This window comes from Typopeltis vanoorti, chromosome 12 (assembly GCF_054136105.1).
Source record: "Typopeltis vanoorti isolate ZY-2024b chromosome 12, IOZ_Tvanoo_1.0, whole genome shotgun sequence".
In the NCBI taxonomy this organism is placed as follows: Eukaryota; Metazoa; Arthropoda; class Arachnida; order Uropygi; family Thelyphonidae; genus Typopeltis; species Typopeltis vanoorti.
This window is the reverse complement of record NC_143560.1, coordinates 63,550,233-63,611,180: the sequence shown is the minus strand read 5'-3', so window position 1 is coordinate 63,611,180 and position 60,948 is coordinate 63,550,233. Positions and strand designations below refer to the sequence as shown.

Here is a 60,948-nt window from a genome sequence, read left to right as displayed (position 1 = left end):
CAGAAGAATCACTGGGCGAGGAGGGGGATATAACAAATGATGTTTTTTAATAAGATCATATGTTTAATGGAAGGACTGTGCAAAGGAACATTCACAACATTACAACATGATTAAGATTAAAAAAATGTCGAATAGGCTACTTCTACCTCTATTCCCTTGCCTGGATAGTCTCTTCGCGATTTATTTTTCTCAATGCTGAAGTGCTAAATGAAAAAGTACAAAGTCTATTCTAGTCTCGCGGATTGAAGGAACTTCTTGCAGAACTTTCTTTCGTTTAGCACTTCAAGGAAAATAACTTAATTCGATAAGTTTTTTTCTTTTTTTTTTGCGATAAGTCACGATTTTATCATCCATTTCATTAAAATAGACTAAGAGAATCCTATTACTACAAACAATATGTTTAGGTTTATGATTGCAACATGGCGGCAGTTATCAACTATTACCAATGCCTTTTGTAATGACTATTAAGAGTTGGATCTGGCTACCAACTCATTGTCAAAATATTTAAAGCAGTTCCCTTACTCCTTTTAGAAAGGGAAATGTTTTAAAGATTTTTTATTTTATTTTATTTTATCGCCCATTGTGCAATATTTAAAATTAGTACCCTGAATTCTGTAACTTTTGATGTCTTAACTGCATTGTTGATCCTTCCATCTATATGCTTCAATGCATCATTGTTTCATTTAAATTGTTCTCAGAATGCTGTGGTCACGATGAGATAGAACTTTATTTATTAATAAAAACAGTTCTTTCTTTATCCATTTTTAATGTAAAAAAAAAATCATCTAACACCTTTTTATTCCCGTATACGGGGAGTAGGCGAGGCCATTTAGCCCTATCTAACTTTTAATGTAATCTAGTGAAATTAAGTTATAGTTCACTAATATTTAGCAGATTAAAAGGTCATTTACTAATCCTGTTTCCAATAAAAAGGTTTCACATTATTAATTTTTAAACATGGTGGCTAGTGTTATTCAAATCTTAACATTAAAAAATGAAAGAGTGAGGTATTAATTCTAAACTGAGGAAACGTGTGACTATTGGTGAAATTCTTTCCACACTAATCCTTTTTTATCAACAAGCAGCAGAAAATTCTCGACTGTTAATATTAAAAATCTCTTATAACTAAGTGCTACAAAAGTCGAGAGGGCGTTTTTCTGTTGATGAAAGTGTTTCCATAAATGTCTTGTTGTTCTAGTCCCAATCGTCATTGCGAATCCAGGAGAAAAAAAAAATTGTGATAGTTCTTAACGATATGATCTTAGTTTAAATTGTTCTTATAATTATTATTTAAGGCCGCCAAACTATTAATATTAATTTCTCTTCCCGTTGTACATTAGTGAGATTGGATTGTGATTAAAAATGTCTGAAACCGATTGGGATACTGTCACCTATCTTCGTAAGAAGCCTCCAAAGGCCAGCCAGCTGCGTTCACAGCAGGTAAGAATATTTTATTTTGTTTATGCATTTCTAAATTGTGGATTTCTTTGCTGGTAATATTTTTTATTTTAATTATTAGAAGTAGTTACGAATAATTTCAGAATATAGATTTTGCATAACAAACGTTTCTGGAAGTTAAGATGTTAACATATTTTTAAATAAGTACTATTTTTAGGTGCGATGATTTCACGTGTCTTCCTTTGATTTGTGTTCTCAATCTTCAGATTAGGATGAAGCCGAGTAGCACTTCTTTGGTTTGTTACTTATATTGTTTTTATAAGTTTCTTGGCAGTTGTTTGTATTTAACACGTACACGAATAGGATAATATTTAAATAAAGCAAAAACGTCTCTGATTCTGCTCCCGTGCAGGTTTGTTTGCGGTTACTTGGGGAGGGTTTAACAAACCGGCCTAGTTAATCGTGTACTGTAGTCTAGTATCATGTTTGCACCGCCTATCGGGTAAACCTAAGAATTGCATGAAATTGTTCACATCCTGCCCATATGAGGTAGGATGAATGTAAATTGCAAGATGTGTTTGGGGAGGAATGATCCCCAGCTTACTATGGACAGACCGGACGATCTATTGATGTCCGCTTCTGGAAACAAAAATTCATTCGCCACCATTATAATTGTAGGTGACGAGTGGCGGACCATGCATTGAATCTCCCACTTCAAACAAATTGGGGGAGGGAAAAAACAAAGTCATTACAGTTAAATACGGCATTACAAGTATGAGAGATCGTTTTCGTAGCCCGCAGCAGTTATGAAACATGCACCAAGCCCCTGCAAAAATGATTGAAGTTTGAATGTTTCAATCAATTTGATGCGAGCTGAATCAGTTTACCAGAAATCTTAGAGAATCATCTGACGACGATTCGCACGAAATGGCCAGCACTGGTCCTGTGTATATTTTACTAGTTTTTGATCCTTGTTCTTTAAGTGTTGTTTTTTTTTTTAATTAGTTTTCAAAATTTGTAGTCTGTCATCATTTGCCTTCTTTAGTGGTCATATTTATCAATATGCATCATTATCAACACTATTTCCTTACCACTTGTTTCTCCACCCAGTTAAGTTTAGCTTCAAATATTTTATCTTTAAAATATATCTAGTCATATATTTCAAAGTTTTCTCTTTCTCTTCAGTATTAATTTAAATTGAAATTTATATCAGTGTATTTTAGCTTCTGGTTAGAGATGGTGTTTCCATTACCTACTAAACTCTGCTAATTTTATATTTACTGACATTAGGAACAACATGAAACTTTAGTTTCAGAAAAATCTAAGTTCCTTAGAGAATCATTTTAAGGTTGAATTAATACTTGTAAAACTTCTCTTTATCCAGCAATAGATGGTGCTAAATTTGGACTTCAATTCTTTGTGTTGCCTTGCAATTTTAAATTGCACCTACTATTAACTGGTTGTTGGGTATTGTGATGACCTCAACTGTAGAGATATTTGATAAAAACCAGTCAGATAGTAACATCTAAATAATTAAACCTCATTGTGAATTAAACCACAAAAAAAAAAAAAAAGTTGGATTGGTTACTATGGGCAAATATGTGTGTCTGGAGTTATTGTTAGGTTGGTGAGGATCAAAATTGGTTGATAATCTGCTTATGTACTACAACAAGGTGATGATTGGATAAGAGACAAGTGAATTGAATAGGTGATTGGTTGTCATTTATTAGCAGATTGTATATGGAGAGTAGTATCCCAAAACAGCCATCAAAGTGCTACAGTGGTCTGTTTTGGAGCAGTTATTGCTTAACTTATGTTAATGATATTGGGACAGACATAACTGGAAATATGCAAATAATATATGGAAACATGGAGATATGCTGATGAAAAGTTGGGAAGAAGTGATTAGAGTAGATGCAGTACAGCAAGATCTCAATAGACAATAAGTGGGCAAAGAAGTGGAGCTATCGGTTTGCTGTTGCAAAGCTGAGGTCGTGAAATTTGGTAGACAGTGTCTTGATGCAGAGTATATAATTAATGGGGAAATTTTGAAGAAGGCAAAGGTGATGAAAGATCTGGGAGTAATAGTGGACTGAAATTTAGGGTTCGCCTTTCTAAAATTGCAAGAATATCACAAACATATTATGGCAGTAGTGAGGAGGACCTTGGCATGCAGAAGCATGGGGTCATGGTTTCCTTGTATATGACCTTGATGAGGCCACAGATGGGCAAAGATTTGGTCACCTGGTTTTCAGGATAAGGATATATATTAGATAGAGTCCAAAGAAAGTTCACCAAGTTGATCAGATCCATGGAATGTGGGATATGAGGACAGATTGAGGGAATGCAATTTGCAAAGCATTGGGAATAGAAGAGAGAAGATATGATTGAAATACACAAGTTATCGTTACTAGATTATTGTGGACTTTCATAGAGGGTGAAAAGTGTAAAAACAAGAGGCCATCCCTGGAAGTATATAAGGAAGGTGTGAGCAGTTCCACAGCTTGGACTGGGGCTATCAGTGTCTTCCCCCCTTCTCCCAACCCCAGGCACCATTTAAAGGCACCATTTACAGTTATGGAGCAGTTTTTTTATAGTTGCACTAGTTCATATCTTTACTCCAGGTGCTGATTTACCATGCTATGGTGTTGGGTGGGAGCAAGGGATTGGGAACAGGTTCTTTTTATGGGTCGATTAATGGAATGCATTGCCTGAATGTGGGGAGTGCAGAAACTGCAAACCATTTTAAGGCATGATTTGATAATTTGTTTACATGAGAGCATGGACTACCTTTGATAAGGCTTTTGACCTCATGGAGGTCTGGTGTTGATGTTTCATTTTCACATAAAAATGAAATGGTTTCTAAACTGCAGACAGCCTTATTTTCTTATTACTTGCTCCTTGATTTTTTTTTACATTAAGTAGGTAAGCCAGTTGATAATATGAATAGTCCAGCTGTACAGCCATTTCCAGGGGATCTTAATAAATAAAACTGCTTTATTTTTGATTTGATGCTACAGTATGATAGGTAGGTGTATTCATGTTACGTTGTTCTTTCTTAGACTTTATTCTAAGCTTTTTCCTCTACTACACCAGTTACCAAATTGCAAGTCAGACTATAAAGTATGTAACATGAAGCTCTCGGTTTTGGCTATGTACTCTGCTACAATCTGTGAATATCACAAATTGAAGTTGTTGCATGTGCAGGCTTGGTACAAAGGAGTCTTCAAAGAAGTTGACATAGCAAGAAAATGACAAAACTAAAACAAGAATTTTATTGCAATGTATCCATTATTTTTATACATTTGTATAAAATAGCTTCATTGTTTAATTAAATAGTGTATTATGTATACTGTACCTTTAATTGCACACATTTTAAATTCCAGCTACATTTTGTGTCCAGCAGTGTATATTTAAATAAAAGTAGAATTTAACCACCAAATCCTTTCCCATTTCAGTGTTGAAGCTCTCAGGAGTACATCGTTGTGAGAAATGATTTCATTTCAAATTTAGTTCAGTGATGCAACATTAAACTAAAGGGATGGGGTTTTTTTTTGTTATTTTCAAAGTTCTCTAGTTCTTTCATTAATTAGATTTTAAAAAAAAACTCCCTAAAACCATTCTTTTTCTCATTTATTCTCTGTTTACAATTGTCTTCTCTTGCAGCTGTTCTAAGGGATAGTGCCAGTTGTTATGCTGTGTAGTGCTAATTTTCAAAGGTAGCTGTGGAACAGACCTACTACTGAAACATGCAAAGACAGTAACTTATTTTTACTTCAAAAAAATCAGATATTTTGGACAGAATAACTTGATCCATTTTCACTGAGTCTGACAAGCCTACAGACTAGTTTAACACATTCATATTAGGTTGTCTCTAGCTTTGTCACCCTATACAACACAAGACATGTCTTGGCACAAATGTGTTTAAACAAGCAACAAATAATCTACTCTTTTAGTCCTAACTCTTGGGAATCAGTATTGTATAGTTGGGGTTCACTTGTAAAACATGCTCATATCAAGATCTCCTGAATAATGTGCATTCATTTCATAATCTACTTTCCCTAAAAGAATTATTCAAATTTGCTCTTACTTGTTGAATATCGAGTGCTGAGACTTGAATGTTCAACAAGTAAGAGTAAATCTGTTAATTAACCACTCAAGATTAAGGTCCCTAAGAACTTCAGTAGTGTGATTGAAATGGGGTTGGAATGTGTGATTAAACAATAACATGTGAACATCTTTTCACTAACATTTTTGCTACCAAATCTTCGCTAATTTGGACCAATAGGTTACTTTGTTCACCTAACCATTTGCTTTACCTATTCCATCTTTAAATTAAAATAAAATAAAAAAAAAACTTGTTGACTGAAATTGAAACTATTTGAGAATGAAAACAGTAATAAATAGGAGGTTTCCTTACCTGCAGTTTCACTTCTAAATAACCTCTCTATTTTTCTTAATATTTCTCAAATTTGTTTATTTTGAGATGTGTAAGTTTTGTTTCTGGCTGTCAGTATGGTATTTTATATCAAATTTCTCTGTAAACGTGCAATTGTGCTTATTTTCAAAATGTTTTTCTTTTGGAATTACTTTGAATGTGTATGCATCTAAACAGGCTTTTAGTCGTGTCTGTTTAGATACATGTTATTATTATGTAATACTGTAAAAATCTGAGAATGTAATGTCAGAAATAGGGATTATTATTATCTGAGACCTCCAGGAAATCAAGGACTCATCGAGGGAGGCTGTAAATCACCTAAACCAGCTATCATACCTTCCCTTAAATTCATTCATACTAGATGCACTCACAACCCTTAAGGGCAAATTATTCCACTCACTCACTCACTCACTGCTCTCTGGGAGTAAAACCTAGCTCTTACCCCTTTCTTGACTGTGAACAAACTTAACTTCCATGGATGCTCCCGTGTTCTCTCCACCTTCCATATAAAGAAAAATTTCATCAGTTGATATCCTATAACACCCATTCAAAAGTTTATAGACCTCTATCATATCACCCCTCTTTCTCTTGTTAACCAGAGCCGGCAAATCCACATACTTGCAATCTGTCCTCATAATCTAAATGCCATAATTCAGATATAATCTTTGTAACTCTTCTTTGCCCTTTCCACAACCTTCTTTATCTCCTTGGAACCCAGGAGACCAAACCTGCACACAATAATCCAAGTGCTTCTTATCAAGTCCTTATAAAGAGGCAAAATAACTTCCTTATCTTTACATGTCAAGATTTGCTTCAACATCGCAATTATCCTCTGAGTAATTGTTGAATTGTAAAGTTTTCCCAATTGGTTATACTATAAATTAAAGTTACCAAGAAATTATATACCTTGGTCTAATCCTTTATTCAAGTGTAAGCAAACAAAGTTTGCACCTGAAGCATTTTCAGGACTGGGGCAACTCGTGGTAAAGGTGGTATGACTTCACATCACTTGCCTTAGTATCCCATAACACAAAGCACATCTCCTTGCAAACATGTATAATGCTATGCATTATGGGAAGGGTCACTTCCCAAATGTTGCAAATACTATCTCTGAGTAGTATTTGCAACTTGCTATGTGACCTTTGAACTTAAATTCCTATCCACCAATATTCCAAGATCCCTTGTCTCTTCAGTTTCTTGTAGCATACATGAACGTGGAAAAATAAAGTTATTTTTCCACGTTCATTCTTTCTTTTGGTTTTGGCATAATGATAAAATTCTTTAGGATTGCTTCTCGCTTCCATGGCCAATTTCTTTCCATTTTCTTTTCATTTCATTTCATTACTTTTCTGGCCTGAGCTTTATATATTTCATAACTCCTCTCACGATATCCCTTCCACATCATCTTCTTCTTGTGGGTCTCTTGCTTAATAAGGTTGCATATCTATTTCACTCCCAACCTATTTAATCTTATTCCATTTGACTTGTGTATGTTCAGATCACCTCCCACTATACCAGGAATTGCTCATTGCATGTCTCTTCAACTCTTGATGGTATACTTCCCAATTGAGTTTAACTTGTCCTCTGGAATTGATACCTATATCATCTTTGCAATCTTTTATATTCATCTAACAGTACCTTGCAGCATAAAAGCAATCCTATAATCACTCTTTCCAAAAGAGAGAGAGAGATAAGTCAGTCTTAAAACTATCATCCTGTAGTCATCAGTATCATCCTGTAATGTTCATCAGTAGCCAACTTCTTCATTACATGAAAGCTCACTAATTAATAAGCAACTACTAGTATTTATTATATTATGTTGTCCATAGGTACAATTTGCAAATATAGAGCTGTTGACTTTTGCATCATTGATCACCTATACTAAGACAAGTGATGTGAAGTCAACATCCATATATAGTTATTTTCAGGGCTTGAAAAATTTTGTGCTGCTAACCAGTCTCCTTATCAAGTGTTAACTTGAGTCACCTAATACACCATAGTCTGTGTTCATTAGTGGATATGGTCAATTTAAAAGCTAACAATAATGCTAGGGCTAACTTTTATTCTGTTTTGAAATTCATCTTCAACCTAAAGAAATTGCAAGCAGTTAAAATTTAATCTAAAACATTCAAACTAGTATGCCCTATATATTTAAAACCTTTGTAAAAATGTACCCACTCAACATGGAAGGGATATAACATACAGTCAAGTGAGTTCACTCTTGAAGGGAAATGTGGATAAGGGAAAAGCTAAGAAATCTATGAGATGCAGTGATATTTTCATTTTTAAAATGGCACAGCTCGCTAAAATGATTTCACGGTCTGCTAATGGGTCGTGACCTGCAGTCTGAAAAAAAAAACACTTATGTAGAAAATAGAAATTTGAGCTGTTAGTCATGTTTTTTGTAAAATTTATTTCAAGTCCCACTAGTTTTCTTTTGTTCAGTTAATTTATTAACTTCATCAATTTAGTGAGGTCTTCTGAGAAGATGGCAGATACCATCAGAAGTCAAAATTTGTCTAATTCCTTTTGTGGGATACTGATACTTTTTGTTAGTACAGTTACATTTTTCTAAACATGTGTTCAACTGTAGCTTTTAAAAAATCTAAGGCTGTTGGATCACCTTGTTTCATATCTTTTTGTTGATTTGGATTCTCTCTCTGTCTCTCACTCCAAAAACCTGATTGTGTAAGCAGATACATATTGCAATTAAACATTGGATTATTGGTGGGAGTTCAAAGTCTCTGTTTCCCAGAACTTACAAATTTTTAGATTAAGATTGGGTTGATTGCAATGAGCTTCATAACATTTTTTGAAGAGTCTCGCAAATTTGAAAAGCCTTGTGTGAAGAACTATTGTGTTGTCCTGTAGAATTCCATGGCTAGTAGAAACTTCATGTTCTGCAAGACCAGATAACTCAGATTGGAGAAAACTGATGTAATCCATATGTTCTAATCATCAGATGTCTGCAGCATGATCAGTTTGACCGAGAAAGGGACAAGGAATCTGGTACATTCCCAAGTGACTCAAGCATGGAAGGTGGGATCAAGCAAATCTTTGTTTATTGGCTGGAATTAATTTAAAAAAAAAGAAAAGTGAGATGAATTAAGAAATAATGAAATTATTTCTTTATTTCTTAAAAAGGCAGCCTTAAGAAATTAAGGCTGCCTTTTATGTAATGGAATGGAAATTCTCTTTGTATCTGATAAGCTTATAAATAGGAGAATAATTGTCTGGGATGTGTTGCAATTTGGATGGAAAATATTCATTCAGAATCATGTCTTTTATAGATTGTAATTGTTCATATGAACATACTCCCCAATTGAGTTTAACTTGTCCTCTGGAATTAATACCTGTATCATCTTTGCAATCTTTTATATTCATTTCATCTAACAGTACTTTGCAGCATAAAACAATCCTATAATCACTCTTCCCAAAAGAAAGAGAGAGAACAGATGGCATGCTTTGTGGGTAAGAGTCTTGACAGTTTAGAGTTTCACTGAAGGAAGAACCGTTTTCTTTTCTAATGTAAAGAAAACGGCTCTTCCTTCATGAAAACTCTAAACTGTCAAGACTCTTACCCACATAAATTATTTTATTTTAGAGAAAAGATTCTTAATTTTATCTAAGAAACTGCACTTCATTTAATTCAATTTAATTTTCTCCATTTGTGTTGGCCAAATAGCAAGCACAGTCAATAATGAGACTAAGTTGGAGCGACAAGAGGTGATAAGAGCAAAGAGTCCAACTGTTCCATGCAATAATTTTGTATAAGTGGTGACAAGGGGGAGCCCATGCAGGGAAAAATATCTGGAGTGCATAACAAAGTCAAATAATATAAAGATATCAGTTGGAAAGTCCTTAAAGCAATTGAATAGTTGTATCTAATAGAATCTTGATAAAGATGTCAAAGCAGTGAAGGTGGGGATGAGAGAATGTTTTGCTTTAGAGATGAAATCTGTGGTATTCTTTATGTAGGCAGGTAATTTTCTTGTTCCATTGGAGAGTAGATTAGACAACAATTTTGACGATTGGCCACAAAGGAATGTCCATTTTATGTATTTTTGGTAGTCCGTATAGGCTAGGAGCTCTATCATGAAAAATTAAGTTTCTGGTGGTGTTAGCATCCAACGAATTTGTGTTTTCTGGCATCTGATTTAATTTTAATTTGTCATTTGGTGGGATTTCTAGTAATAGATTTGTAAGTAGAATGATCTATAAGAAGAATGCTGATCTTATAATTATATTCAGATGAACCCATGACAACAGTGCATTTCCCTTGTACACTTTAGAAATTGTAATATTGTGTTCTTCAGAGGACATGAAGTTTTTATTTTGGATCTAGGTAATGTTTGAAGGTAGTAATGTTTCTAGGTAATGTTTGAAATGCCATATATAAAATAGCCATTTCATGTAAGTTAACTGTCCTTCAAAAAAAAATCAGAATTGTCCACAGATCATATGTTTTTCTTTGAATGCTCAAACATGAATTACAATCTATAAAAGAGAATATTCCCCAGCACATCTTGGACATTTTTTAGTAGGATGACCTACTAATTGCCTGTTATCAGAAACTGAGACTTACTATTCCTTTACATAAGACATTTCTGAAAGCATCTCAAAAGTTTTAAAAAAATTTATTCCAGACAAACCTTCAGGCTAATAAACAAGATATGTCCAATCCTGTCCTTCACTAAAGACAAACTTCTACTCTTGACTCACTTGAGAGTGTTTCAGTTTCCTTGTTCCTGCAATCTCTCCTGTTTTGGCCAGACTGGTCATAACATAAACATCTGATGTTCAAATATGTGGCTTCCATTAGTGTTCTCCAGTCTGAGGTGTGGTTTTGTGGAACATGGAGTTTCTACTAGCCACAGAATCCTATGGAACAATACAATATTGTATTATATTATTGTAATAAAGGACTTTCACACAAGTCCTTTCAAATTTGAGACTCTTCGAAAAAAAAATGTTATGAACCTCTTTGCAATCAACCCAATCTTAATTAGAATGATGGTCTAAAAATTTATAAATTCTGGAAATAGTAACTTTGAACTCTCACTAATAATCCAATTTCCAGCTGTAGTGTGTGTACATGCTTCATTGCATATGATACACGTAGCTTCCAAGTACTCATTAACAATTTATATTTTTGTGTCATATTTATATTTTATATATATAATTCACACAATATGTAATTTGTTTCATTATAACGACTGGAAGTTGGTTTTATTGGCAAAATTAATTCTGAGTAATACTTTTGGATAAGTCTCCGTTTTGACACTGGCCACTTGTCTCCAGAAGTGATGACATGTTGTATTCGGGGAATCTGGATGGAGTCCAGTAGCTGACAGTCATAAAGTATATGATCGACAGTCTGTTGAAGGTGTGCACAACAAATGCATGATGGAGATTCCAGGATACGGAATCTGTGTAGGTAGTCTTAATTTTCCATGTCCCATTAGTAGTGTGGGTAAATCTGGAGAGATGGTGTTTTTTCAGCTGGAGCCTGTTTCTGATACTTTGCAAGGATACTTTTGTTATTTATGCATTTTTTTTCACTATAAGTTTAGGTTCATTTCTTCTGCAAGTATTTTTAGAGCAGATTTCAAGTACTTTTTTGGTAACTTGTTTCTAGCCATTCACTTATAGCTGCTTCTTTAGCCAGCTGATCCGCTCTCATTTCCTCTCTCTTTCTCTCTCTCTCTGTGTCTGTGTGTGTGTGGGGGGGGATATACCTTAATTTGATTTGTATGTATGTGGTTATATATTTAATTAATGTACATTTATACCTTGCATGTGCACACATGTATTCCAGGTTTGTTTATTTGGCATATCTCTATATGCAAATATCTTAATGTAATTTTAGTTTAATTTTTAATTAAGTAACTTTTCTGGTTAAACCTATGCTCCTGTGCCTTTTGTTCATAACTAACCCACTATAATCGCTACATGCCTGTTGCTGTTTAGGCTGTAGCAATTGAAGTAGGTAAATTTATATAATAAATTTTTTTTTGTGGGAGTTTTTTTTTCCAGTAAAACTTGCATTGAGTTGTAATTCTTTGTATGGAGGAGGGGAAAAATAAAGAATAAGGGTCAAGCAATAGGAAGTTAGCCTTGCAAACATATGGCCTCAACAGTTCTCTTTGCATACTGTACTTGATCTCCCTTTGATCATGAACTGGCATAGTAGGTGGCAGCACAATTTAACACTAGCTAAAGAAGGCTTCTAGATCTGTTACTATCAGGTATGATCCTGACTGACTATCTTTAAATTGGAGAGGGTCTTGGCCTTACCCTATGATTATCTTGTCCTTGAGGGTATCACGTACATTGCATCTATGGAGAAGATTGGGGGGGGAGGCAATCTCTTGCTCTGGTGACTAAACATGGCTGCAAACTACTTCAGGCTTCCTATAAGCAAGTTTGTGGTGTTTCACTAGCAATGTAACTATGTAAAGGTCTAGATGACCTTTCCTCAAACTAAGGAAGGTATTCTTGTACACTGGCAATAACTTGCCAGAGCCCTATTTTTGTGGGAAACAGGCTATACTGTGACAGCCCTTTAATAGCCTTGCATTGCAAGATCTATAGCTGTAGAATACACACAGAAAGGATCTTATTGTTCTCTGTTCATTTTGTGATTTTAATTATCTATAAGGTTAAAAGTAATTTTTTTATCATACAATTTATTTTTAGGCTATTAATGCTGCTCAGAGACAAGGACTGGCTATTGAGACTACAAAAAAATGTAAGTAAAAATAATAACTTTTGATTAGTAACTGTAACTGGATGATTTAAAAGAAATTATTTTATTATTAACAGCAGTCACATTATACAGAAAAATATAATTTATTAACTCCAATGTATTTCTTTGTTATGAGGGCAAGAGACAATATCAAAGCAAGAGGATTGGTTGATTGGCAGCATTTAAAACATCAGTCAGATGGCATACTAATGTGTTGACTTGCTTGTGTCATTAAAGGTAATTCAAATGAAAGGTTACATAACTCATTCATTGTATAGGCAGATTGAGGGAACAACCAAACTGCTTGTGTGTGTGTGCACGTGCACACACACACAAACAGTTTGGCTGACTATTTAATGGAATATCTAGAAAGTCAACTCTTTAGTAGACTTTTCCTCAGTCTGCTACACTTCTTGGATGATTATATTCAGTTTGCTCCACTCAGAATTGTCACAATTTCTGACTAAAATGAACTAAAATAAACTCAGATTATTAACTCATGTTATGAATAACTCAGATTATTCATTGTATAGGCAGTTAGAGGGAACAGCCATAGGCATCTCTCTCTCTCTCTCTCACACACACACCACACAAACAGTTTGGCTGACTATTTAATGGAACGTCTAGAAAGTCAACTCTTTAGTAGACTTTTTCTTAGCCTGCTACACTTCTTGGATGATTATCTTCAGTTTGCTCCACTCAGAATTGTCACAATTTCTGACTAAAATAAACTCCCGGTACTCCCATATCAAGTTCACTATTGAATGTGAATCCATCTGGTCTTTCCTTTCTCTTTCTGGATATTTTAATCTGCACTTCTCTGCACAAGGAGTATTCAATTTTCTATTTATAGAAAACTTTCCTTTGGTTTCAGATATATCTATCTGTTCTCATACCATCTTCCTTCAGAGAAGATAAATATTATCAAAACTGTCATACACAGAGCTCAATCAATCTGTTCTGATTCCCTTCTGTTGGAAGAGTTAAATAAATAAAATAAAAATCACCTAGACTACCAATACAGATGATCGATAGATATCATTCCTCAATCAGACTACCCTACCTTAAAGGAATGTCAGAACAAATGACAGGAATTCTTTGTAAGTATAATCTATGCATCATCTTCAAGCCAGTTTGGAAACTCTTCTTTTGCTGTCATTCACCAAGGATAAATTACCCCTTCTTGCCTGCTGTCTATCAAGTAGCCTCCTATTCATGTTGAATGAACTTGAGACAAACAGGCTATTTTGCTAAGATTAACATCCAAGAATATCGGGACCACACCATATTCCTGGAATCTGATAACTTTGGCCTTACATACCATGCTATTGATATTAAACACAGTCCTTTAAAAATCAAAGATTGTGCGCATTAGTGAATTTAAATGTTCCTTGAAACCTTTGAAACTTTCACGCTTCAGAATCTTAATCTTAGAGTTCAAAAGCTAACTATCGTTTCCTTTTGAACTCTAATAATGTATTCTCCTATTTACTGAACTGTAATAGACATGAGCAAGTAAGTATGCTGCATAACTTGTATTTTGAATGTTGTAAACCGATCTTCTCTTCTTTACTTAAAGTCTTATAATAAGAAAGTATAGAGGAGTTAATAAATTCTTTCTGTTCATGTGTCAACTATTATAATTTATTGAAAAAATTAGTTGAAGAATAGAATGTATGCTTATTCAGTTATTTCTATAGGACAAGCAAAATTTAACCGAATCTTTCTTTATTAAACTCGGGTCTCAGTATAACTAAACCATTTGGCCTGCAATCTTTCCTCTATACTTTTCATTCAGTTAACAGAGAAGAGGCATATAAACGGAACCAAAGGGAAAAAAAAGTTGGAAAAATACAAACACATGGTTGTTTGGTTCATTGAAATGCATTGCAATATGGTATTGTCAGAAATGGGATATATGGTTGGAATATTATTTCATTTTATGAGATGGAGATAGTGAGAATGAAGTATTTAGTTTTGTAAAAAGACAATGGCAAGCTAAAAATCCATTTTCAGAGTGGCTGTTTTTCACAAAGCTCTGTCTTGTTAATAAATAAGCAGTCTGCAGGTATGTACATTGAGGAGAAGAATAAAACTGGTCAATGATGATGAACATTTTAGTAGTACAAGCAGTCCCCGACTTTCACAAATTATTGTAAAGGGCTAGAAAATGGTGATTTATAAAAATTTTACTTAACCTGCCTATTTAACGGTGATTTTCTGTAAGGCAGACCACCCTCGTGGTGCATATATACACTTTCTTCAGTTTCGCTTTCAACATGGATGTACTATATTTTTAGTGTTTACATAATATATATTTTTACTATTTGTGCAAATCCTAATGACTTGCTGTTCTTAAGTTCTAAGAGAAACTTAATGACTTAGCCTGTTATGGAGAGATTTTGAAGGAAAAAAAACAAGCTATGTTTAGCTATCTTTTGATAATTTCATAACAAAGGTTGAACAACCAAATTAAACATTACAAAAAAAAAAATCTTTTTTTTCTCATACTATTTATGAGAAAACAGAAAACATACTTAATTACTTTACATTAATTACATATTAAAATCAAATTTGTATGTGAATTCTATGAATGAAACTAAAAGAAATCTTGAAATCCTATTAATGCAGTACTGTAAACACATTAGCAACAGGGTTTGATTAAATCCAATTTACATGAAATTTGCAGAATGTAACTCTTACATAAGTCGGGGACTACTTGTATTTGTCCTCACAACAGTGCTTAAAATATTGAATTCATGATAAAAATTGGGGTTGTTAATTACCATATCAGCTGCAGCATGTATACACATTGACTGAAATATAGATGTGAAGTGCGTGATAGTGTCGAAATAACATTAAGTGTAAGATGGTTAACTGGTATGAGGTGTGATCAAAAAAGTACGGTGAATGTTAGAATTCAAGAAAATTTTATTCAAGAGAGTTTGTAATCTTTGTACTCCTAAATGCAAATATAAATCAATCTCCTTGACATGTCATGCACTTGTTCCAACATTGCAGTTCTGGAAGTCATCTTTCTTTAGTTCTTTCAGGGCAATTGTCATCAGGGCCGAGCCGTGCGGTTGTGCAGATTGTGTGCAGCACAAGGGCGCTTGAAGATAGGGGTGCCATTTCACCATGGAAAATAATAATATATATATATATATATATATATATATATATATATAAATTTTCTTATTCTTGAATTATATCATACTATATAAATATCACAATTACAAATTAGAGTTAATGCAATAAAAATGAAATTTTAAATCAGTTAAATTATTAAATTATTATGAATTCTTAATAATCTAATAAGGCGCCAGTTCCCATTGACAGTTAAATATGTGCTTATTAATTTTATTAATAAAAATATTAGTCATACATACTAAAACTAAACATTTTAGACCCCACTTATTAGATACTTAAGGAAGCAACCCATAAAGTATCATACGATATGAATTTCATCAACTTTTATAGTCTATATATATATATATAGGTAACCCTCGTATAATGCCGTACTTATACAACACGGTCTACAAATTGTAGTAGCCCTTGTTCAACGCGGTCTATAATTTCTAGTAGCCCTTTATTCGTTTATTTTTTTTTTCATATTTTTCACCACGGGACTTAAAAATCAAATTTTATCTTTGTTAAATTTGTGTCTGCTCGTATCATGCAAGTAGTTATAAGTATCGAATTTAGTTTTATTGTATCACTGAATAAGGCACTGTACAGAGGCTTTTGCAGTCTGTGTCATTCTCAACAAATAGTGCAATTAGAGACAGATGGAATAAAAACGGCGCTAACTAATAAATCACATGTCCCCTCTCACAGAAACTATGCTGTATAAACCTGAGCAAAACCATATGTTGCACCGAAACACAGTATCTAACTAAAAACTATTGTCCAATTTTTCAATTATGAAATAAGTGTTTGTTTTATTGCATTTGAAATTCTCGATGTCATTATGACAGATCACAAAGGCTAACTTAAAATAAAAGATTACCAAGAATTGAAACATGCCATATAATGAATGTGTGAGTTCGTCTGCCAAGAAGCCATAAAATTCTACCAAGGGTTGAAAGGTTTGTGTGAGTTGAGCCAGTCAGTAATGAAAAGTTCCATTGGAACGATAAATGACGCCCTGTTGTGAATGTGTTAAAACTAATAGTGAATGTTGTTATGACAGTTTCAGATGTTATGGAATTCGATTGAAGAAAATTAGCATTTCAACTCAACACTTGTCGGTTGCGTTTGTCTTTGGGTTGCGCGATCTTTTGTTAATATCGCACCAATCATATGCATGTCTTTATAGCTGCTGTCTTGTGTAAAACAAAATTCAGCTTGTACGTATTGTAACAATTAAAAAAAAAAAAAAAAAAACGAATAATTTATAAGCATATAAAAGAATATCACTCGTAAATCGTTGACATACCAGCAAAATTCTCAGACGTGCCCCCTCTGGCACGAGTGCCATAGGTTCGTCATCTAGGGTTTACTGTATAAAGTGTTTATTGTTGAAAGTTGTCTTCGTTTTCTGCCAGGAAAGCGCATTTAAAATCATAAGTGTGTTATTCTCAAGCTGAGCAGTTTATTTTCTGGTGAGTTACATACATATGTAATGCTTTTTTTTTATGTGAAAGTTTATTTTTAGTGTAATGGCCACTGAAACTGCAACAAAATGGGAAGACCAACATTGAAGAGGAAATTAATTTCTCTCGAAGAAAAAATTAAAATCTTGGATCGGTTGAAAATTGGAGAAAAACCAGGAGTTGTTGCAATCGTTGCTCTCAAAGTTTAAATGAATCAACAATAAGAACAATCAAACAAAATGAAAATAAAATCCGAGAAAGTGTTATTGCTGGGTCAACGGTAAGTGCAAAGCGCGTTGCTCGTGTTCGTGATATTCTATTAGAAAAAATAGAGAAATCTCTCATGATTTGGATAGAAGATTGCACTCAAAAGAAAATTCCTTTGGATGGACACCTTATTAAGCAAAAAGCTCTCAAAGTTTATAAACATTTAAAAGAACTCGATCAAGATTCTTCGGAAGAAATCTCTCAATATGGATTTTGTGCCAGTAAGGGTTAGTTCGGAAACTTTAAAAAGCGGTTTTCTTTGTAAAATCTTAAAATCCAGGGAAAATCAGCATCAGCAGACGTTGAAACTGCTCGGAAATACCCAGCAGAACTTTTAAAAATCATTAACGAAGGTGGTTACAGTGCAGACCAGGTGTTCAATGCAGATGAACCTTGGTTATATTAGGGGAAAATGCCAAAACACACCTCATCATCATCATCATCAAATTCCTGCCATGTACCCTCAAGGGGTGTACAGGATATGACACATGAAAAAATTACATCATTACTAACTTCCTATCTACAATTTTCCTCCAAATCAGTCTGTTACTTGTCAAGACTCCAACATTATCAGATCTTATATTTCTATCGTCTAAGGCACTTTGTACCGTATCAATCCACCTATATCTTGGTCTTCCTCTGGGTCGTTTTCCTGCCAACCTGGCAGAGAACACTTGTTTTGCTAATCTTTCCTCTCCCATTCTATTTAACTGACCATACCATCTGAGATTAGCTCTGCTAACGCATTCCTGGATGCTGACAATGTCAAGTTCTTTCCTAATATCCTCATTTTTAATATGATATTGCCATTGATGCCATCTGTTCACGCCTCTAATCTTTCTCAGGACTCTCATATTTGCGGTCTCTAGTCTTTGGTCAAGTGTTTTACTTCTGACCCAGCTCTCAGATCCATAAGTTAAAATTGGTTTGAACACTGTCTTGTATACAGCTAATTTAGTGTTCCGACTAATTTCTTTCTTATTCCATATGAATTTATTCAATTGACTTCCCACGATACCAGCTTTGCTGATTCTGTTGTCTATTTCTATATTTAGTTTACCATCTTCAGTAAAAATTGTGCCTAAGTAGCTGAAATGTTTTACTTGTTCCACAGGTTCTCCATTCACAACACAGTTCACATTTTCAATGATTCTGCCTATTTTCATTGTCTTTGTCTTTTTATTGCTGACCTTCATACCATATCTATTACAACAGCTATTCAATTTAGTCAGAGAATCTTGCAGACTTGTAGCGGATTTATTTAGAAGTATAACATCATCCGCATAAAGCAAAGAGCTGACATTAACATCTCCAATTTTGATATCAGGTTTAATACCACATTCCTTCATAATGTGATCCATATAGATAATGAATAACAGAGGGGATAATGTACATCCTTGTCTCACACCAGATTTAACATTAGACCATCTTCCTGTACTTCCTTCAATTCTAACTGCTGACTCACAACTCAAATAAAGACTAAGTATTGCTTGATATAATGCCCCATTGACACCATATAACTGCAGCGTATTGAATAGCTTCTCTCTTGGCACCTTGTCATATGCCTTTTCCAAATCGACAAAACTTAAATACAGATCTTTGTTACATTCCCATGCTTTCTCGACTATTTGTCGTAAAGTGAAGATCTGATCCTGACAGCCTCTGTTTGGCCTGAATCCAGCTTGTTCTTCACCAAGCTTTTCTTCCACAATTCTTCTCAACCGTTTCTCAAGTATACTTGCATAGATCTTACCAGGAACACTCAGTAGGGAAATACCTCTGTAATTCTCACATTCAGTTTTATTTCCCTTTTTATATATGGGTACTATGAGAGCTCTACTCCAATCATCGGGAATTCGTCCCTCTGTCCAGGCTTTCTGAACTATGCAATGCAGCCACTGTAAGACTCTTATACCACCATACTTCAGCATTTCTGGTCGAATATCATCTACTCCTGCTGCCTTTCCACATTTCAAGCCTTTGATGGCTTTTTCTACTTCAAGTATGGATATGTATTCCTGACTGCATGCCTGGTCAGTGTTTTTTATCACTGTGCTGTCATCACTGCTTGTTTCATTTAGCAGTTTTTCAAAGTAATTACTCCATACTTCAAGGATATCTTTTTCTCCTGTTTTCATTTCACCTTTATCATCTCTAATTCCTTTTACAGCACTCTTTCCTCCATTCCTAAGCTTCTTCAACAACCTCCAGAATATTTTGCCACCTTCTTGATATTTATTTTCTATATTCTTGCCAAAGTCCTCCCATGACTTTTGTTTAGCTAGTTTTACACACTGTTTAGCTTTCTTACATTTGTCTCTGTATTCTATAAGAGTAAAAGCTGAGTAAAAAACACACCTATATTTTGAAAAATGAAAGCTCAGCTCCTGGATATAAAGTTTCCAAAGATAGAATTACTCTACTGTTTTGTAGAAATGCATCAGGTGATTACATGATAAAACCAATGTTTGTTAACTGATCCGCAAATCCTAGTGCAATGAAAGGGCTCAACAAGTCCACCCTACCTGTTTTTTGCCGAGCCAACAAAAAAGGCATGGGTTACAGCCAGCATGTTTGAAAATTGGTTTTTCAAGTGTTTTGTACCCAATGTAGAAAGTTACACAAAGAAAAAGAATATGGACTTTAAAATTCTACCAATTTTAGATAACGCACCACGCCACCCAACAAATTTAAGTCATCCGAATATTAAAATAACTTTTTTGCTGCCTAATATTACTTCACTTATTCAACCACTCGATTAAGGAATAATGTCAACATTTGTGATGATTCTGTTAAAGAATTCAGTTAAAAGAAATTAGCAGAAGGATTGGACTTGGCAAGAAAGCTAGGAAGTTATTTTATGGATAACGATCCCTCAATGGAGCGCACGGGAAAATTCACGAGACAATTGGATTTTTGTTTAGTGCCATATTATGAACTTAATAAAAAAATTGCAGCATAGTGGAAAGCAAAGTCTTATTACTGACTTCTTGATGACATGACTAAACCAGCCGAAGTATACAATGAAAATTATACAAATGATGTCCAAGAGATTTCAAGTGGTGATGACCTTCGGCCACTTAAAGAACATCTACGAAATGTTATTTCTGAAGACAGTGCTGACGATTAAAATATGTGCTTTATTTTATTGTGTCTAAAACATTTATGCATTATGTGCAATGAAATTTATGTACAATTTGTAATTTTTATAATTTAATACTACACATTTGTCTCATAGTTTGTTTTCTTAACTTACATGAATTACCTGAATTAAATAAAAAATATTGTTTATATAATTTAAAAAAAAAACAATTTCGGAACCTAACCCTACTCTTTCCATGTGATCTAAGTCTCGTATAATACGATTTATATAACATGGCATTTCTATGGAACCTAACATCCGCGTTATACGAGGGTTACCTGTATATATATTAAATTATATTATGCATGAATTCTCCTACTGAAATTGCGAATCACTATCGCCCCCGACTTTCACATTGGAGGGATAACTCGCTCCCTGCAGTAAACAATACGCCCTCCACAACAGCAACTATACTGCAGAAACACGATAAACAATTAGTTTTATCATGTCACTGAATAAGGTTCACAGACATTTGCAGACTGTGTAATATATTTCTGAACAAATAGTGTAATTAGAGACAACTGGGGAATATATAAACACTAACTAATAATCCAGTGGCATAGCTACAGCTTTTTCCACCCCTCTCAGCGCACACCAGAAATACTACAAAAAACCAAAACTACGTATAGGAAAATGAATTAAAACACTACGTTTATTTTTGAAGTAAAACTTTAATTTCAATATTCTGAAATGTTATTTTTCTTGCTTTTCTGGTATGATGACATTCACAAAGTCTATTTCATAGTAATGTAGGTAATTCTTAATCAATTTTATTTAGAAAACCTCCTCTCACAACTAGCAACACTTACAGCAATTGTGAGGAAAATTTGCAGTGGTATTACAATATTTGGAACTGAGCTCTTGAGAATGTATTTTAGAATTAAATGCAAAAGTTCAAAGTGCTGCCCGGGGTGGACTGCCCCAGCCGCACCCTCCTAGCTATGCCACTGTAATAATCACATCCCCCCATCCAACAGAAACTGCTGTATAGACTGGAGCAAACCACATATTGCAGATGCAACATATGGTTTTGCTTGACACTACCCCATCATGAACATGTTAAAACTAAGAAATATATAGTGATCATTACGTATCTCAAGTCTTAAATTACTGGTAATTTTTGCTTGATATAATGGGAAAAAAAGATAGCTCTATTTGGGTAGATAACTTTGATTGCACACAAGGAAACTGCTCTCCAGGACAGAAGAATTGATGGAGAATAGAAGTTTCTTGGTAAATCATACCCATTTTTAGTTTTTTTTCCTGAAAACTTTAGTTTCAGAAAATCCTCGCATATATCTTGCACCACGATTTTTTAGCTTTAATTTTGGGAAAAAAGTGAGAGTTATAGTCGTAAATACGGTAATTTTTTTAGCTTTCAAATTCTTAAGTATGGATCATTGGTTAAAGACTGGATTTATAAAAACACACAAAAGAGAGCAATATAGCAGATATAGAAATAGGCAATTTCACTTGTCTCATTGATGATAAATTATTTATATTAAGTAAAAATGTATAGTATCTTTATAAATTTTGTTCTATTAAAAATAAATTTTTTTTTTTTGTTTAAATGTACATCTAAATTCAAATAAAACAGACATTTACGATGAAATATATTTTTATTTATTATTATTATTTTGCTAACGGTATTTTGAAAAGGTACTTGGTAATAATGAATATTAAAGAAGGGGTACATGGATATCTGAAGTTTCAGAAACACTGATCTATCCAATTATTTAGTCTGAAACATAGGTGTATATGACGATGTTCGTTTTCTTAAATTCCACTTCGAATTTGGATAGACGAAATAGCGTCTATCCAAATATGCACTTATTACATTTTTTTCAGCATCATTTCAATTTTGAATGTGAAACATATTGAGTGTATTCTGTGTTTAAGTGACTTTGAACGATTTTTGACTTTGATTTTAATTGTATACTTATTTTTGGATTTTTGATAGACAAATAAAATTTTAAAGATAATAGTTTATAAATTATAAACATATTAATCAGCTGTGGGACCACTGCTAAAAATCCCATATATATGCAGGGTAGACTATCGACGTGTCAGGCTGACGTGGATCGAATTAAATTAATAAACATAGGTTATTTATGAGCTATAAAACTCTTTAGATGATCTAAGTTTATTTGCAGTATGTGTAATAAACTTAGAAAGAAAGGGCAGTATGGCCCTTTCTTGATACTTTTTTTGGTGTATTTTTGCATCATTTCATTTTGTGCATTACAGTGTTACTGTGCAGTTGCCTTTTGTTTTATAAAATATATTTATTGTTGTTTAGTAAATTTTTTGTGAATTTGGATTATTATTCACGTAAAGTAAGTACGTCTATTATATTTTTGGCAAGTTTGAAAATCAGTTAAATTGTTTCATTTTAGTTAATTATCTTATTTTGAAAACAAAAGATTTTTATCTTATGTTGGGTAGACGTCTAGAAAATAAATAATTTTCAATAAGAGATTTATTTATATATTTGTTCTTGTTCTGGTTAGAAGACATTGGGGTTGGGGTCCTTTTACTGATTTCTTTAATAAATCATTTTAATATTCTAGAAATTTCTGAATTATTAAATAATTACCAGAATGTAAAAAATATTAAATAAGTATCACTGAGAAATCAATCAGTGGCTAATATCTCTACATGTTAATTTTCAAAAAATACCTAAATTGTAAGCATATTTATTATTCAAAGCCTCTGAAAAATCAAATTCTGTAATAAAAAAAAAATAATCTTGGGCCATTCACCTTAAAAATAATAGTCAGTCAAGGGGTTAAAGATAAGTTTAAGGGAAAATTTCAGAAATTATTATTTATTTTGGTGAACAACTTTTAACGCTCTTCTTAATTTAAAGTCTAACCAAGTGTGTTAACCCCTAGATGTTGGGAAAAAAAGCCAAAGAAGTTATCTGGTGCACAAAACAGGAAAAGACAATTGCAACAAGTACAACTGGAACATAAATTGGCTGGATCGCTGAATAAATTTTTAACTTCAGGACCACATAAAAAACGAAGAACGGAAAGTTCTAACGAAGCAAGTACTCTGTGTAGCTCTACTACAGAAAAAGAGAGGACACAAGATATGAAGAAACAAATGCTACAGCAAAAATGAAATTGGCCTGACTGGACTGTCTACAGTAGTTGCAGCAGAAGAAATATTGGATTCTGATTCAGCAAAACACAAAACTTCAAATTTTACTTTAAATTTTAATTAATGATCCAGATACTTGGCCGAATCATATAATTACCAAAGTTAGAGATTGTTTAGTTGAGCATTGCCCATATCAAGTAGTTAATAAAAAATTTCCCAAAGATGAATCTGGCTGCAAGTTTTCAGATTCGTATTATTATTGAACTTTAGCAAATGGAGAAAAACTTTTACGAAGTTATATAGTTCTGTTATTATTGTAAAATATTTGGTAGTCAAAATTCCCAACTTACTAATGAATATGGTTGTAATGATTGGCAACATTTGAGTCATATACTAAAAATACATGAGACAAGTTCCGCACACATTAAAAACTGTTCAAAATACAGTGAACTTAAAATGTCGTTGATTAAGAAATGCACTATTGATTGCACACAACAAAGATTATACGAAACTGAGAAAAAATATTGGCAATCTGTTATAGAACGGTTTATCTACATAATACAATATTTATCAAGACAGTGTATAGCTTTTAGAGGTTCTTCACAAAATCTTTTTGAAAATGATAACGGCAATTTTTTAAAGTTAGTAGAAACTGTCGCTAAATTTGATTCGATAATGGCAGAACACTTTCATCGCATCCAAACATTGCAAAAAAAGAACATTGCTCATTATTTAGGTGATAAAATACAAAATGAAATCATCCATATAATTTCTGAAGCTAAAAAACAAAAAATTTTAGAAATGGTTAAAGAGGCGAAATATTATTCATTAATTCTTGATACTACTCCAGATATAAGCCACACAGAACAATTATCTATTTTTATTAGATTTGTTAATCAAAATGAAGATACAAATATAGCAGAAATTCATGAACATTTTTTGGGTTTTCAATCTGTAGAAGATACCAATGGGCAAGGACTATTTCAATTTATAAAAAATTATTGAATATTAATATTTCGGATTTACGCAGCCAAGCTTATGATAACGGTTCAAATATGCAAGGCAAACGTAATGGACTGCATAAAAAAATCCTTGAAATAAATTCAAGGGCTTTTTTTTATTCCGTGTGCTGCTCATTCATTAACCTTGGTAGTTAATGATGCAGCTAAGATATCCTGCAAAACTAAATTTTTTGGGAATACAGGAATTATATATTATTTTTCAATATCTGTGAAGCGTTGGGCTATATAAAAAAAAAAATTGTGTTTTAAATTTGAAACCACTTTTTGCTACTAGGTGGGAAAGTAGAGTAGAAGCAATAAAGCCACTTAAAAATAATATCAAGGAAATTAACAGGTTCTTTTTGATATTACAGAAGATGAAACTAAAGATATCGATTCTAGAGTTCAGGCAGACAATTTAATTTCAAATATTTATTCGTTTAAATTTATTTGCTCTGTTCATGTTTGGTACGAAATTTTAAGTCTCGTAAATGTTGCAAGCAAAATAATGCAGAATCCGGCATTTGATATAGGAAAAATTTCAGAAAATCGTGATTATGTTATACAAGAATTAAATACTCGCCAAACTGACCAATATTTTGAAAATATTATTAGAACTGCAAAAGAAGTAGCAAACGATCTTAATATTGATCCTATTTTTCCTTTGCAAAAGAACAAAAAAAAAAAAAAAAAAAAAAAAAAATGTTTGGTTATGAAGCATCAGATGAGACAATGCACAATCCTAAACAAAATTTTAAAATTAATTTTTTCTTCGTGATTTTAGACACGACAATAACTTCAGTCACGGAAAGATTCAATCACTTCATATTCTTAAAACAACATAGTGAGGACTTTAAAGTTATAAGAGACATTAGCAAATTAAAAGATTGGAGCGATGAAGATTTAATGAAACATTGTAAACATTTGCACTTAAAACTGAGCAACAATCAAAATTCTGACAATCGCGATATTGATGGTATGACTTTATTTGAGGAATTAAAAACTTTGCAATGTTTTATTAAAAAAGAGTTGGCTCCTCAGGATGTTTTAAATTATATATACGAAAATAAATTAACCGACACATTTCCGAATACTGCAATTGTGATGCGTATTTATTTAACCTTACCAATATCCGTAGCATCAGGGGAAAGAAGTTTTTCAAAACTGAAACTAATAAAAAATTATTTGCGGTCAACAATGTCTGGATTGCATCTAACGGATTTATCAATTATATCAATTGAAAATAATATTATGGATTCATTAGACATTAAAGATATTATTAAAAATTTTGTGACGGCTAAAGCAAGACAGATAAATATATAAAATAAATCTACATTTAATAAAAATTTTTCATGGAAACTTATTTTATGGAGGCGCTGAAAAAAGTTTTGCACAAGGGCACCTCCTACCCACGGCACGGCACTGATTGTCATGGCTGCAAAACACTTTCTCTTCATCAATTTCAACTTTAGAAAGAGCCAGAAGTCACAGGATGCTAAATTAATTAAGCAGATGTGGGCAGTTATTTTTTGCTCCTATGAGAACTGTCAAATAAAAAGAGATGTGTGGCACAGAGCATTGTTGTGATGCAACATGAAACCATTTGCCCATTTATGTAGTCTTTTTGATGCACATTGTGCAGCTATTCCAGTACTCTTTTATAATATTCACAGTTGACTGTAGTATCTCTAGGTATGAACTCCACCCACACAGTCCCCTCCAGATTGAAAAAGAGATTAACAAGACATTGTATTTTGATTAGCATGCCTTTCCTGCTGAGATGAACTGAGTGTTTTCTGTTGTGAACTCTGAATCTTGATCTTGGGATCATAACCATGCACCCAAGATGTCTCCTGTTATGTCGTTTAAGAAAAAATATGGATCTGGTCACACAGTCATGCACTTTCCGATCACCGCTTTCCATTTTCGCTACAATAATACAAAACACAGGTATACAAAAATTATTTACAACTAACAAAGTGAACTGATCAACTTGAAACTCGTCATGATTGACAGGTGGATATGAAATCACATGATTCCTCTCAGTTTACTCTCCCTTCATTAGATTGAGCTACTGTTACATTCACCATACTTTTTCTTTCACCTTAGTCGTGTTGCTTGGAAGGCCACATACATGTGAACTTCCAAACAAAAGCAAGGACTTTCCAAAGGAGAGGACAGAAAGAGTATCTTTAAGCATTAGTGTTTTTTTTACTGTTAGGTTAGGTTTCCATATTTTGTTAGAACTAGCAGTGATAGAGGTTGGTGTGAGAGGGGGGGGGTTAGATCTACATTCTTACCTTCCCATTCCATAGGTATTTCATCTATCATGACTAGTTATGTTAAGAATAGTTAGATAACTGGGATGTGTTGTGAAGTAATAACTCTAGGTGGATGTGCTGCAGTTGTTCCGTTGATTACAAGCTGGTTAATTTATTGTCTTGTGCTGTATGCAGTCATTTGTCTTTCTTAAGCATATCTACTGTTTTTCATATAAGTCTTTTTGCTGAATAATATAGTGAAATTCAGTTGTAATATTCATTGCATAATAATGAATAGTATTCACCAATAATTTTCCTTCTGAGTTATCCAGTGCTGAAGAATCATCATAGCTTTGGAGTTAAGGAAACAATATGAACATGAATTTTTCCAGATGATGTGCTGTGCAGAATTTCTTGGAAGAAGAGTTTTTATTTCACAGTGCTGGACTGCTCTTTAGATCTGACGTATCATCTAAGGCTCATCACAATTATGGACATGTGTTTATAAATGAAACCAGTCTCAGAGTGCATAAGGACCAAAGCTGTATAACTGAGAGATCTCCACATAGCTTTTAAAGGAATGGAGAACTGACCAGGGCTTCTGATCTAATGTCCAATCCTCACCTTTTCGTGGTGCACCCTGTTAGGTATCTACCTGGATACTGAACGAACGAGGATGGACTGGCAATTTGGGATTTGGCTGACCAAATTGTATTCTTATGCACACATCGATTGGTTTGCAACAACTTGCGAACATTGAGGCACCTAAAACAAAGACTTTCGGCATAAGAGAACATGAGCGACATCATCGTGCTGGAGGGTGATCGCAGACACTTCGGAGTCGAAACAATGAATGAATGAGGAGGATTTTTAAGTGGCTGAGAATGAGAAAAAGAAGAGGAGAGAGGAGGTGATTAGGAGTTCTTCGCTGGAAGTTTTGTAGCTCATACCTCTTGACCCTGAGGGTACACTCGTGTTTTATCGTTAGAGTATTGTCAATGGTCCTTCTCCCTGAAGTTCTCTGGGCAGTTCCCAAGGCACATCCGGCAATGTATCTCGCAGTATAGCAGGCTGCACTCCCTCTGATCTCAAGCACAACTGACCGGGGTCCAGTGGATAAACATTGAAGGTGAAATCATAATCTCTCCAGTTACCTACTAGTGTAAACAACAGGCAGCCGCCAGCCGAGAAAGAAAGGAAGGAAGGAAGGATATCGTATGCTACTCAGGCCATGACAACCGCAACAGTATATAGAGTACTGAAACGTCCAGGTTAAAGAAAGAAGTATCCAGATCAAGGCAAAGATAAGAGATGTTCCGATGGTAACTTTGTTCATAGTAAAGGACTGTTCATAAGGGAAAAACTGTGAGTAATCACATCATATCGATGTCCTTGGATTGTAGATATGTGTAAATTTGTAAAATACTAAGTGTGTTAGTTGTATGAAGGCAGAAATGTATATGTTTTATTTGAGCAATGTATTTTCTACATTGCACATTAGCTATGCTGGGAGAAACAGTTATTCCTCATTACTTGTCTAGTATGTAATTACAATTTTTCTAGTTAGAATAAATGCTTTGCTGAATGATCTAATCTGATCATTGCCAATGCACTGTCTCGAAGAAATTACGAACCTGTGTGTTAATTTGATGTTGCCACAACTTGCTATGTGGACAAGAAAAACTTGACTAGATATTGTCTTTGATCCATTTTTCAATTCCTCCCTCTCTGTTATTCAGTCTGACTGGTGCAGTCGTAAATCAAATTAATTTGTCAGACTGGAGAGTATGAGAGATCGAATAAACCGCAGTTGTATAGCCAGCGATAACTATATTTAGTCTGCTACACATGAGATAGGAACAAAGGGCTAGAGCAGGAAGATGGCGAGGGTGCAAATTAAGATAGAGGGAAATAACATTGTATTGTAGATGAGCTTTGTGACACAGCACAGTCGATTCAGTATAGAGGACTAAATATAAGGTAAGCAAGATTTTCTTTAAACTGGTGCAGTCCTAAGAAATATCAAAATTTAAAACGGAAGATACAACAAAACATGAATAAAGTGATAAAAATTAAATTTTTACAAAAGCATATCAAAAGTGCTTGGCAAATAAGTCAGCTTTTTAAAATACTTCCTCCACCTGTGTGCTCTTGCTCTGCTCATTTCTTTTAGTCTGTATGTGAATGTGTTTTTCCAAGCATTCACCAAAATTCTGGGGAATGCTTGGAAAATTTGGCTTCCTCTTCTATCTCTTCCCAAAACTAAAACTCTTCCTTGCTGGTCATTGTTTTTCTTCAAATCAAGAGGTCACTGCAGCTGTAGAGGAGTATTTTGCAGATTTAAATTATATTTACAAAACAGGTACAAAACATAAATATACACACATGGTTGCACCCACACACAATATGAACACAATGACCATTACACTATTGACATTGCATGTTGTCTCAAGTTAACATATGTGCCTTATTGATCAGGGCGATAACAACAGAGTAGTTGTGAAGTCATTATGTACCCTTAATAAATATAAGAGAAAATGTAAGAAATTTATGTAAAAGGAACTAATCAGAAGTCAAGACTAAGATATCTTCTGTATTCCTACCAGAGATTGCAAAATATTCTAGAAGCTGTTGAAAAAAGTAATGAAGGAAAGAGTACTTTGAAAGGAATTGGCAACTGGCGATGGCCAAAGAAGCAGAAAGTCTGGAATAATTACTTTGAAAAATAGTTAAATGCAATAAGCATTGGTAGAAAATATTCAAGAAATTCAGTCAGAGGTACAGAACAATACATTAAGCCATCTGAAATGTGGAAAAGGTAGCCAGAATTGATATCAGACCAGAAATGTTCAAGTGTGGATTATTGCATGGGCACCTCTAGAGTCCTAAGGCTCGTCGTGGGAGACTCAAAACTATCAACACAATATCTATTGTACTGCTCATTGAAACAAAGCACTCACAACTGATTTAGGCAACCCATGCCATTCATTCACCACTCTGTAATCGGAAAACCTAGTCCATATGCCCTTGCTAACCATACTCCTTATCCAACTTCCATAGATGACCTTTTTGTTCTCCCCCAGCCAAGTGCTGGTAATCCTATAAAATTCTTTAAAAATAACTTAAATGTTTTTGTCATATCCCCTCTCCATGTTTTTTTATCAGCCAGCTTTTGCAATAAACCCTCAATCTATCCCCATAGAGAGCATTTCCGACCACTGACCATCTTAGTCACTTGCCTCCCTGAATACTCTCCATAACCCCAAGAAATCCAGGTAATCCAGATGTGATAATATCAAAGCTTCATAAAGTAATCTGGGATCTATCCTGACTACTTTAGTAATATGCCCTCTAAGCTTCAACTCCGTATTACTATTACTACCCCTACAGTTCTTTCAATGTGTACATAGTGAAAGAACTGTAGCTTTATAAAGTAATCTGGGATCTATCCTGACTACTTTAGTAATATGCCCTCTAAGCTTCAACTCTGTATTACTATTACTACCCCTACAGTTCTTTCAATGTGTACACAGCTTGTAATCTTTATATCCCAAAATGCATAACTGTACACTTTTCCACATTAAATTAAATCCATTATGATTTGCCCATGCTGTCAACCTCCTGCAAGCTCTCTACATTATCATGATTAACTATTATCCCCCCCCCCTCCCAACTTTGCATTATCAGCAAACAATTGAATATCTCCCTTCCGATTATTTTTGTATCATTTATGTACAAATTAAACAGCAGTGGTGTGCTGCACATAACCTTGCAGCACACCATTACTGATCTTTGTTTTCCTGAATTCTGCTTCTCCATAACTTTTTTGGTATCTGTCCATCAGCTCCCCTTTTTTTTAAGCTATATCACCAGTTTTGCCTCCATCCCCATTTGTTGCAGTTTGCAAAATCCAACAGTATCATCATGTAGCTATTCCCTTGATCCATGTTTAAAAGTTTTATGGCGGCTGTACTGCATAATTTAGAAGGTTGTGCTCGATGTAATTGGAACAGAGCTCTCATACTATCTACCTGTAAAAAGGGGAATTGTGAGATATTATAGATGAATTTTCATGTTAAATGTTTCAGGTAAGATTTATACAAGCAAGCATACTTGAATTTACAAAAAAATTGTAGGTAAACCAAAAGAATAAGTTTAAGTCAAATTGGGGTTTGGCAGGAACAGATCTTTAATCCCCCAACCGGCCACGACGGCTATTGACGTCCAGATAAATCTGGATATGAAGCTCTAAAACCCATTGAATAATATGGATAAGAAGTGCAATTTGGTGTCACTATTTCATCCACATTGGCCGGTAGGGAAGTTAATATAAATGCTGAAGACATCAAGAGAATATAACATCTGTATTTAAGTTTTGTAGGTAAACAATATGATAAAGTGCCAGACTCTTCAAAATGTTACAATTGTGGTATAATGTTAATAGGATTTCTTACAGGACAATAAATAGCATGCACTTGAACTGGAAGTCAGCAATTAGAAATGGAGATACAGGAAGATGGTTTGATGTAAATTAAAGTCTAAAATATGTGCATACTTTTCACTACTACTATGCAATCATGTCACATCATGAAGGGGGTGGGTGGAATTGGTGTTAAATGTGATATCAAAATTCAAGCTACTGGTCTATTTACTTTATGCTGATCATATTATGCTCCCAAATAAACCCAATATGTCCTTCAGGGAGTCTTTATTTAAATTTAACTACTGTAACTAATTTTATTAATATAAATGGATATTGAAATTAGCAACTTTCTCAGTGCAGAACCTGTATATAGAATTAGTAAAAGCTACTTATCACAGTTTTCAGTCAGGAAGGCAAATCAGATGTGGAAATGCTTAACAGAATATGCAAAGTAGGTATGGTTAGGAGCCTGTTTTGATTAAATTTATATGGAATAAGAGAAACCAGCCAAAACACTGAACCAGCATTTTACAAGACTAGGTTAAATCAGTTTAAACCAGTTTTAACTTGTGAAACTGAGAGCTGAGTTAGAAATAACAGAATATGCAAGTACTGAGAAAAAATAGGCAATCAAATAGATAACATCATATTAAAAATGGGAAATTTTGAAAGGAACTTGAAGTTAATTCAAAAATGTGAGCTGGGCAAATCTCAAGTAATATGGTCACTTAAGCAGAAGTGGAATGAGTGTTTGATGACCAGAGCAGGGAGGGGGACCTAAAAGACCAGTATCCAGATATATTGTTAGTATCATGTGATCAAGTACATGAGAAATCAGAAAACAAGGAAGAAGTGTGAAAGTATAATTAACAAGGTAGGGATTAATTTTGTGCTTGGAGAGTGGTGAGTGATTTACTAGAGATAATCATTAGTGCTGTGTCAACAAATGACTTGAAGAAGAGAACCATTGTATGAATAATGGCCTCTGTTGTGGACCTTCCACACAGTATCTCAAATTACATGGAAGTTCCTGTATAATAATTTGAAGAAAATTGATAGGAAACTAGTAATAATGTAAACTTAATTATATAGTATTATCCAGTAGCAGTCCGCACGGTTAGCCTAGTGGCTATGCGCTTCGCAACCATATGCCTGGGGAAGGAGTGTCCTAGGTTCAATTCCCGTCGGTGACGTGAAGAGCTGAAGGATCTTCCTCAGCCATAGCCAAGTTAGCCAGTCTTGGGCGTGGACAGCAGGGTTTTTTCCCCAGTTTATTCTGGGGGTTTTCATCCCGCAAAGCAGGCAAACTGGCCTTGAGAACTCAACACTACAGGCCATAGGATACACCAGGGCATAAGGCTGACCACCTTATCCTGTAAACGGAGTGAGGTCCGATGATCAATGAACCCTCGACACCGCAAGGTAAAAGAGGGTATAAGGAACATGAAGGAAGATATCCAGTAGCAGACACAACATTAAAGAAAAATGAATTTTAATTAGGAAAACATTTTTGGAAAATTTTCTAGTGTTTTTTCCTTTGGGGGGGGGGAGAAACACGGCCCCTTCCCCCTTCTGGGTGCACCACTGGTATTATCAAAGTATCCTGTACATACCTGAAGGCATACGATACTGTATGTCCACTCAGAAAATGTCTTATTCTTACTCTGTTTTTAATTATAACTAGCAGATCTATTGCATGACTGCTAATATTAATTCATATCATTATTTGCATTAACTAGTATTACTGTTAATCATTATTATCAGATTTCATATTTTTACTTAAAACATGTAGGAAGTGGTCAAGAATATCAGCAGTAGACAACAGTCATCTGGTGGTGTTGTAGCATGTCTAGCTGCTAAATTATAAACCATTTAGGTTTCTTGAACAATTTTCTACTTGTTCACCACTCTCCAAGAAAAAAAAAAAAGTCCAATTCCTTCCTAACAATGCTTACACAATTTCCAGGCCCGATTCCTTGTTCTTTCTCAACTATTACATATTAAAAGGTTTCTTTTGGATCCTCATTTTAGTCTTTCAAGTAACTTATGCAAACCACACATCTTCAATCCATCCTTGCATTCCACAGACCTGTCATCTTGGTCACTTGCCTCAGGATCTTTGCCACTTCCTCATTCCTATAAATTAAAGATGCCAAGAAATTATATTCTTGGTTTAATCCTTTATCCAAGTGTAAGCAAACAAAGTTTGCACCTGAACTATTTTCAGGACTGGGCAACTCTTATAAAGAAGCTAATGACTTCACTTGCCTTAGTATCCCATAATGCAAAACACATATCCTGACAGACATGTATAATGCCACATTACGGGAAGGGTCACTACCCAGACTGGTTTGATCTTTATTGGTGTCTCATCAGTGGAAGCCAGACCCAGAGGTGATACCAAGGTTGAAGTAATGCAGAAGTCGCATTTCCATATACGAGTAGCCAAAAGGTGTCGCACCTTATTATTAAAATACTCTGGATTAGAAATAGTTTTTGGAAGTTTTTCCACTTCTCGTTCCTAAGGAACCTAGATGACTCTGTGAGATAACCATATATCATTGGTTTATCCCAGTTAGTGTATGTTCTTAACATGTAATCCTTGCTATTTTCGCTACTCTTGCAGTATGTTTTCTAAACCTCAATTATCTCTACATCCACCTTCTCCCACACACACACCAATTCTTGCAGTCCACTTCCAACAGTATAGTACATAACTTGTAGTCTTTTCATTGCAAAGTGAATAACCTTACATTCTTTACAATAACTTTGATACATCTGACCAGGATATCGGTTAGCAACTTAAGAGACTTGGAGACTCTCTCTAGAGATGAAACATTGCTGTTGCCATGTTTTATCTCTAGAGTATGGTTTCTGGTTTATCTCTTCCCCCTCCCCTTTCTTCACACATGCAGTGCAGGTGGGTAGTGGCTTCACTGAGCACACTTTCTACACCTAATTATTCATCTATGGAGTGAGCACCTCCATTTCACAATACAGCAATAAAAACAGTTTTGGCAGGTTGTCTGCCAGGTAGTACATGTGACTGAACCTGTTTGTAATTCTTTAGGGACTTCCTGATCAGCAGATGAATAATTTTGCTGCTTATTCTGCCAGGTTGTGCCTGGAGGGAGTTGGATTATTATAGCAGCTTACAGGAGACACTGTTGAGGCTATGCTTGGGTTGAAGTTTGGGCACACTGCCTGTTTATTTCTTCACTCCTGCTGCATGACCCCACTCTATAAATTTTTCCAGTATTCCATTAACAAAAGATGGCATAAATTAGTTTTGCTGAATAACATAACGGTCAATTTTTAGGGAAAAACAATATACTGTTATATTAATTAAAAAAACTAATTAATACTTCCTATATTTCGGTAATGTTACATTACCGTCTTCAGGGAACATAAAATTAATGATATGTGCATGCAGGCACTAACACTGAACAAATATGGCTGAAGACAACAACTGAAGTCGTCCCAAAGTCCTAAAAGGTGCCACCTAGTGGGCTAAATTGGGTAGTAGTCTTGGCTGATGTTCTAAGAATGCAAGCTTCCCATGTTTGGAGCAGTCTTATGCATCCAAATTTGTTCAGGTTTGGGGAGTTTTTAGAGCTGAGGCTGATTCCAGGAATAATCTCTCATATTTATACTTGCTGCAGTGTAGTAAGGTAGCCTTTTAGGACTCTAGGGCCAACTTCAGTTGTTGTCTTCAGCCATATTTGTTCAGCAGTAGTGCCAGCATACACATATCATTAATTTTATCTTCCTTGAAGATGGTAATCTAACATTACCGAAATATAGGAAGTATTAAAGATTTTTAATTAATATAACAGTATACATTGTCTTTCCCTAAAAATTGACAGTTATGTATCACCAACGTATAACGTATCTACAAGAATTAGTTTTGCTTTAGTTTAAAAAAATCTTCCACTAAAGCCATCAAATTTGAAAAATGCAACAAAAATAAATAATTGCATCCTAAGAAATCAACCTGGTAAAATACTTCCACACAGACTTACCCAACATCCAGGATCAGTGTCAACAGCCTTCACCACCATATCTAAACCCAATCTGTTATTAATCAGTGAACCTCAACTGGCACATCCACTTTGCTCATCTAAATGTCCCATATTAAGGTTATCAGACTTGGAATCTCCTTTATGATCTGTCTTGTTTCAAGACTTTTTACCTCATTTTGTTGCCTTAATTGGCTGCCTCTTCTTTTGTAATATAATTTGTAATATCCTGATTAGCTCACCTCTAACTTCACAGACAAGCTAGAAGAGAAGCTGAATTATTTGCTGTCAATAATGATCTAATGAAAATCATTTGCCTACCCTCTAGAAGACCAGGTAACCTTGATTATTCTTCCATGATATCTTAACCTGCTGTTTTATTTTGTTTTGTTTTTTTCCTCCCTTCTAAATATACTATCAACATTGACTCTTATCTTGACAACTCTGAACATGACCGTGTCCATGTTTTTCTACGGAGCATCCTTCTCCCAGTCGATTAATATTCAGCTTTCTATCCTGGTCGGCCTGTGTAGCTCAGTAGAAGTGGCACTTGCATCCTCTGCGCTTGGTCGCTCGAAGTCAGACTTAAGTTCGAGTCTAGTTGCCAACTGGGGGAACTTTTTCTAAACCTTTCTTCGACCAATTCCCAAGTTAATTGATCTCTGGCATGGGCAAGCGGGTTTTTTATCCTGTAAACTCAAGAAAATTGACTGTAGTACCCACATTATTTCAGGCAGTAACATATCTTGTTAGGGTTAGATACCAAGAGATGGCAGCACTTGTTTGTCAGCCTCTTCATCAGTGGCTGCCATAATTAGTGATAGACATGGGCAAGCTATCTCTGATTGGCTACCGGTGGAGATTGAACTGCCCACTCAGTCTCCAAAAGCTAGTTAGGGTATAAAGACCTCGCCTACTCCCTATAAGGGAATAAAAAGCATTAGCTGATTTATTTATATTTAACTTTCTATCCTGTGGCACTACATTAGTGCCAGTTAGGATGACCTTCAAGATTTATATGCTTCTTTACTATGTCTGATTCCTGTATAAGCTCTTGCTTTCAGCTGATAACTGTCAATATTGAAATTGAAATTATTCTTGCTGGAATTGAGTGCCTTTATTCCTCTACTCAAAAACCCTTATCCAAGCTTTGGTTTTCGAACAAATGTGCCAAGCAGTCAAAACTTGGCACATTTGTTGCCAATTTTGCATCACTCAGCTTACACTACAGCCCATAACTTTAAAAAAAAAAAAAAAAAAAAAATCTGCTGTAGTTTTTTTTTTAAGGGGAAAAATGCAGTATGCTTGTCTCCTGCTCCATTAGCAGTTAAGAGCCTTCTGATTCCTTACCAAGGCTACTGAGCAAAACTTCTGACACATGGTTTTCACCTCTCTCTCTCATCCTAATATAACAAAATTAACATCTAAACATACAATATACCTCATTGACATCAAGGCTGTAAGTAATTTTTCAATATCCAGAAGGATATTGAAAACATACTCAAATAGCCTTGCTGGTTAAGTCCCTCTAGCCCAAATAGCATCATTCAGCTGTACTAAGTGCTTTTGCTCCAAAACTAACACCCATCCTGTATTGCTTTTATAAGTTGTCATTTTCATCTGTCTGATAGTATGGAAACAAGATTTTTTTCATGCCCTTTACCTAAAAAGGGACATAAGTCAACTATCAAACTATTATCCGATTGTCCTCACCTCAGTACACTCAAAAGTGATGGAGATGATTGTCAACAATCAACTTTTTCACTACCTGGAGACTCATCACTTAATTAGAATGGCAGGATCTGAGTATGGATCCTGCCATTCTAATTAACTGATGAGTCTCCAGGTAATGAAAAAGTTGATTGTTGACAATCATCTTTTTCTATGTCTGATTCCTGATCCATATGGATCCTGCCATTCTCATTCTATGGCAGACCTCCTCACTAACTTTGCCCCCCATTGGACACAGACCATGGAAAGATTAGGAGAAGCTCATTTGGTTGCTCATTGAAAAAGTTGATTGTTGACAATCATCTTTTTCTATGTTTGATTCCTGATCTATATGGATCCTGCCATTCTCATTCTATGGCAGACCTCCTCACTAACTTTGCCCACCATTGGACACAGACCATGGAAAGATTAGGAGAAGCTCATTTGGTTGCTCTTAACATTTCCAAAGCATTTTAGAATATAGAAGTAGTAGAATATAAAATCAGAGTAAAATACCCTATATCCTACAGCTATAAAAGGAAATATATTTGGTTACTTATAATTGCACAATAACTTTTACATCCTACCTACAGGATATTTCTATTAGCTATAGAATGCTTCCTTAATTTTGTGATACCGGAATTACATATACAGTAAAATATTGCCTCTTTTCTCAACTCCAACTTCTGCAAAATCTAAATTATAAATATCTTATTAGTCATACAGGAATTTCACTTCCTATAGCTGGAATTTTCCGTGATTTCAATATTTTGCATTTCTATCTATCTCCTTACAGAAGAATTATTTGGGTCTGCCACATTTGAAAGAACCATAGCTGGCAGAGTGCCAAGAAGAGTCAATTCATGCTGAAGGAGAGAAAAGAATAAGGGTGTACAAATTTGTCACCAACACATGATTTCTACATAAAATTTTCCAACTATTATACAAGCAAAATAGTTACTGCTTTAAAAACTTGAATGTTCATAAAAAAAAAAAAGAGCTAAATTTTTTGATGTGTAATAATAATAACACTTATTCCGCTGTAAAATCTCTTAGCTGTTGTGGTTGTACGTTTATTATTCTTGTCTGCTGTGCCTTTTGTTATACTACATACTTCCACTGTCCTGCTTTGCCTTTATATCTTCTATTACTTAATTATCATTAAGAGTCAGCTGCCTAAAGCTATGAATTGCTGCCATATATTTATTTCTCTTATCTCTCATGCTCTATAGTTTAACAATCTACTGTTGGGTGTGAGAGTATAAGAACTTAACCCAAAGACAAAGTAGATATTAATTATATTCCTGCTGTTGTTATTATTCCTTTAACTTGGTCATGGCTTAAATCCTAAATCAATAACTTCTACCATATGCAGGTTTGGATATTTTGGGGATAGTGCATTCACAAAAATCAGTCCAGTATGTTGTTTACAAATCATTTAATTAAAACAAATGAATTATTTATAGATCGATACAGTATATACACAAATTATTACAACATTCTAGCTACTCTCAGTTCTTTCTACTTTAAACTTAATTCTACTCTAACTTACAATTCAACATGACATTGCTTGAATATAGGACATACTTATGATAAGCCTAAATCACCTTTTGACATGCAATATTTCACAAACATAGACATATACTCTTATTCGATATTTCAACTACTCACAGTATTCATTCAGCAGACAGGCTCTCACAACAAATTCTTGTACACATGTAAGTCTCCTCTTTGTCTTTCTTTCTGTTTACTGGCATGTTCGTCTTGCTGCCAAATTTTCTCCTTGTTCGAGTAGTTGACTGTATCCATCCTCATTGGATCCTTAATATCGCAGCGATGCACGGTTCCTTTCTTCCACGATGACTTGACACATTTCTCACATGGCAGTGATCCAGATAGACAACTAGGAACTCACAACACTTCTCTTCTACTTCTGACAGCAATCTTGGGGTTACAGGGACTTAAGTAAGAGAAGTCCTAAAAGAATCCTAAGAAAAAATTTTTTGTGGATGAACCGTCTTTTATAGGCCTGTGACTCTGATTGTGCATAAGCACACGTCTCCCAAAACTGGTCACGTGTATACTTTCAGCTGCGCTGACATCATTCTTCGCGCGTCTTTCGAAATTCTTTGTTCATGGCAACTATGGTCACATATTGACCTCTGGACTGGATGTCAATTTTCGCAGGTGTCTGGAAATTTCCATTCATGGAAATTCTCAGAAGTTTCTCACTAATCTTAGCATTATCTTCTTGACTTAACATTATTTAGTGGCTTTACCTGATGACGTCATGTGCCACATTAGTTTAACAAAGATTCAATACAATATGTTTACATAAAGGAATATTTAACAATTTTCTGATTACATTCTCCTATTAAAAAAAAAAGTAAAACCGAACATAATAAGTTACAAAATCGCTTTGTCATGAGAAATTTTACTCCATGAAACGAATTGATTACCCTGTTATCAGAATGGATTTGCCGCCTTCTATCATGTGCAGAAGTGTTGAGAGTTCTCTCATTTGTGGTCAAATTTTATATATATATATAGTTGCCATGTCTTGCTCCTTTGATCAAGGTAAGTGTACATTCTTGTAAATTGAATTATTTTGTAATTATTGATTTCACTCTCCAGGTGTAAACCTTATATTGACAACAAATATTGCAGCATGTGGGAGAATGGCAGTGGACTTTATTTGAATAAAAGAAGTGAATGTACTGATATTTGACTTAATTTTTTTCTATAAGCAATAATTTGCTGGTTTCTGAAAGAACTGCAGGAATTGAGAAATTGCAATGAGATATAGAAAATCTCATTGCAATTTCTCAGATGGATTATATATCACTTTTGTCATAGGTTTCTTATTCAGTATATTATGAAAAATAGCTTCCTCTTTTCTGATTTTCCTACCAATGCAGAAGTATGCCAGGGCTCTGTTCTTTCTACCATTTTTCTTTTGTACGTCGGTGACCTCTGCTCTCTAGGACCAGTGACCCTATCTGGTAGCATTGCTGATGCTGGTTCATTCTGCTTCTCCTAATTTGACAAACCTTGTAATCCACAATTATCCACATCTTCAAAATTTTCTGTAACTAGTGCATCATAAGACTATGGCATTTAATCCTGGTGGCGAGAATAACCTAGTCATTTTCAAACTCTTCTTTCACTGCTACCTAAATTTTTTCTTGCAAAAAAGATCTCATCTCAGGTGCAAATATAAGGTGCTTCTTCAGCTTCTAAAAAAACTTGGCATCCATTTTCCCACAAGACATTACTTTTCATCCACCCATCTGTTAACGTTATATAAATCTTAGGTTTGTTCAACTTTAGAATATTGTTTCATGTTTGGGGTAGTGCATCATATGGATCTCCCTAAAAATTCTTGTTGCTGTATATAAGGGAGCAGTTTAGCTGATCAATTTCTCTCTCTTAGTGAATTCAATTCTGTACTTTCAGAAAAGCCAAAGCTTTCTCACAGACAATCTGTGAGATAGCTTTGGCTTTTCTATAGGCACTACATGAGTAGTTCAACTAAACTGTCATTCATCACTCTTCTACTTTCCACTTAGCCTATAAAACATAAGCTGCCCAGCATCATTTTACTATCCAACTGTAAACCCACAAATCTTGCTTCTGTTTTTCTGGAATGCTTCTCCTGACAAAGTATTCCCAACAATCTACACTTTACTTTGAAAGAAAAATCAATGAGTTCCTTCTCCTTTTAACCCTTACCCACATAACAACTATGTTCTGCATGTGAATGTTGATAATGCTAAAAATCCCACTACTGGAATATTGTTATATGCCATACATTTAACACATGCCCCTAAAATCGGAAATGTCTGTATCAAGAAAATAAAAGGAAGTTACATTACTTAGGAATCCTTCGCCATAAGAACTCACTATAGTTCTTATTAGCATGTTTTTTTTTTTTTATTATTTTTTTTTTTTATATATATATATATAGTTATGTTTTATTTGTATTTTATTCCTACTATTTCATATTTATAAGTTTATCACTTTCTGCATTATTTTCAGTCTTGTATACTATTTTGTATACAATTATGTATACAGGTCTAATGGTGTCACATTGGAGACCTGAATGGATTTATCACCTGACCCTTGGTCTGGAGACTGGCAGGATGGTAATCCTAGGTCAGAGATTACAAACTTTTTTATATATATAAGAAATCAAAGGACAGCTGAAAACATACAGTAACAAGCATATATTTTGCTTGTTACTGTATGTTTGAATTATTTTCTTCCTGAGCTTCAGCATTTATTGCTTTAAAATATAATAGACACCAAATTATTACATCACAAAATTAAATAGACACCAAATGAAAAATGATAATGGCAGCTGTTCATAAGTGTTGCAGAATGGAGAACTGGAATTAATACAGTAAGGAAACAAGTTATTTCGAACTTAGAATAACTTATTTAGAAGAATTTTATTTCATTTTAGAAAAAATTATAGTTGTATAAAATTTTATTACTTTTATTTAAAATTTTTAAAAAAAGATGCTCATTTTTGACGTCTTCTCACTTGCATTTTGGCAATTTTTTTTAGTATTCTGTACTACTAAAATTTATAATTTCAAAAATTTTTTAATGTATAGATGTATCGTGATGCAAAAACCAAATTTCCTAAAATAATTTCAGAATACTGGTTATTTTTCTCTTGCAGTTAATGCAGCAACTAACAAGCAGCATCCAACCACTTTGAATACAGCAAAATTGGATAGAGAAACAGAACAGCTACATCATGAAACTGTCGGATTGGATGTTGGAAGGTTGATTCAACAAGGAAGACAAGGAAAAGGCATGACTCAGAAAGATCTGGCTACAGTAAGTACTTGTTTTAAGACTTTTAACAAATATTAGTGATTTTAAAATTACAAGCAGTAAATTAATCATAGAACATGAATGAACCCTTGGTATCAGTTACACTATCATGACACTTCAGTTTATCACTTACCTCCCCTTGCAGGAGCAGTATTAGCATCTGATGAAATTTTAAAAAATCATTCATAAAATTTATGAATGTTTTTATCTTTTTACTCTTTCCATTAAACTATCCAGCCTTCTTAGCAGGCATGTGTGCACACACAAATAAAGACATATAATTGAAAAACATGCCCATGCAACTTGTGTATAATATGCTGTTTTATATATATCAAGATATCTTTTCAGGTTGAGAAAAGAACATAGTGAAATTTTCTCTCTCTCTCACACACATTTAAATAAATAAAAATAAAAATGTATAATTTGAAACATCACACCCCTATGCAGTTTGTGTATAATATGCTGTTTATATGCAGCAAAGGTTGGTCGATTGGTAGAGCCTCTGCTACTAATAGCTCACTCAAAAAGTTAACAAGTTTGAGCATGGTTAGTAGTTGGAAAGGAATCAATTGTTTGATGCTGTTGGCACACTCTCTCTCAATGAGTCTTTGGACTCCCTGGAGGTGTCAAATAATAATAATATATATCAATTCCTATATATTCTTCTCTGCTTTTTATTGATCTCATAAGGACTGCTTTTCCTTTGTGTTGTCACCTTCCTTGTCTGACAAATTGCCTGCCATTCAGAATTATCCTTGTCTAGTATTGAATACTATAGCTATTCCTGCCTGAATGTAACATTCTGTATTTGTTATCTAGAAGAGTCTTACTTGTTTTTGTCTTTGTTTTGGTAATGCCACTTCATTTCTATTGAACCCTCTTAGGTTGATGGTATTAATCTTGGGTTTTGCTGATGGTGATTTAGGGTTATTCCATTAGTTGACTTTGCACTGCTTGCCCTGGTTTCCTTACGAGGACAGTGGGATTTGGTTTTAACTAGATGATATCCCAGCATATGAAATTCCTTTATTTTATTTGGTTTAAGCTAATAAGAATACAGTTTAGTCACTTAAATCCCAAGTTGTCATTAATTCAATATCCATGTAAATATCTACTAACAAAGCTCACCATGAGAATGCATGAATTGAACATTATGTTAAGTCTAAGTCATTTCTCTACATTTTCTTAAAAATAAAGTTGTGTGGAAGTCTCTTAGTTACCCAACTCTCAAATAAATTCAGTGCAAATGTTCCATATTCTTTAGTAAATTGAATAACTGCTGTAAACAAATCTGATATGAAAATCAGGAATTTAGACACAACTTACTTTGAAGGTGTTGAATTAAAACAGTTGAGTAAATTTATATGGACTAAAGAGTTTCGTGAAAATGTTAAACTATCTATATACAAGACACTGTTTAAAACCATCTTAACTTATAGATCTGAGAATTTGGTTAGAAATAACAATATCTAGTCACTGACCTGATATTGTTATTTCAGATTTATTTCAAAGCCAAATATATGTAGAAACTTTGGAAGTTTCAAATATTTTGACAAGAGAGGTTATGAGAATACAATCCTCACCATTAGAGTTGCCTTGTCTTGCACTACTTAAAAGACATGAGTGCTGCCAAGGCATCTGTATCTTTGCCTTTTATTAATGTATTTGATAAAGGTTTCACTGGCCTGGCAGGTACTTCAAACTGGTTCTCTTCATAGACCAGGCAGAAACCTTGACTTTGTTATTGAAATTTATTGCCACAATGCTTTCTTTGATAAAAAAAATGAAGATATCTGGAAAGAAGTTGCTGCTGTTAGTATTCAGGAACGTGTGAGCAGAGCTGATGTAAGTTATGTTTACTTAAACAGAATAGAAGATTAATCATTAGCAAAACAAGTATTTGATAACAGGTTTTTGATAGCATGGAAAAGGGTGGTGTGAGGCCGCATTAAGAAATCTTCCTGTGTTGGTGGGTTTTCTATATATCGAGAAAGAAAGTTTATTATCTTTTTCGTTGACTTCTAATAGGATGTCAAGAAAAGGAAGTTTTCTAAGTTCTTCTTGTTCTAAAGTAAATTATTCAGGTAATCTTTGAAAGCTATGAGTTCATCTGTTGTTCCTGGCCATATGATGAAAATGTAGTCTACATAGCGTAGCCAAATTTTTGGTTTTTTATGATAATTGATTAAAGCATTATTTTCAAAATTTTCCATAAATAGGTTAGCTAAAGCCGGAGAGAGGGAAAAGCCCATAGCCAATCATTCTTTTTGTTTCCAAAATTTGTCTTGATACATGAAAAAAGTATTATTTATACAATGTTTATAAAGATCTACGATGTCCGGAGGAAAGAGGTCTTCAAGGAGATTCACAGTTACCTTCTCAATAAAATGTGCACTGTTCTTGATGAAAGATGTTTTTCCTGTGTGAGGTAAAATCATTGGTGAGATGTTTTGCTAAATTAGAGGTCGGAGAATCTCTTCCATCCACTATCGGTCTTAAGGGAATACCTATCTTATGTATTTTTGGTACACTATAAATTCTTGGAACTAAAGGATGTTTTGATTGTAGAGTTCTTTTAAGTTCTTCAGTCCAATTAGGCATCTTTTTAATTAGATCATTGGTTTTATTGTAAGTGCACCATGTGGGATCTCTGTCTAAAGGTTTATAGGTATTAGAATCTTCAAGAAGAGTTTCCATTTTATGTTATAATCTTCAGAGTTCAAAAATACTGTTGCATTCCCTTTATCTGCTTTGATTATAACGATATTTTTTTCTGATTTCTATTGAGGGATATGTATTCCTTGTAAGGAAGATTCCTTTGAGGTAATTTGCTTTGCAATAGTAATGCTGTGCTCTGTATGCGGATGAGATCTGATGTATCACCAGGTTAATTTCTTATTTCTTTTTCTATTTGAGCGATTATGTCAATTTTTGGTATCAAACGTGGCATTAAGGCAAAGTTAACCTTTCAGGAGTAGGTTTTTTCCGGTTCTTGATAGGACTCTTGAAGAAAGGTTAATAACTACTTTGGAATAATCTAGGTGTTTTTTTTTTTTTTTTTTTTTTTTTTTTTTTTTTTTGTGAAGTTAAATTTTTTGATTAAAGTATGCTTCTTCTGATCAGAAATTGCTGCAGCTCTGTTATATGTGATGGTGTCTATGTTGTTCCACAGGTCGGACGGAAGAGATGTGGCTAACTCATTATGTAGAGAAAATGTATCTCAGCTTATTTGTGCTAATTCTGATCTAGTGTCTGAAATCCTTTCTCTCAGAATCGCTCGTTCTATTCTTTGGTAAATTCCATACAAATAAAGCTAACAGAATTTACAAGAATGTTTCTTTATTGTGCTTTTAGCTTAATAAAAAAAAAAATGTGGTCCAATTACCGAAGTATGCTTTATGAACTTCTAAACCACAGAAACCTCCACTTACAATTGTGTTATAGTGTTTTATAATAGGTCTGCAGAACTACTTGATTGCTTTACCCTCAAAGGGAAGAGTTTCTGGGTCTCAACATTATTTGATATTCCTCTAAAGCAGCATTTCCCAATGTTTTTTGGATCATGCCACACCTCAAAGATTTTGATGTCCCCCCCCCCCGACAATGGTGAGTGTTTTGAGTATATCAGTGATGAGGTGAGGAATGCAACATCATTTTCTAATCCCCCCCCGTGGGGCGTATGCCCCATGTTGAGAAACACTGCTCTAAATATTTTGCACTGCATATAAGAATAAAAAGGAAGAGTAGTAGCCAGGACCCATGCTCGTGACCAAACATGTTTTATGTGCCAGCCATTCATGCCACCAATAAACAAAACATTGGTGTTTCATTGGCGATTAAAATCGTACTACCTAGAAAATATAGTTGGCATTTCTTACAAACTGGGAAAATACCTTTCCAGTTGTAGTACCTTTGATGGAAACAGGTCATGCTATGGGAAGCTAAAATTAACAATTAAGAGAGGTTATATATATTGTTCTTTGCATGTCCATCAGTGTAAAAGTTAATAATTCTACAGTGATATTATAAAAGGAAATACAATGGGTTTATTTTGGTTGCAACAATATAAAAATGAAAACCTACTAGTTTTGCCACAATACTTTTGGCTTATTCTGGGTTAGGACAAAAAAATAAAATAAAAGGCTAACTAACATGAACTAAAATACATAAAAATTTCCTTTCAACTTATATTGTAACAGTTCTTACATGTTTTTATGTATTTTAGTAATGTTATGGTTCCAGCTAGTTAGCCTTTTATTGTATTTTTTGTTCATCCTAACCCAGAAGCTACAAATATCTGTGGTGTATCTTGTATAGTAACAATTATTGTATTTCTGTTTTATAATAGATATTTATTTGTCAAAATCACATAGTGATATTATTAACAAATACTGTTGCAACTTTCTCTATATTCTCTAAAAATGTGTACCAATTATTTGCATTTACTATGCTGTCAGATTATTTGTCAGATTTTTTTATTATTATCTGAGACCTCCAGGGAGTCGAGGACTCATCGAGGGAGGCTGTAAATTACCCAACCCAGCTATTATACCTATCCTTGAATTCATTCACACTAGATGCACTCACTACTCCATAAGGGCAAATTATTCCACTCACTCACTGCTCTCTGGGAGAAAAACCTAGCTCTTACCCCTTTCTTGACTGCAAATAAATTCAACTTCCATGGATGCTCCCGTGTTTTCTCCCCACCTTCCATATAAAGAAAAATTTCATCATTTGATATCCTATAACACCTATTCAAAAGTTTATAGGCATCTATCATATTACCCCTCTTTCTCCTGTTAACCAGTCTGCAATCCGCATACTTGCAATCTGTCTTCATAATCTAAATCCTATAATCCAGATATAATCTTTGTAACTCTTCTTTGCACACCCTTTCAACAACTTCTTTATCCCCTTGGAACTCGGGAGAGCAAATCTGCACACAGTAATCCAAGTGTGGTCTTATCAAAACCTTATAAAGATGCAAAATTACTTCCTTATATGTCAAGGTTTGCTTCAACATAGCAGTTATCATCTGAGTTGTATTTGTGACTTTGCTATGTGACCTTTGAACTTTAAATTCTTATCCACCAATACACCAAGATCCCTTGCCTCTTCAGTTTCTTGTAGCATAACCTCGCTAATATAATATGCCGCTGGAACTCTAATCATGCCAAAGTGCATAACTTGACACTTACTAACATTAAACTGACAGCCATTTTCGTTTGTCCAGATTTCCAGTCTATTCAAATCATTTTGTAATTGCTGAATATCAGTAGCATCCCTGATTGCCCTGCCTATCTTTGCATCATCAGCAAACAATCGCAAATCTGATGATAGCCCCTGCTTGATGTCATTAATGTATAGATTGAACAATAATGGCTCAAGGACTGAACCCTGAGGTACACCATTGGTTACCTTAAATCTGTCAGATTCTGTATATCATTTTTTGTTATTTGTCTGTCAACCATCCCCTGATCCAAGTCAATAGATTATGTTCCAATCCCAAATTCTCCAGTTTACACAACAGCCTATCATGTGGTATCCTATCAAATGCCTTAGAAAAATCCAACATTATCATCGTGTATCCATTCCCTTTATCCAACTCAGCTGTAACATTATTATAAAATATGAGCAAATTACTAAAACATGATCTTCCTTTAGTAAACCCATGCTGTTCCTTGCAGAGTATAGCATGTTTGTCTACCCATTTCTGTATGTGAGTTCTTACCAACTTCTCTAAAATCTTCACTACCACACCAGAGATACTAATAGGTCAGTAGTTAGACACACAAGTTTTTGTACCACCTTTGTGCAATGGAACTATCATACATTCCTTCCATTCCTGAGCTGACACTCAGGTTATACAAATGTGTGAAAGGCCTAGCCAATTCAGCTGAACATTCCTTTAACAAACAGGGGCAGATATTCCATCTGTTCTTATTGACAAATTCTTATCCAGGTTATGCAACAGCTCTTCAACCTCATTTTCATGAACCTCTTCATCCAATGTAGCAGTAGCACTGTACACCATGTTACACACATCTGGTTGATATATCTTAGCAAAGTGAGCACTCATTAACCGAATGATCTCATTAGCTTCCGACACTCGTGTACCATCTGCATTCGATAAATAATTTATTTATTTATTGAATGCAGATGTTATTCTTCCACATTCATTCTTTCTTTTGCTTGTGACATAATGATAAAATTCTTTTGGATTGTCTTTAGCTTGCATGGCCAATTTCTTTTCATACTCTGTTTTAGCTTTTCTCACAATACTCATTACTTTTCTGGCCTGAGCTTTATATATTTCATAGCTGCTCTCACTCTTATTCTCATGATATTCTTTCCACATCATCTTCTTCTTGTGGATCTCTAGCTTAATAAGGCTGCATATCCATTTCACACCCAACCTATTATTCTTCAAACACTAGTGATACATTCAAATACCGCCTCATTCAGTCACTTTTTCAAAGATTCCCATGCATTGCTGACAGTTTTTCCAGTAACTGATACCATGGGACCGAAAAGAGATAGTATTCTTTTCAGTTGATCGTAATTTCCAGCTTTGTAATTCAGCATGTAGCCTGATTTAATTGGAGCTTCAATACAAGGTAGATACTTCGCAAGAAAGAACAGCATGATCACTGTCACCAAATGGTGGTAAAATAGCCATATTCTTGACAGAGATCCCTTCTGATGCTATGAGAAAATCCAACACTCTTTGACCTTGAGTTCCTTCTTTCACATGCTGCTTGAGAAAGTTATCTCGCAACAATAGGAATTCAATAAATTCCTGTTCTTTCTGATCATGAGATTTTTCTTCTACCCAATCAATGTTTGGAAAATTAAAGTCACCCATAATGATCATTCACTTGGTACCCATAAGGCTAAATTGGCAATGCATTTCTTTGTCCCCATACAACTGAGCTGCCAGGTCTGTAGCAACACCCCACCATATACAGTCATACCCCGACTTACGCGAATCCGGAGTTACGCGGTTTCTTACATGTATGTATTCCCGTCCCGCTTCACCACTAGTTGTATCTTTCAGGCGCAGCCTCCATTCGCCAGTGTCACACATGCTGTGAACAAGCACTGGCGTGTTTTGCGCGGTCTCCATTCATACACGATTTTTATAGTCTACAAACCTTGCGATTATTTAATGTTATGTTCTTGATAAAAATTTAATCACATAAAAAATAATAATGTTGTCCAAAAGAAGCAAGTTCGATTCTTCTACAGCTAGCAAGAAAAGAAAACCATTGATTTTGGAAACAAAACTCAACATTATTAAGGAGTTTGAAGGCAGAATGAAAATTTGTGAGCTAACAAAGAAGTTCGATCTACAGGAATCCACAAAGAACAATCATAAAAGAAAGGTTTAGAGATTTTGGAGGACATACATTCTAACGAGGAACGAATTGTAGCCACAAGGCAAGGAATAAAAAAATCATTAGCTTGCTATGGAGAAATTTTGCGTGACAAGAGAAAGATATTATGCCATCAGACAAATCTATTAGATTTTATGAAACCATCGACATCGAAATAACTTTCTTTTTTTTTTATGTACGAAAAACTACAATTATGATTATATTTCTTTAAAAATATAGGTGTTTTTGTAAACCTTTGGTCCCAATTAACTAATATTTTATATGTTTGTATATATAAATTACATGCGAATTCGACTTACGCGCTTTTTGTTGGTCCCACCTATCGCGTAACTTCGAGGTATGACTATATTTCATTCTGTTGACTTCCACTTCACACCAAATAGACTCATCACTACATGGGACATTGTTACCATCATTGTTTTCTTGTATTTCTACCCTAACTGGACTTAAGTCATCTGATATCATTAGTAGCATTCCTCCTCCTCTCCTATCATTCCTAAAAATAGTATATCCATTACACTCGATCCCACTTACTATATCTGATTTTGATAGCCAGGTTTCACTAATGCCAACAATCTTAGGCCACATCGTATTCAATAAAGCAACAAACTCAACCCCTTTGTTTCTAATGCTCCTGGCATTTGTGTATAGACATAATACATTATGACCTAGCCTATTCTTATAATTAGATATGCACTGTATTTGGTCTTGTTCTAGAATTTTCTCTTTTCCCTCCCTAGACAAAAGGTCTGAACCCAAAGCATATTTTTCCACTCCTTTGCCACATACATAACCATGTTCAAAGGCATTTATGTCTATCATGTTTGTATACTATAGCTGAACTTTCATACACATTTTCCCCATTGATCATCCTTCCTTGATGATCTAGTTTCCCTGACTCTGCATTAAGTCTCATACCAAGTAATTTCTTCAGGCTTCTGATGCCAAATGAATTCAAGTGCAGGCCATCATTCTTATACAAATCTTTTCTGCCATCAAACACACCCCCACACGTCTAAAAACTCGCATCCATATCTTCTACATAGCCTGTGCGTGAAATCATTTGCTATCATCACCCTCCTCCTTAACTCAGTACTATCATATCTATGTGGTAATCCTACAATTTTTACTCTTTCACATTTCTTTCTCACTTCTTCAAACAGATCTTTCATATCATGTTTGTCACCACTTAAATTATTTGTACTTACCAGTACTACCATTTCTTTTACATTTCTTTTTTGGTTTTCAATTATGTTTGTCATATTTTTAATTTTCGCTCCTAATTTTCGAAACTAGAAGTGGTGGCTCCATTGCAAGTGCAAATTTTAAAATTAAGTCACCATACCATATTACCTCTTTTTTCTTAGATATTAATTAACTTACCTTGTTATTATTAATATTTTGATTACCAAGTTCAGTATTTTCCTGCCTGTTGTTCTCATCCTTTTTCTTATCCTGTCGAAGTTTAAACAAATGTTTTTTCAATTCCCTGGTCGAGTTCTTATTAATTTCTTTTAACCGAGCTGTTTCTAATGTCAGCATATCCTCAGATAAATTATTATCATCACTGCAGCAGTGTTTTTTTATTCAGGACAAATGCTCTCCTCAGTAGCAACTTTAGCTTTAGTCACTGCCTTGTTACGAGTTTTTGGCACCATTTTCAAGAGTAGTAAAAACTAATAATTTCTCTGAAATTATGTTATAAAACACTTTAGTACAATAACTACACTAATAAAACTTTGTAGCTGTTTTCTATGGTTCTTAGCCTGATTCATGGTGTTAGTCCATCTTTATTGCTTCACTAATTACAAAGATATTTTGTAATTAGTGAAGTGAATTGGTTTTTCTGCCTGACTTACATCTTTACCTTTAATCATCTTGTGTATGTGTAAATGGATTTGGATTAAAAGTTTAACACTAAATTACAAAGGATCATTTTTTATTTATTTTATTTTTTTGTATTCATTATATACAGAAAATCAATGAGAAACCCCAAGTAATCAATGATTATGAAGCAGGACGAGCAGTTCCAAATCAGCAAATTCTGAGCAAGATTGAAAAAATTATAGGTAAAGTTTTCTATAATCATGTTTATGCAGTTAGCTGCATTTTAAATTATCAAAATCGATAAAGATTAATTTGGTGGTTCAAATCATTGTGTTAATTTGGAACAAGCACTTGATGATCTGTAAAAAGATAAATTTCTTTAATTGATGACACTGTGTAGTTTTTGGATTTAATTTATATGGTTTTGTTTAAGCTGTGTTTTTGCAAACTTTAACTTTTATGTACTATTGTAGCTCAGCTAATGGCAGTATAACGCATTACAAGCAACCAGACATTGTTCACGGAATTCAATACAAGGAAAGGGAGTTTGTTAGATTCAGTATGTGTAAATATGTAATATTTGCTATCAAAAGTGTGGCTTGTGGTTGATAAGCAGAAAAGTGAGTGAATTTTGGAAGTTCTTATCAAAAGCTACAGCAGTGTGATGAACATTTGTTTTGCAAAGCAGAAAGATGTGTTGTAGCCAACAAAGAGAGAAATATATGAATTAGTGAAGGTGAATGAAGGATGAATGGTAGAAGTGTGCTGAAAGATGGTGTGAAAGAAGTGTTGATAAGAATAGCAAGGTGTCTGTAATGAGAGAAAATAGTGTGTTTTATCTTTCACAGAACATCATGAGTTAAGAATATCTGGATAAGCATCTGGGAAGTCATACAGAAGAAAAGAGTAAGAAAGGAAAAGTGAGAGAAGGAAGAATAAGGATAGTATTAACTAATGAAAAAAAAAGAGTAAGGAAATGGTGTGGTGATTGTGGTTAGGGGTTTGCTTTATAGAATTGCAATTTGTGCAAAGAATCTCTGCACCACAAAATGAAATGAAAGATGTTAGTTATGCTGTTAGAATGCTAAGAGGTCAAGTGAAAATTTTGACTGGAATAAATCATTTAAAAGATAAACTTATGGAATGCAAGCGGATAGTTATTGGAAAAAGCCAAAAAAAAAAAGATTGAATGTTTTAAGCTTGCCAAATTATGATATTAATGAATTGAGAAGGGCATAATTGCAGAATGAGTATGTAGGATGAATTTTGGAGTTATATCTAGAGAAAGTTTTGTTCAATGAATGGAAGTGAAAAATCAAGGCTATTTCGGTCTGTGTATGTGGAGGTTGATACAGGTGAGCACCTGTGTAGGTGCACTCACTCACCTAAAGAGTACTGTAAAATCTTGTATGAAGAAAAATTAGAACAAAACTTTTCTATACAGATTTTACTTGGAAATAACAAATTATACAAAATACTTGTATTTGAATTAATGCTTACCTCAAGTTTTTTTGCTGTATTAAATCTGTTAAAATAATTAAGAACTACTGAAATTGTACAGACAAAGAAATAGCTCAGACAGGATCTGAAGCTAGCAAAAATCGCGAAGGTCAACAGGGTACAGGGTTTTCCAATCTAAACTCGGGGTTGCAGAGGACCCCCCCCCAAGAATATCAGGGTGGTTTAATCTGAGGCCGTTCCAAGGTCGAGAGAGTAGGATAAAAGGGATAAAGCGAAGGGCCAAAGTGCTCTGTTCCTGGCTCTCATTTCCAGTCTCGCTTCGAAGAGGATCCTGTGTCCAGTCGTTCCAAGGACGGGGGAGTTACGTCCCGCCAGCAGAAGTCCAACGATGATAGGAGGTTCGTAACAGCAGTGACTGTCTATTCCAGAAGTCCCACCGCAAAGTTTCTTGACGATCTCCGAGTATGCTATATCATCATTGCTGCGAACTAGTGCCCAATTGCGGTTTTTACCGGAAGGAAGAGGAACGTGATCTCTAGGATCTAGTGTACTGAACTAGCTGACAAGGTTGCAAGTAAGAATTTTGTAGAACTTTCCTAGAATGTGAAAATTAAGGCTAAGAATGCCGATTCCATAGTTAGCGTAAAGAACATTTTTTTGTGAAGTCGAAAAGCTGCACTTCTAATTAATTGCGAACTAATTGTATACAGAGTTCAGAGAAATTTGCTAATGTTATGTGATGAAAGGGAAATTGATTGTAAAGTTTAGTTATGCCTAATTCTGTTTAGTCTGAGTTAAGTTACGTATGAGTGTATCTAATCACGTGCCTGATTGTTATGAGCATGTATATTGTTTTATATCAAAAGGCTTACGAGAAATGCTAATCTAATCGAATGGAAAACCAGACACGTGTTTCACTTTGCTTCCATTGTCATTTAGCTGAGTTAATTAGAGATAGATATTTTGATGTGTGTATAATTACCTTGATTTAGAATGAATAAACAGTTTTGTTTGTTAATAGCTTGCCTGATTCTGCCTTACCAATGCACTCTCATAAAATATAGAACCTGTGTGTCCTGAAGATAGAATAGCCATGACTGACTGATATTAAGTTTTAAAGCGTTGCTTGAATTAGAATTAAATTTTAGAGATATTTCATGTTATACATTTCTCTTGCATGTATAGGAAAGACATACAATTCCTCTACGCAATCTTTAATGGTGCAGTCAAAAAAATAAATTTTTAAAGATCAGTGCAAGAGAAAGTCAGCAAGATTGATAAAGGAATTGGTTCTAGCCTGAAGTACTTCCTTAATCTAGATTACGTACAACCTTGAGAGAGGGTAAGATTATAGCCAGAGAGGATTAAGAGATTGAACTAGCTCAAGCAACGACTACAAACTTGGTATTACGACTGATAGGGAAAAGAATACAAAGGCACAGTTTGAAGATAAGAAAATTAAAATTAATAATTAAAGAAGTGATAATATTACAGCACTTTTAGGTGAGTGAGTGCACCTAAAGTGTGGAATGAGGAAGATAATGAGACACTAAAAGATGCAGGGATATCTGTAGGCCCAAGGGACTATTTCAGTGCATATATTACTAATGCCCCAACGGTTGAGGGATTGTTGGCAGTAGCTAGTTTGACTTTGCCAAAATTTATAGGCATTACTGAGACTTGGCTGATGAAGGAAAATTACTGTTACAAGGATAGAATAAGGGATACTGCATTTTCAAAGGTGGACAGAAAGCACAGCACAGGGGGAGATATATTGCTAATGAGCAGAAGAATTGCGACTGTCAAGACAAGTTTAGGGGGAACATAGTTAACCACGCTACCAGCCAAGACGTCAAGGTTATCATAGATGTGAAGTGCATATTAAAATTGTAATACCATTGAAATATACGATGCGTATGAGGATGCGTATTTGATCCATAATGGCCAGGTTTAGGTGGTTAAGGAAAGCAGTGAATTTGAAGCTGTTTAAAAAAAAAAAAAAAGAGCCAAACAGGATGAAATATACAGTTAGTAGTTGCTATAGGTTAGGGAGTACAGAAGAAGTGAGTGACATGCATCAGCAAGTTGAAGTGAGATTATGGAAGAATATATTTGGCTTAACAAATAGTAGAAATAGTAAGCAGAGCACTGTATGCACTCAATTTTCATCGAGTGCATACAAATAAAAGGCCTTAGTAATTTACTAACTTTTTTATAAGAGCGACAGCTAAGTTGGATAAAGGTAATGGCTACATGGATTTTGCAGAGGCATTTGATAGAATACCACATGGAACTGTTATGCAAATTAAACAAATGGGAATGGATATGAGGGTGGCTGATGGACGGACCACAAAAGAAGTGGTATGTGGAGGAGTAGAATCCAGAAGAAAGCAGAACTAGTAGTGTCCTGCAAGGTTTCTGTGTTAGGAACACTACTGTTTAATTTGTAAATAAGGGAAATATTCAGTTGTTTGCTGGTGCAAAATTGGATAAAGTAATAGTTAATGAAAGCAATGCGAGATCTTTTAAATAGGATATCAGTATGGAGATAAGTTCAATGTGGAGAAATGTAAAGTTATGCATTTTGGGATAAATCAATTACCAACTGAGTACCACAGTGATGGAAATGTGCTCCGGAAATAAACGAAGCTAGGAATTTGGGGGTGGTAGTAGATACTTAGTTTAGAGGGCATATTGGTAAGGTAGCTCATGAAATTACCTGGCTATGGATGAGCATACTAACAAGAGAAATAAGCTAGTTATGTTCACATCTGGATAACTGTACTCATGTCTGGTCTCCTGGGGATGAGGAAGTGGTGTAGGGGATATAAAGGCAAGTGACCAAGATGGTGAGTAGTCTGTGGAATGCTCCCAGCGAGGATAGATTGAGGATTTATGGGTTACAGAAATTGGTTGATAGATGAAAAAGAGGGGATAATGCAGGAGAACTGTTTCAGTACAATAGTTCCCACTTTTCACCATGTTTTGCCAACCTTCCATGTGCTTTATGTTTATAGAAGTTGTGCATCTCTTAGAAATTGTGTGCTGTGTGTGTCTGTCTTATATTTGTGATTATAATGGCACCTCAGGGTAGTGATACAGCTAAAAGCTTCTCAATTTGTAAGAAAAGTTAGAATTAACTGAACTGAGTGAACCTTAACATACCTTGCAGAACAATTGGTACAGTTTTTAAGAATAAAGCTGTAATGTTAAAGGAAACTAAAAATGCTGTCTGTGCATACTAAATTCATTTTACTGTACTTTTGTGTATTCTGGTGTGTTGTTCAGATGTTGTACATCTTCGTAAGTGATATATAAAGTGCGTATTGACGTTTTTTGGCAGCAAAATGTGTTTGCAACTAAACAAGGGCTAGGTTCTGTTTCTTGCTGATTTCTTGTTTTTTGCCAGTGCTCTGGTCCCTAACCTGACGAATAAATGGGAGGTGCCCGTACTTGGCTAGTGGGGGGGGGGGTAGAACAATGCATCATCCTTGAAAGCTGAGTAACAATGATTAGGAGAGATATGAGGACACTTTGTTTGTAGAATGGCAAATGAATGGAATGGGTTGCCAGAGTCAGTTGTAAGTGCTTTGTCTGTTAATGAGGTCAAGGTGAGGTATGATATTAGCCTTGTGCATGTGGATTTTGATTCTAAGCATATAGGTACTTGTCCTATCTGTTAAGACACTGGCAGACTTTATGTAGGAATGTTGTGTAATGAAGTCTAGACTTAAATCCATGTGAGGCTATACATGGTAAAACATGTCATCAATATAGTATAGTAAGAAGTGAAAGTGAAGAATGTGAAAATCTATATGTAAGATAATTTCCATTACCTGGTATGAGACCACCAATCTATTCTCTAAAGGCCTAAAGGAAACTGAAAAGTGCTGTTTGGACCATAATTATCTAAACCATACCTAAATATGATACTGATGTAATATAAGTTTACAATCTTCTTTAATTTCAATCTTGAAATTAAAGGCAGTAGTATCTTAAACAGTAAAAGATAGTTTAAACTTAAGTGTTTTTGTTTTAAAATTTTAGGAATGAAGCTTCGTGGAAAGGAAAAAGGACTTACAGTTAGTGGTGACAAGCCCAAGAAGAAATGACATCAGGTTTTTCCCACTGAAAACTTCTCTGTGGGTGGGTGCCGTCTGTCATGTCTCTGGATACTTGGCAGAAGATTTATTATTTTTTCTTTATGTTTTCAAGGAAAGCTGTGCAAGCTTTGTAAATTGTGTTCACATTTAAGGAAAAATTGCTCTGTAGGCCCAATAGAAATTTTTTTTAAAAGATAAATGTTATTTGTGTATCTTCCAAACTCTGATGTAATGCGTATAATAAAACATAAATCTTCGTTATTTAGACAAAGTAGCAGTTGTGCATATGCAATAAGTAGGTGTAAACACTGGTAATAGATGGAGTCTTGTCTATGTTTATCTAGTAATTTGTGTAAAAAAATCTTTAGCTAAAGCAATATATATAGTGGGTATCAGTAAGCTATCCATTTATTCCATAATTAAATGTTATACATTTTTCAAGGATTTCATAATTGTGTTTTATGAAGTTAAAATAAAAATTTAACAGTATTATTGTATGATATTGAACTATCAGTTTTTTTTTTTTGTGTGTTACAGCTTTGGTTATATTACATTACAGCTGCCATAACTTGTTCACATTTTATCCAAAGTCAGTGAATATGACTATTCATTTTTATTGGTAAATCAAAAAAATATTACAAACCATTTTAAGAAACAGCATTCATTAACTCTTACTAAAGACTGATAATCTTAATTTTTCCTTTGATAATATTCTCATTTTAAGTCAAAAATTAAATTGATCTGTATGTAATATATCTAAACTAGCATCATATTCTTTTGTGGTAATGTGTGTTATCTGTATTTTTCAAGGGACCATTAAAAATTACATTGAAAAGGCTTTATGCAGGATTTAAAAATGCTTTGTTAAATTTGTTTATTTAGGTAACAATTATAATTGCCAGAGCAGTTGATGGCAAAAAATATCTAAATCACAATTTTATGAAAGTAGATACATAACATTTTTCTTGAGATAGAGCTTTCCTGGTATTCAGAAATTTGGTTCTTTACTTAATACACTAATTTCTGATATGTACACATGGTGTATATAATTAAGTTTACATTATTAAAGCTTCCTATCAACAACTTTCTTCTAAATTTTATTTCTTGGGTGTCTCCAGTATTGTGAACTTGTACATTTCAATCTTCTAATGCACTACTGTCAGTCCACAAAGATCTTGGTTTTATTCTAGGACTTTCTTACATTCAAACGCTTGTTTTGTTTTTTCTAATCCTAACCTATCTCATTTGAGTGATCATACACATTAGAACAAGCTCTGGTTATGCATTCTTGAAAGCTAACAGCATAAAAGTTCCTTTCAAGTTATTCTTTCACTAATACTATCTGTTCACTTTTTCTCAATACTTATCTGTATGTTTTCTAACCCAAGTCTCAGATCCATAACTTAAAATTAGTTTCTCTTATTCCTTATAAAATTTATTCATTTGATTCTCTACCACAAGCTTTGCTTATACTGTTATCTATTTACTTATTAAATTGTCATCTTCGCTAAAAATTATGCCTTAAAAAAAAAAAAACACTGAGAAGGCACTTTTTTTTCCCATTTTCATAGCAGTCATTCAAGCTAGTTTTGCAGATTTATACTAGTCTTACAAGTATAACATCAGCAGCATAAAGCAAACAGCCAATTTTAATATCAAGTTTCATGCATCCTTGTTTAAAAACCAGATCACTTCCTATATATCGTTCAGTTCTAACCATTAAATGCAGAGTAATAGCTGTCCCTTACGTATTTTGTTCCATTGTAATGGTGTTATTAATTATCATTAAAAACCATATAATCTACAACTAAATCTTTCCACTTAACAGAAAAATCAATGACGACAATCTTGTTTCTAAACCCATGATATCCAGTTCATTGCAAAACAAAGTTAACAATGGATTAGTGATGCCTGAACATTTTAAATAGATTGTGGTGGAGTTGTTTATAATTATTCTAAGGCTGTGAGAGACAAATATACAAGCACAAAATCTGTCCCATACCAGGCATTTTAATAGGTATACTTCATGATGTTGCATCTACCTCACTAGTCCTGTAGTGCTCTAGAACAATAATTTCAAAATGAAAATAGAGATTTTGCAATTTGAATGCTTCTGTAGCAAGAGACAATGCCTTTTGGTTGAAAAGACATGGATTTGAATCCTGTCTAAGATGTGATGAACAATTCACTTTTTTGACTGAAGGTAACTTAGCCAATCTCATATGGAAGCAAGAGATTTTTCTTGTACAAAACTGACCAAGAAAATATGCATTACCAGATGTAACCAAATACAGTCATACCCCGAAGTTACGCAGTAGGTGGGACCAACAAAAAGTGTGCAAGTCGAATTCATGTAACTCGGGGTATAATTTTGCATGTAATTTATATATACAAACATACAAAACGTTAGTTAATTGGGACCAAAGGTTTACAAAAACACCTATATTTTTTAAGAAATATAATCATAATTGTAGTTTTTCGTACATAAAAAAAAAAGTTATTTCGATGGTTTCATAAAATCTAATAGATTCGTCTGACAGCATAATATCTTTTTCTTGTCACGCAAAATTTCTTCATAGCAAGCTAATGATGATTTTTTTATTCCTTGCCTTGTGGCTACAGTTCGTTCCTCGTTAGAATCTATGTCCTCCAAAATCTGTAAACCTTTCTTTTATGATTGTTCTTACTGTGGATTCCTGTAGATCAAACTTCTTTGCTAGCTCACAAATTTTCATTCTGCCTTCAAAATCCTTAATGATGTTGAGTTTTGTTTCCAAAGTCAATGTTTTTCTTTTCTTGCTAACAGTAGAAGTATCGGACTTGCTTCTTTTGGACGACTTTATTATTTTTTATGTGATTTTATGTGATAAAATTTTTATCTAGAACATAACATTAAACAATCACAAGGACTATAAAAATCATGTATGAATGGAGACCGCACAAAACACATCAGTGCTTGTTCACAGCATGTGCGACACTGCCGAATGCGGCCGACTCCAGAAAGATACGACTAGTGGTGAGGCGTGAAGATGGACGGGAATACGTACATATACAAAACACCACATAACTCCGGATTCGCATAAGTCGGGGTATGACTGTACTTTGGCCTGGACTAGGATTTCTAAATTGCTGACATTAAAAATCTTAAGTTTTTTTGTTTGTTTTTTTTTTAATGATAAAACATAATAATGGGTAAAATGGTTTTGGAAAAAAGTGTTGTTCAGTGAGAGTTTGGAAGTGCAAGGAAACATTGGGGCAAATGCAATCAAGTGTGTTTCTGGCCACCCTGTGATAAATGAGCACATATAGAAATGGGTGGGTAATGACACTATACAAAGATAATTGTGAATACAAGAGGATGTTAAAATGCATGTGCAGGAATAAGGGAGAAGAGTTTTTGGCATTGGTCAGTTCTACTTGGCAAAAATTATAGGCATATCAATGAGACCTGGTTGACAAAAAATGATACAGGGATAGAATGTAAAGGATATTGTATTGCTGATGTTAGCTGAAGAATTACAACCAACAAAATCAGAAATTAGAGAATTTTGGGTCTTGGATGATGGTTCATTTGAGGCTGTCTGGTCTGAAACAGAAGCCAATAGGACAAAATATATTGTTGGGTGCTGCTATTGACCAGGAGGTCCACAGGAAGATGTAGATAACAAGTAACGGCAGATTAGTACTAAGAGTGCAGACCAAGTAATTACTATGGAGACATATTCAAGGAAGAAAAGAGGGCATGGCAAGATGGTAGTAGAATTTATGTAGTTGATTAGGAGATAACTACATGAAACCACATATTAGGAGACAAGGGGGTTTGAGAGTGTTGGATCTGATAATAGCATCAGAAGATATATCCATAACCTATGCCTCCAATTGGGGAGAGCGACCATGCAGTCTTATTCTGGGAAGTTGCCAAAGATGTGGAATTCTCTGTCAAGATATGTTGAACTATAAAGCTGGTAATTATGACAAAGTCATCTTCGAGTAGTGCCATGACTTGAGAAGCTACACGGAAAGAATGTCAGTAGTGTATGGGAAGTGGTCAGAGATTAAGCAAAGCAGTCATTATGACAAAGTCATCTTCGAGTAGTGCCATGACTTAAGAAGCTACACGGAAAGAATGTCAGTAGTGTATGGGAAGTGGTCAGAGATTAAGCAAAGCAGTCTGATACTGCTTCTCGGAAGGTGAGGAGGATAAA

The 60,948-nt window shown here is 34.4% G+C and overlaps 1 protein-coding gene across 1 annotated transcript; it reads left to right on the top strand.

The window, feature by feature from the left end:
• Positions 1 to 1,158: 1,158 nt before the first annotated feature.
• mbf1 (multiprotein bridging factor 1) lies at positions 1,159 to 57,581 on the top strand. The gene is made up of 5 exons (XM_090401364.1): positions 1,159 to 1,440; positions 12,536 to 12,587; positions 41,795 to 41,955; positions 51,328 to 51,421; positions 56,688 to 57,581. The coding sequence occupies exons 1-5, from the start codon at positions 1,363 to 1,365 to the stop codon at positions 56,750 to 56,752; spliced, it is 450 nt and encodes a 149-aa protein (XP_090257490.1). The 5' UTR covers positions 1,159 to 1,362; the 3' UTR covers positions 56,753 to 57,581.
• Positions 57,582 to 60,948: the final 3,367 nt, after the last annotated feature.

Excerpts from the sequence above, each read along its gene's own strand:
- mbf1 (XM_090401364.1), top strand. The coding sequence starts at position 1,363 with ATGTCTGAAACCGATTGGGATACTGTCACCTATCTTCGTAAGAAGCCT. Across the intron at positions 1,441-12,535 it reads GCCAGCTGCGTTCACAGCAG|GCTATTAATGCTGCTCAGAG; the intron begins GTAAGAATATTT and ends ATTTATTTTTAG. Across the intron at positions 51,422-56,687 it reads CAAGATTGAAAAAATTATAG|GAATGAAGCTTCGTGGAAAG; the intron begins GTAAAGTTTTCT and ends TTAAAATTTTAG.